The sequence below is a fragment of the Oryctolagus cuniculus genome, chromosome 8, assembly GCF_964237555.1.
Source record: "Oryctolagus cuniculus chromosome 8, mOryCun1.1, whole genome shotgun sequence".
NCBI classification, from domain to species: domain Eukaryota; kingdom Metazoa; phylum Chordata; class Mammalia; order Lagomorpha; family Leporidae; genus Oryctolagus; species Oryctolagus cuniculus.
Genome location: NC_091439.1, coordinates 52,698,295 through 52,770,383, shown reverse-complemented (window position 1 = coordinate 52,770,383; position 72,089 = coordinate 52,698,295). Strand labels below are relative to the sequence as shown.

At 40.3% G+C, this 72,089-nt stretch overlaps 1 protein-coding gene across 3 annotated transcripts; it reads left to right on the top strand.

Moving 5' to 3' along the window:
- The first annotated feature begins 11,634 nt into the window (after window positions 1-11,634).
- AP1AR (adaptor related protein complex 1 associated regulatory protein) lies at window positions 11,635-64,369 on the top strand. 3 transcript variants are annotated; one of them, XM_002717088.5, is made up of 10 exons: window positions 11,635-11,775; window positions 45,255-45,303; window positions 46,754-46,780; window positions 51,949-51,974; window positions 54,654-54,750; window positions 55,884-55,982; window positions 57,799-57,857; window positions 58,534-58,607; window positions 59,735-59,863; window positions 62,507-64,369. In XM_002717088.5, the coding sequence occupies exons 1-10, from the start codon at window positions 11,693-11,695 to the stop codon at window positions 62,770-62,772; spliced, it is 909 nt and encodes a 302-aa protein (XP_002717134.1). In that variant the 5' UTR covers window positions 11,635-11,692; the 3' UTR covers window positions 62,773-64,369. The 3 variants fall into 3 exon arrangements, with proteins under 3 accessions (XP_002717134.1, XP_002717135.1, XP_069903845.1); XM_002717089.5 differs by lacking the exon at window positions 55,884-55,982; XM_070047744.1 differs by lacking the exon at window positions 58,534-58,607 and having other exon boundaries at window positions 57,803-57,857.
- The last annotated feature ends 7,720 nt before the right edge of the window (window positions 64,370-72,089 follow it).

The following is a 72,089-nucleotide window of genomic DNA, read 5'->3' as shown; positions in this document are numbered from 1 at the left end:
TTGAGTCTGGCTGGGAGGACTAACAGGGGGCTGAAAACTCACATAGAACAGTCAGTTGCCCCCAAGCCTCAAAATATCACAGACTCCGGGGCTTAAACCAGCCTGGTGGAGTACCCACAGGTTGATGGCTCTGGGAATGTCTCTGTAACAGTGCCTTTCATATAAATTTTTAAAATTTAAAAAAATAATAATAATAAAGTGTATCATTGTAAAAATTAAAAGAAAAATAAGGAAGTAGGAGAGAGTGGGAATGAGGAAAGGAAGGTGATGTAGGATGGAAAATATCATTATTCATCATTTTTGGTAACAAAAATCTGTTGCATTGAATTCTCTCCGTTTGTGTTCATCAGTAAATGTCCTTATTTTACCTTCATTTTTGAAAGACATGTTCCCCAGACATAAAACTCTATTGACAGTTTACTGGTTTGGTTTTTTCCCACCTTTTCATGCCCCCCTTTCCATTGTGCTGCAATCCTTCTGCGAAGTTAGACAGCATTCTCTGGGTGTTCCCCTGCAGTGGTCTCTTTTCTTTTCCCAGATGCTTTTTTTTTTTTTCGCTTTTTAGATTTTTACTTTGTCTTTGGCTTTCAACAATTTGACAATGACTTGCCTATATGTGGATTCTTTGAATTTCTCCTTTTTACAGTTTGTTGAATTGCGGTTGTTTTTGTTTTTGATCTGTGGTTTGATAGTTTTATTAAATGTAAATATTTTCTTACAATTTTCAGATGCTTTTTTCCTGCCTTATTCTCTCTTGTCTCTTTCTGGACTCAAACACAAGTCTATTATCCATTTAATGTTATCTCATAGGCTAGTGCCATTTTTTTTCTTTCTGGATTCACTTTTGTTTTTAAGATTTATTTATTTATTTGATTCAAAAGGCAGAGTTACAGAGAGAGATCTTCCATCTGCTGGTTCATTCCCCAAATGGCTATAATAGCAGGAGATAGGCTGGTCCAAAGCCAGGAACCAGAGGTTCTTACAAGTCTCCCACGTGGGTGCAGGGGTGCATGCACTTGGACCATCTTCTACTGCTTTCCCAGGATATTAGCAGGGAGTTAGACTAGAGAAGTGAAACAGCCAGGACTCGAACTGGCACCCATATGGAATGCCAGCGCCACAGGCGGAGGCTTAACCTACTATACAACAGTGATAGCCCCTTTCTCCGTTAATTTCTATTATAGTGTTTTCAGGTTCACTAATCCTTTCTTTTGCAATATGCTTTGTAATCCCCACCAATAATTTTTTATTTCTGATATTATATTTTTCAATATAAGTTTTAGTTCTAAAATTTGCTTGCTTGTTTTTGATGTTTATATTACTCTCCTGCAGTATCACAGATTACATCCTTGTTTTCTTGTTTATACTTCCACAAGTTCATAATACTTCTGTTAAAGTTCCCATCTAAGGAATCAATAAATACAGCTATGTCTCTAGATATTTTTATTGACTTTTATTCTGAGTCCCATTTTTCTGATTTTCATGTCCACTAAAAATTACAAGTGTTATATATAAAACAACAATGAATCCTAACATGTAGTTTTTCCTTTGTCTTTAAACAACTTTTGGGGCCAATGCTGTGGCGCAGCACATTAAGTCGCTGTCTACAGTGCCAGAAACATATGAGCGCCAGTTTGAGTCCCAGCTGTTCCACTTCTGATCAAGCTCCCTGCTAATAGGCCTGGGAAAGCAGCAGAAGATGGCTCAAGTGCTTGGGTCTCTGCACCCACATGGGAGACCCAGAAGAAGCTCCTGACTCCTGGCTTTGTCCTGGCCTAACCCTGGCCATTGCAGCCTTTTGGGGAGTGAATCATCAGATAAAAGATCTCTCTTTCTCTCCCCACATCCCTTTTCCCTGCCTTTCAAATGAATAAATAAATAATTAAATATTAAAAAAAAACTTTTAAAATCGATTTATTTATTTAAAAAAGAGAGACAAAGATCACCCATCCTCTGACTCCCCAAATACCTGGAACAGCTGGGGTTGGCAGGCTAGTGAAAGCCTGCAGCCAAGAAATAGATCCAGGTCTCCCATGTGAATGGCAGGGACCAAACTACTGGAGCAATCACCAACTACCTTCCAGGGTCTGCACTGGCAGAAAGCTGGGTTCTGGAGCAGAGCCAGCATGCAAACCCAGGCACTCTGATAGGGGATGCAGGCATCCTAACCAGAGTCTTAACTTCTACATCAAATGCCCACCCCTTTTGTGTTGTTCTGATTATTCCCCAAAGAGTATAAGCCCTTTGCTCAGGGTTAGAGACCTTAATCAAGTTCTTCCTAGATTCACATTGAATAAATTCAAGTCACAGATCTTTAAGAGTTCACTCACCTTAATTAGTTTAACACTCAATACAAGAGGTCATAAGTATTATGAAATAATTATTAGAAAGGAGGTGCAGCATTGTGGCATAGTGGCATAGCGGGTAAAAACCTTTGTCTGTAACACCAGCATCCCATATAGGTGCCGGTTCGAGTCCTGGCTGTTCCACTTCTGATCCAGCTCCCTACTAATGAGCCTGGGAAAGCAGCAAAAGATGGTCCAAGTAGTTGGGCCCCTGCAACCCTGTGGGAGACCTGGACGAAGCTCCTGACTCCTGGCTCCTGGCTTTGGCAGGGCTCAGCCCTGGCCATTGAGATCATCTGGAGAGTGAACCAGTGGATGGAAGATCTCTCTCTGTCTCTCTGTCTGCCTTTCCCCTGTCTCTGAAACTCTTACTTACAAATAAATAAATATATATCTTTTAAAAATAATTATGCATGACTTTCAAAAAAATTTACATCAAAATAAACTTATTTCTTAATCCATTTTCTGTGGACTTTTTGGAGTCACCTTGAACGTTATCTCTCTGTCTAAACTATTTTTCTGACATCTGAATGAGGAGGAAGTTTTGTTACAAGTTCAGATATTTTTGATGCATCTTTAGAGTCATTTTTGTAAGGGGCCCAGAGCCCAAGCAGGTGAGCATGCAGAGAAATACGTACTTTGTCTGTTTGCCAACCTGTCCTCCATGATGGTTTTCTCAGCAATAACTGGGTGTGAGTGTTGTGGGAAGAGGGAAGAATTCTCAGGGTAATTTATTTTCAAATCTTGGGCTTATTCTATTTATTATTTATTTCATTCAACCCTAGCAGTTGTGGGCATTTGGGAAGTTAGCCAGCGAATTGGAGAGCTTTCTATGTCTTGTCAGTCTCTTTGTTTCTCTTTCTACCTCTGCCTTTCAAATATATACATTAAAAATCACATTAAGAAGTAATATTTGGGCCGGCGCCGCGGCTCACTAGGCTAATCCTCCACCTTGCGGCGCCGGCACACCGGGTTCTAGTCCCGGTCGGGGCGCTGGATTCTGTCTCGGTTGCCCCTCTTCCAGGCCAGCTCTCTGCTGTGGCCAGGGAGTGCAGTGGAGGATGGCCCAAGTGCTTGGGCCCTGCACCCCATGGGAGACCAGGAGAAGCACCTGGCTCCTGCCATTGGATCAGCGCGGTGCGCCAGCCGTGGCGGCCATTGGAGGGTGAACCAATGGCAAAGGAAGACCTTTCTCTCTGTCTCTCTCTCTCACTGTCCACTCTGCCTGTCAAAAAAAAAAAAAAAAAAAAAAAAAAGAAGTAATATTTGAAATAAAAATAACTGTTTTGTTATTCTCAGAGATTATGTGGATTAGGTTGAAAGTGACCCAATGGCCAGGAGCAGGAATCATCTGGAGGCAGCTCTGCTGACAGACCCACCGCTTGATGCTGTCAGCTGGGTCCTCAGCTAGAGAAAACCCAGAACATCTCCATGTGACCTCTCCTTACAATGACCATGACCTTACAGTGACCATGACACCTATGGACTCCTACAGTGTAATCAGGATTGCAAAGCCATGCGTCCCCAGAGGACCAGGCTGAAGCTGACTCTGATTTTTTTGTGTTTATTTCCTTGCTTTTAATATTCTCTTTTACATATTCTATTAGCTGTACAGGAATTACTTTTGGCGGGGGGTATGTGTGTGTGTGTATTTCCTTTATTATGTGCCTTGTAGTGACTGCTCTGGGGCAGTAGTTCTCAACACTGGGTACTATTGGCCCCCAAGAGACTTAACTTGGCCTCAGAATTAACGCATAATTATTTATGCCATTGTCTCAGATTCAAGAGAAGGATCATGGACCCTAGGGCATGTCAATGTCACATTGTAGGAAAGGCAATTAGGATGGGTGTCTTAGTCCACTTGCTGCTGCTGGTAACACCACAGACTGGGTAAGTTATAAAGAAAAGAAGTTCATTTTGACTCACAGTTCTGAGACGAGGCCAAGGGGCTGCATCTGATGCTATTCTTCTTGTTTGAAGAATCTTGCATGGCAAACAAGGGGCATTGCATGCCAGGAGACAAGGAGCACATGAGAGGCCTAACCAGACTGGCTTTTATAGCTGCCCCATTCTTGAGCTCATTCATCCATGAATCACATGAACGGATTAATCCATTTATAAAGTCAGTCTTGATCTCCTCTTAATAGTCCTACCTGTTCTCATTTCTTAATATATCATAATGGGGATTAAATTTCCACATGAATATTGGAGGGGACAAATCATATTCACATACAGACATGGAAGATATGATTAAGGCCATTTTTGGAAAAAAAAAAAAAGTCTGCTTACAGGCTTCTTCCAGATTCCAGTGCATCCCAGCACTCATATGTTGTCTAAATTTTGGTTATCTTCTCCTCACCTCCATCTTTAGCAGGCCAACTCTCTCCCTTGTCCATATTAGAATAGGCAAATACTCCTCAGTGGGAAGTTGCTAGGGTTTCCTTCTCACTTATGTATTCCTTGTTTCTCAGTACATTCAGCCTTCCTTTTGTTCATTACTCTTTGCTGACTTCATAGAAAAATATGATTTTAATTTTGGGGTTTTTGTTGTTGTTACTATGTGCCTCTTTCATGCCTCTCTCCTGGAAGCAGAAATCTTGACATTAATTAATTTCAGTGTCTTTCATTTCTTGTTCTACTTTATTTCAATGGTTCTTTTGTATTTCCTTGCCTACTTTTGTATGACATTAACAAGAGTAAACAGGCCTATTTAAAATTTTTATTTATTTGAGAGGCAAAGAGAGAAAGACAGAGAGACAAAGAGACCTCACTCCTGTTGATTTTCATTCTCCAACTGCCCACAGCAGCCAGGGCAGTGCCAGGTGGAAGCCAGCATCCAAAAACTGCATTGGCAGCAATCTGGAGTCAGGAGCCAGAGCCAGGAATCAAACCCAGATATTCTGATGTGAGACTCAGGCATTTTAATCAGTTGTCTTAACCACTAGCCAAATGCCTGCCCCAACATGCATATTGCACAGTGCCCATCTGATTGCTTTTCTACATTCTGTGAACTTCATGGAGTTCTTTCCTTTGCTATTCCTTAATGTCTGCTGATAATCAGCCATGGCAATGTGATGTAATAGGTAATTGCAGCCTCATTTTCAGTGTGCTTTTATACCTCAGTGAATCTTGTGTAACCTAGTTGGAAGGTATGCCCTTCCTGCTGCCAATCCAGGGCAACTTTGGTTTTGCTTTCCAAGAAATTTCAAGGACAGAACTATTCCAAATCACTGTTTATGTTAATTTCTTAGCCGGGGTTAAAAAGTTCTAAGGTTAACATAAATTTCAACTCCGTAACTAGAAAGAAGATAGGGCTTCTTTTCTAACCCAGATCACCTCACTATTGACAAACTTCCTTTTTATTTCCCAGTGCCGTGGGCAACTTCCTTCCCCCCCCCACATCCACCCTCCATCATTTCCTTAATGGGGAGCGAAATCCTCCAAGTGTTCTGGCTTTATTCAGGGTTCTCAGTCTCAACTCGTTTCCTTTTGTGTGTCCAACGCTTTGCCTCTTGTTCCTAGGAAAATAATAGAACCTGTGCCAGGTATTGCCCATCTTTCTTTGCCCTGATTTTTGATACTAGAACTGGGCTCTTTCTTGCTGGGTCTACTATATTAAGATATTCCACTAGAGGGTGCTGCAGAAACATTGCAAGAATGGAAGACTTTTCCAAGGCTTTCATCATATAGTTGCAAGTAGGTCAGCAAGAAGGAGTCCTGGCAGTGTTGCCCACAGTGGAGAGTGCCACCTAGCTCACACGGGTGGCTTCACTGGGTGAGCATCTTCTAGCTGCTTCTCCACTACCACACCAGTAGGCAGCATGTTTCTATGGCATCCACACATCTCAGAAGTTTGAGTATCTGCCTTGTAGGTACAGCCTTCCTCTAAATTTCTAAATTCCTTCTTTGTTACTTTGCCTCAGGTCCAGGAGTGATAGAGACATTTCTTTTGACCTTAGCCTTTTCTCCTAGCATTAACCAGCACTAAGCTTCTTACTTGTTCCTTATGTTAAAGTTCTCTGTTCAAATTTGTAATGAGATTTCCTGCTAGTCAAGAGAGATCTAGAACAATTCTTCCCAGGGGAGGCATTCCATATTAATCATACAACTGTTCCTATTAATCTGCTTCTTTGTGAAAGATAAATATTAGATGAGCAAAGAAGGAAGCAAATCACTTGGTGTGCATTGTAGTCAGTTATGCGGACCAACCAATGAAGCTCACCACACACCCAAGAGCCAGAAGATGTGGATAGCTGGTGATAGAGCCAAGAGTTAAATAATTTCCCCTTGTGTTTTTATTTTAATTTAATTTAATTTTGTTTGAAAGATGTATTTATTTGAAAGTCAGAGTGACAGAGAGAGGAGGAGAGAAGGGGAGAGGGAGGAGAGAGAGAGAGAGAGCGAATCTTCCATCTGCTGGTTCACTCCCCAGATGGAAGCAATGGCCAGGGCTGGGCCAGGCTAAAGCCAGGATCTAGGAGCTTCTTCCAGATTGAAGGGACCCAAGCACTTGGACCATTTTCTACTACTTTACCTGCTATTTTTAAATATACCTGTATCTTTAAATACCTCCTGTATTTTTAAATATAGCTTTTTGTGCCTTTATTCTTGGAAAAGTATTTATATGGTCCACTTAACTATTTAGTTATGCAAATATAAAGTAAAAGATTATCATGAGAAATAAAGGCATCATATTTAAAGGCATCAGTGATTTGATAAGGAGCCAAAGCACTCCATGATAATGTCAGAAGTTGTTTGCATTATAGGTAGAGTTTGTTTCTTTAGGCCTTTTCTTCTTCAGCAAGTAAAATAAATATTGTTTCTTTTTAAAAAATCAATAATTATATTATTTGAAAGATAGAGACAGAAAAAGAGCAATTTCTTACTTGGTGGTTCACTCGCCAGATGCCTGCAACAAATGGGGCTGAACAAGGCCAGGAACTCAATCTAGGTTTCCCACAGGGGTGGCAGGGAAGAGCAACTTCAGCCATCACCTGAGGCCTCCCAGAGTGCACATTAGCATGAAGCTGGAATCAAAGTCAGGACTCCAACCGAGGAATTCCATTATGGGATGTGGGCATCCCAAGCAACATATTTTAATTAATTTATTTATTTGAGAAGGCAGAATTACAGACATAGAACGGTACAGAGAGAGGTCTTCAATCTGCTGGCTGGTTCACTCCCCAAATGTCCACAACAGCTGGTTCTGGGCCATTCCGAAGCCAGGAGCCATGAGCTTCTTCTGGGTCTCCCACATGGGCGCAGGAGCCGAAGCACTTGGGCCACCTTCCACTGCTTTCCCAGGCCATTAGCAGACAGCTGGACTGGAGGTGGAGCAGCCAGGACTCGAACCGTCACCCATATGGGATGCCAGTGCTGCAGGCTGAGGCTTAACTTACTACGCCACAGAGCCTATCTCCCCAAGCAACATCTTAACCACTATGCAAAATACCTACCTCAGCAATGCTTATTTTCTAGGAATTAATTTAAGCTACAATATTCCTCCAAAGTGTTATATATATCTTGATCACACCATTGTTGAATGGTGAGGGGCTGAACTAGACTAAGTGCACTTAAATTCTTACTTTGTAATGGAAAGAATTATGCAAAGAAAAATTAGGCAGTATTGGATCATTTTAAACATGGAACAGACTGTTGATCTTCCACATAGTATTAAAACTCAGAAATTTGAATGTCACGGCAGGCATTGTGGGGCAATTTGTTATGCCGCCACTTGGGATGCCTGTGTTCCCTATCAAGAGTGTCTGGAATCGAGTCCTTCCTCTACTTCCTATTCTGCCTCTTTATAATGCACCTGGGAGGCAGCAGATGGTGGTCCAAGTACTTGAGTCCCTGCTATTCACATGGGAGACCCAGATGGAGTTTCAGCCTGACCCCACCTTGGCTGCTGTGGACGAGAGTGAACCAGCAGATCAAAGATCTTTTCAATTGGTTATCTACCACATTCAAGTCCCCATCACTTTATAAATGTCTGCATTTGTTGTCAAGCTTTAATTGAACTATCAACTAATACTTTCTGTTGATGGGCCAGATTTTAAAAATGTCATTTTTTGACTGATTATGGAATTATTATTGTTGAAAATTGAGAAAAGATAAACTTAAGAAAAATTCTCCCAAAACTTACAATCTTGAAATAACTACCGTTCACATTTTGATACTTATCATCAGCCTTTATTTTCCTCTATGAACATATATAAAAAAGAATGTATGAAAGAATGCATATGCTTGTTTTTAAACACAACTTAGAACATTAGATGTATAAATCATGAAGTCCATGGAAAATGGAATTAAAAGGTTTTTTTAGTGTGAAATTTTTTTTTTGACAGGCAGAGTTAGACAGTGAGAGAGAGACAGAGACAGAGAGAAAGGTCTTCCTTCCATTGGTTCACCCCCCAAATGGCCACTATGGCCGGTGCACTGTGCCAATCCGAAGCCAGGAGCCAGGTGCTTCCTCCTGGTCTCCCATACAGATGCAGGGCCCAAGCACTTGGGCCATCCTCCACTGCACTCCCGTGCCACAGCAGAGAGCTGGACTAGAAGAGGAGTAACCAGAACAGAACCCAGTGCCCCAACCAGGACTAGAACCCAGGGTGCCAGCGCTGCAGGCGGAGGATTAGCCTAGTGAGCCGCAGTACCAGCCAGTGTAAAATATTTTGAAATCCATGTACATGGGGATTCTTCTTAAAGTTTATAGAAAATATTACGAAAACAGATTTCAAAAAATGTTTTCCACCAAAATAAACTCATCTTTCATTTCATTTGTCATGAAATTTTATTTTATTTACCTGAGAGGCAGTGTGAGAGAGAGCAAGGGAGGGAGGGAGCATGGGAGAGAGATACTTTCCATCCACTGATTCACTCCTCAGATGGCTGCAAAAGCCACATCTGGGCCAGGCAAAGCCAGGAACATGAGTGGAAGGGGCCCAAGTAGCTGGACCATCCTCCGTTGCCTTCCCACATGCATTAGCAGGAGTTGGATTGGAGGCAAAGAAGAGACTCCAGCCAGCACTGAGACAGGATGCTGGTGTTAACAATGGGGGCTTATCGTGCTGAGCCACAGCTCTGCCTCTTCTCATGAACTTTCAGTATTCTCATATAATGCACACAATTTTCTATCATTGTTTTCACATATCACTAATCAAGTTATTTTACCTATGTTTTGTTTCTCATAAAAACATTTCTGATGGCTACATAGTGTTATAGGAATGTACCGGTAAATTTTAAGCATTCTTCAGTTATTGAGTATTCAGTTTGTTTGACTCTTAGCACATCTATTTTTGCACAGTTTAGGGGCTTAACACTTCACTGTATTCTTGCAAATACTGAACATTTTATTTGTAAATCTTCATTAAACTGACAGGTGAACAATGACTTCTCATTGAACTTTAATTTGCATTGTTTTGCTTAATGGAGATTCTAAAGAATGCTGTGATCATTTGCATTGATTTTGAAGATCATTCACATACTTGAGAGCCCATGTTTACTTCTTAAAATAAACTTATTGCTTAATTTAATTTACTTTTAATAATGGTTAAGGATGTCTATAGGAAGAAGTGTTACAAGTCTATAGTTGTACTTTTTAATTGAATTTTGACATAACTGTGGTGTGACACATAGTTTTAAGAAGTAACATAGGAGCCAGCACTGTGGCATTAGCATCCCATACAGGCACTGGTTCCGGTTCCAGCCACGATGCTTTCACTCCAGCTCCCTGCTAATGTTCCTGGGAAAGCAGTGGAAGATGGCCAAAATGCTTGGGCCCCTGCACCTGTGTGGGAGACCTCGAGGAAGCTCCTGGCTCTTGGCTTTGGACCAACCCAGCTCCTTAGTTGCAATATGAAGACTAAAACCCCAGTCTCTTTAAATTTCAAGCAAGAAAGTGAATTGAAAGAGCATTTAATAAAAAAAATACAAGTTTTGCTAGCTTTAATTAAAACACGCTATATATATTGGGGACAGCACTGTGGCCTAGGTTAAGCCTCAGATGGCACTGCCAGCATCCCAATATGGGTGCTCCACTTCCAATCTAGCTCTCTGCTAATGTGCCTGGGAAAGTGCGAGGAGATGGCTCAAATGCTTGGGCCCCTGCACAGCATGTGGGAGACCCCAAAGAAGCTCCTGGTACTTAGATTCGGTTTGGCCCAGCTCCAGCAGTTGAGGCCATTTTGGGAACGCACCAGGAAGACCTCTCTCTATAACTCTTGCTCTCATATAAGTGAAAATTAAAAAAGAAAAAAAAGGCTATAAATTGACGTGTCTGGTTAGTCAATAAGAGCATCCCATCTGTCCACTGGGCTTGGTGTTTACTAAGCCTCTCATTTTAAGGAAAACGGCTGACAAAAGTCCTAAAGTAAGACAAAACAGTATGCTTCAGAGTAGCTTTCTCTTTCCACCTACAACAGATATGAACAACATACTTGGCATTGTCAAGATCTCTGAAGAACCAAATCCTCTTGCTGACCTCCTATGGATGCCAACTTCCCCACCCGAAATTATCTGACTTTAAAGGTAATAAAATTTGGCCAGCGGGGCCCCGTTAACAATCTTCCCCAGAATGTTCACACGAAAAGAAAAAAATTCTTGTAACTTCAGTCCCCCGACTCTATTTCCCACTCGTACACACAGCACGGACAAATGCCCTTTCACACTCGGCGGCTCTCCGTGTGATGGGTCAAAGTTCGACGGCTAAGCCTCGACCAAACGACACGCTGCGCACTCGGGACCAGGAGGACAGGGACTTCACAGAGATAAGGAAATCTCCCAGTCAGGTCAAGGTCCACGCACACTCAAGAACCGAACACGTTCGAGAACTAACCCCTGCACCGGGAGCTGGCGGAAGTGACGTAAGAACTGGACGCCGGAGGAGGCGGTGCCGCCGAGGAGGCGCGCCCAATTGGGGCACCCGAGAAGCCGGGGGTGTGGCGCCGTCGGCGGCGAGCCGCGAGCCTGGGCGCCCGGGAAGGCGGGGCCTGGGCGCACCACTTGCCGAGACTGGCCTTCTCTGGCGGCTGGAGGCGGTCACTGCTGCTGTGCTGGGCGCTGAGGCTACAGGGGCCATGCGGACCGCGAAGGAGCCCGGAGCCCTCAGCCCGGCGCTCCTCCCTCGCGCGGCGTCGACTTGGCGGCCCCTGGAGTAACCGCTGCCTTTGTTCCGAGCGCCTCGTCCCTCCTGTCGCCCCAGCCCTCCGGCCGCCGCGCTCCGGCCGGCCCGCGCTCGGTCCCCCGAACCCCCTTTCGGCTCGCGCCGCGCGGATGCGGCTGCCGGACCTGGGTTTGGGTTTTGAGCGGGAGGTGGTGGAGGAGCGGCGGCCCCTGGGCGGCATGCGATGGGGAACTGCTGCTGGACGCAGTGCTTCGGGCTGCTCCGCAAAGAAGCGGGGCGGCTGCAGCGTGTAGGAGGCGGCGGAGGGTAAGCCCGCGGTGGGAGGGCCCCAGTCCCCAGTGGCTCCTCCTCTTCGGCCTCTGGCTGGGAACCTTTCCACTGTCCCAGCGGCCAGGAGGGGACCAGTGCCTGGCAACCCACACAGCTCCGGCGGCGAGCGGGTGGCAGTCGTGGAGGCCCTGGTCTGGCCCGGGCGGGGCGGTCTCGGGCCTCGTCTGGAGAGAGCTAGGGGCGAGGGGGAGGCGGGTTAGACTCTTGTCGGGCGCCGAGTCACGCGCCCAGTCACGGGAGGCGTCATTGCAGGAAGCACCCCGCGCCCATGGTCAGTAGGACCTGCTCCACGACAACCTGGACACACCCAGCGCTGGGCTTGGGTTTAATGCCAAAGCTGGTATCTCTGTGATCCTCTGTTTAGCCTTAACAGTAGATGACTGGCTCCGAAAGTTGATGGTTTTAAAATAGAAGTCATTTAGATGTTGGAGTAAAAGATTCCGGACATGGATAAACTCTGAAAGGTGCAAAGGCTTGGCGAATTGCTAGATTTCCAATGACATTTAGAGTGTTGGTGCTGCTAACCAGGAGGACAGTGTATGCTTTCTTCATATTAATTTTTGGGGAATTCAAGAGGAATGCCATATCCTGACTGCTCTGCATATGCTCTGTGCCACTATGTAAATCGCAGCCCTTCTGGATCTCAACAAAACTGGCATATGCTTAGATTTTTCTATCCCCACCATACGCAAAATGATAAAATTTAATGATTACTTCAATTTTTTATTTCAAAGGGTATTGGAAAAAAAATAGGACAAACTCTTTTAGAGTTGGTTTTGTCGTTTGTTATAAGGAATGACTGTTCTGCACTCTGAAACAGATTTTTAAGTCTGCAGGATCTGTCCCATTTAGCTAAGAGTGTTAGGTAATAAAGTGTTGAGCATAAACAAACTGAAACCAAATGATTTATAATATGAATCTTTAGGTAACTCATTAATTCATCAGCTTTGTGTTACTTCTCTGATACAAAGTAGCTAATATTTTACACAAGTGTCAGAATGGTAGAGTAAGGATTTACATATTTTGTGGAAAATTTAATATTATGCTTTTTCCTTGACAGCTGTTTTTGTCCTATCAGCCAGAATCATCTAATTTATTTGTAAATTTTGTATGTGGATGCATCCATATACTTGCCTAAAGGACTAGATACTGGGCTTTATTATTATTTGTAGTTGTATAACAGGATGTTAAATTTTTAAAAAGTACTTATTGATTTGAAAGGCAGAGTCACAGAAAGAGAAGGAGAGACAGAGCGAGAAAGATATTTTCCATTCCCTGGCTCACTCCTCAAATGGCTGAAACTGCTGGGGCTGGGCCAGATGGAAACCAGGAGCCTGGAACTCCATCCAGGTCCACCCTTAAGCCCAGGTGCTTAAGCCATTTTCTGCTGCTTTCCCAGATACATTAACAGGCAGCAGGATTTGAAGTTGAGCAGCGGGGACATGAATCGGCACCCTTAATGATCTGCTGGTGTCACAGATGATGGCTTAACCTGTGCCACAAAGTTGTCCCCAGGATGCTATTAAACTCTCTTTAAAAGGACTCTTACATTCTAAATAGATCAGCAGAAAGTTACTTATATTTGACATTGGACGACGGAATGTGTTTTTTGTGGGATTTTTGTTTTTTCCACAGTGATTTTATAAACTAATTATGTTTTGAATTGTAGATTCTACTTCCTTGGACACATGGGTTTGGCAGCATACAGAAGTAGCAAGAAGTCAGTGAATCAGTTTGAATGTTACTTATCTGTAGATGCTCTCTCAAAACACAACAGCTGCATCTGCACTCTGTTGCAAACCTTCTTGAACAGGCCTTTTGAGGCAATGACAGCCTGTGGGTTGTGGAGACTGTCATCTGAAACCAAATAATAGTGATACCAATCCTTTTTCTTTTAATTGATAAATACAGATTTTGTTAGTTCTATTACTTGAATCTTCTGATTAACAACAAGAATTACCAACTTTTAAGTGTATAAAATACTGGAGAATTCAAGAATTTTATATTCTAGAATATCTGTTGACTAATCAAGATGTCCATAACAGAGTTGAGATTTGTTGGAAAGCTCAGTACTGGTAAAGTTATTTGGTGATTAAAGCAGGGAAATTAGATATCTTTAAGTAGTAAACTTTATTAACATGCTAATGAGTCATCCTTCACAATGGAGATTTACTTGCCTGCACATTGTAGAGGGCTCCATCTACTGGTCAGTGTCTTACTGTTTCTCTGGACTGTACTGAAAGTCTTCTGTATCATATAGACTTATGACCCAATTCTTTTTTCTCAGAATGAAGACCCAATTACAATTGTATTTTAAAGATTTTATTAACTAAATAGAACTAGAGACAACTCCCATCCACTGATTGACTCCCAAAATGTCCATAATGGCTGGCGTCAGGCCAGGCAAAGCCAGGAGCTAGGAATACTATCCAGGTCTCCCACAGGGGTGACAGGAACCCCCTTGTTTGAACCATCCTTGCTGCCTTCCAGCGTCTGCATTGTCAGGAAGCTGGAGTCCTCCAATGTAGGATGCAGGTATTTCTCTCTCTCTCCTTCTCTCCCTCTCTCTAAGATTTATTTATTTATTTGAAAGGCAGAATTACAGAGAGAGAGATCATCCATTCACTGGTTCAACCCCAAGTGGCTGGGAAGACCAAAGCTTGGCCAGTCTGAAGCTGTTAGCTCCTTTCAGGTAGAAGCAGGGGCCAAAGTACTTGGACCATCTTCTGCTGCTTTCCCTGACACATTAGCAGGGAACTGGATCGGAAATGGAGCAGCTCGGACTCTAACCGGTGCCCAAATGGGATGGATGTCAGTGTTGCAGGCAGCGGCTCTACCTGCTATGTCAACGTGCAAGCCCCAAATGCAGGTGTCTTAGTTACTAAAAACTCACTCTCATTTTTTAATTTATTTAATGTATGTTTCCATATAAGTGGTTCCAGCTAAGAATCTTGTAGTTTAAAATACATGTTGGCATTTTTGACTACAGCTGCTGAGTTGTCTTCATCCTATAGTTTCGAATGATTTGCTTTTCCTTTCTGAGTAAAAATGATTTTAGTAATAGATCCCGACAGTGACTTCCTATGTGTCAAGCACTGTTCTCCCACATGAGGATAGAGGTGCAAGCACTCAGGCCACCTTCCACTGCCTTTCCAGGCACATTAGCAGGGAGCTGGATTGGAAGTGTAGCAGCTGGTACTAACCAGAGCCAGTATGGGATGTTGGTTGCACGGGAGGCGCCCCCCCCCCTCAAAATTTTTAACTTAGAGACACTCAGGACTCTGGAACATCACTCTATTCTTCCTAATATAATTTTCTTTCTTCATATACTTTTCCAGTTGATGGTGTGGAAATGTGTGGCTTGAGCCACACCTCTACACTAATGAACTCTGTGGTCTTTGCTTGAGCTCTTAAGTATCTAATTGCCCACTGAGTGTTTCCATTTCGGTATCAAACATACCCTTAAATTCATTTTGTAAAGCTGAACTCATTATTCTTACAGTCCTTTTTTTTACTTTGGTTATATCACAATCATTGCTAGCACTGTATTTCCTCCTTGCGAGTGGTAAAATAATATATAGTTTCTCCTAAGTTGTGAATTTGAGAGCCCTATTAAAATCCTCCTTGAAACCCAGATTGTCCTTTAGATTATACCTTCTGAACTCCTGCTACGTTTTTCTGATCTTCCTCTCTACCTTAGTACATCATTCTGTCTTTTAGTTACTCCTCTCTAATCCAAGAAGGAAGAAACACAAAGCCTTACCTCGATGCTTACATCTTCCTCCAGCTTTTAACCTATTCCTTATCTTTTCCTTTGTAACAATTTTTAATTGTCTAATCTTTTTTTTAAAAGATTTATTTATTTACTTGAAAGTCAGAGTTACAGAGAGAGAGAAGGAGAGGCGGGGGTTGGGGGACCTCCATCCGCTGGTTTACTCCCCCAGAAGGCTGCATCTGCTGGAGCTTCTGGGTTTCCCACGTGGGTTCAGGGGCCCAAAGACTTGGGCCATCTTCTACTGCTTTCCCGGGCCATAGCAGAGAGCTGGATCAGAAGTGGAGCAGCTGGGTCTCAAACTGGTGCCCACATGGGATGCCGGCACTGCAGGCGGCAGCTTTACCTGCTACACCACAGCTCCGGCCCCAGTTGTCTAATCTTATCTGTTTTCTCACTGTCACTTCACTCTGGCTTGCAGATAATAGGTAATTTAACATTCACCTCTCCTCCTGCTCCTCCCCTTACTCTCTGTCCCCTGTACGTGTTTCTTTTTCTTCTCAGTCATTACTTGTTCGAGTCCTTCAATACATACTAGATTCTTCTCACATTATACTCTTTTTAAGGTGTGGCATATGTAGCCACTAACCTAGAAGGTGTGTTTGCCGCTACTCCCCATCATCCTACATTTTCATTCTGTCTCCCAGACCAGATTAAAGACTGGAATCCTTCATGTGGCATTCAAGGCCCTGCACGACCTCTTCCTTGCTTACTCCTTTCCTCCCCACCCCTAGACTGCATTGTGTTCTTCCTTGAATCCATTTCTTCTCTTTTTGTTAGATGACTTGAACTCACTTATCTTAGATACCAACTCATGAATTATTTCCCACAAAAGCTTCCCCACACCATTGTCGACCCTCCATGGGATAAGTCCTGACACCCTCATCAAACCATCTTCCTTTCTTCTGAGCACTGGTATTTCCTTCTAGGTGAGTGGCTACATATGCTACACCTTAAAAAGAGTATAATGTGAGAAGAATCTAGTACATATTGAAGGACTTGAACAAGTAATGACTGAGAAGAAAAAGAAACACGTACAGGGGACAGAGAGTAAGGGGAGGAGCAGGAGGGGAAGTGAATGTTAAATTACCTATTATCTGTAAGCCAGAGTGACAGTTTTCTGTATTTAATGTGTCAGGGAGACTTGTCTCTTCCCTTCCAAAACATGAAATTAAAATTCTTAACAGGCAGTCTTCTGAATTTTTCTTCATTAGGAAGGGTGTATATTAAAAAGTAAATGTTATTAATTTACAATTGCCACCTTTATCAGAGTTTTTCAGAGGAGCAGAGTCAACAGGAAATGTCTGTGTATCTGTATCTACCTATATACCCACCTATATAAATGTAAAATAAACTTTATTCTAAGAAATTAGGACTTAGTCAATTATGGAGGCTGAGAAACCTCATGATCTGCTGTCTGCAAACTGGGCCCCTAGGAAAGCCAGTAGAGTAAATCCTTGTCCATTGTTTCATCTCAGCTGTCAGGCAAAGAGAGAATTAACCCTTCCTCCATTTTTTTGGTCCTGTTTATGTCCTCAGCAGGTTTTGTGGTTGCTAACCATGTTGGAGAGAGCTGTCCACTTTACTCAGTCCAGCAAATCAAATGCTGATCTGTTCCCAAACGCCCTTGGAGATGCCCCTTAAAGTGTTTAACCAGATAGCCTGGTCATCTGGGGACCCAGTCAAATTGATGTCAAATTAACTATTATACCACTTATGTCAGTGCCATCACTGCCTGGCAAATCTGTTGATTTTATCCTTTTAGATTTGAATGGCTAAACCTGTATTGAAATATTCAATATTAATTGGAAATCTATGTGTCCATCATCTCATCTTTGTAACAGTTTTTGCCAGGTGCCTGATTTTAACCTTTCTCATCTTTTGTTGAGGAATAAGAAAAATCTTGGGAAGCTTTTAATTTTTAATAGACTTTGGAAGGGTTTGCCATGATTCATCATTTATTTAAAGTGTCTAACTGAAGATAGAGTTCCCTTTCTTATTTTTAAAAAGCTCATACAGAAGAATATAAAGAAAGGAGCAATACCAGCGCAACACTTGTGAGAATTTTTCAGTTACCTTTACTTAATAAAACTATTTACCTGCTATTTATAGTAACATGAGAAGCATAACAACTGCATTTTTATTATATTTTTCAGTGTATTTTTAATGAGACTGATTTTTATCCTTAATAAATTGCTTTGAGGTCTACCTTGGTAATCATGATAAATAAATATCTGCAAGAATCTCCACTTTTGTGCCATATTACTTTGAAACTCTTCCAGATTCTTTTACATGCCACTTTCATTGAGTGTTGTGTTCCAGAAACCAACCACAGCCTCTTTTCTACCAAATATCCCTCACATGTTTCACACCTTCCTCAGTAGTGGAATAGATATATAGAAACCTGCCTTATGTCATTCAGAAACAGCTGTCAGGGATGTGAGGATTATGTGTAAATGAATGTCCGTGGGTGGCTTTGTTGAGCTCTCGGCTGTTGAGAGGGAAAATACACTTCTATTTTCTTTAAGGCATTATTTTTGGAGCCTCTTTCTATGGTTCAGCTTTCACCTTAATCAATAATCTTGAATATGCATGTTCTTAAAATGTTACTCATGTTATTTCTCAACTCCAACTTCCTTCCATGTTTTATGATTGAATTTATGAAAGTTGAATGCTTACTATGATATCACCTTAACCATTTTCTTCACAGCCTAGCTTTATATAATGCTGTTGTATTCCTGGAGAGCTCTTCCAGCTTCTCACATCACTTTGTTCCTTATCCTGTCATTGCTGGCATATAAGTCTACTGTCTTCAACTACCACATTTATTTTTCTCTTAATATCTCCATTCTTGACTCCTGCTTCTTTCCTCTTATATCCTTGTTGAATGCTGACAGTACTCATCATTTCCCAGCCTGTCCCCAAAACAACATGATTTTTGCCTTTAAATATTTCTTTAATCCATCCACTTCCCTCATTGATATCACTCTAGTCCAAGCTTTCATCATTTCTCACCTAGCCTCAAATTTGATTGTATATATTATTCATGAATTAACTCTATGCATGAAAGGCAACCACAAAACACACCAAACACCGGAGTAAGGGAAAAGTTTTATTGTTGGGGGAGGGGAGAGCCCAAACAGGCTGGAGAGAGACCATGAAAAGAGAGGAACTGTGTGGGAAAGCGTGCCTTGTTTACACCCCTGCAGGGATGAGGGAGTGGGAGCAGTGAATCCCATTAGAGTAGGGGTAGAGTTGATGCTTTTGGTTGGGCCATTTGGTTACCTGACTCCTAGTAAGCCACACTGGATTGTGGAGAGGCTGAACTTATTGTACAAGATGGCACCTGAACCAGAGCCTAAGATGGTGTCTGGGGCTTGAGATGGTGCCTCAGATAAGGTGGCATCTATTCACTACCATTCCCCCTTTTGTTTTTTGCAAGGCAAGTGTTGTATGGGATTACATCTGCCCCCAAATTCCAGGAGGGGTAGAAGGATGATGATCTGTCTTCTAGAGCTACTTCCTGCTGGCATTGGGTGACGAGTTACTCTCTGCTGGCATGGGGTGATGTCTCAAATTGTGATCTCCTGGGAGGGGACTGAGTATATCCCTGTGGTAGCATTTGGTTGACCACCTGGTTGGTGAAGGCTTTGGTGAAGGCCAATGGTCCTGGGTGTGGCATTAACCAAGTAATTTAACATTTTGTTTTACCCAGCCCGATTGATTAACATAATAAGAACCTTTTTCTCCCAGAAAGATTCAAGTTCCCCATTTTTTAATTGTTATAAGGTCCAAAGCCCGTCTGTTCTGTAGTACCATGCTTGTTATTGAGGTGATTTGGCTTTGGAGACCTCAGATGGCATCAGCTGAGGTCTCAGTGGACCTAGTGACCTCCTCTTGTAACTGTTGGAGTTGTTTTATAGTCAGTTGGTCGAGATAACATGGCCCAAAGCTGCTCTGAGATCACTACTAAGGAGAGACAGGCTATGAAGCTGATACCAGCCAAAACTGGGAGAAAGGCCACTTGTCTCCTGTGGATAGAGGAGTTTTTCTGTAGAAGAAATTCTGAATAATCATATCAATGTTAAGTGGGAGGAGAGGACCACTAATACACATGGGCCAGAAGTAGAGCCATTGATGTAGACGTACAATGTGTACACACATATGACATAAAAGAACAGTAAAGCAGTTTTAGTAATAGTTTTTTATGATCTGTTTTGTTTTTTAATTACCAGCAATCAATTAGAATTTTTTTTCTGCTCTTAATAAGCTGAATTAACCATTTTTTTTCCAAGTTGGTACCTGTGTACATTATTGGTTTTATCTGCTTACAAAAACTGTCCCATGGTGTTGGATACAATGGAGGTCAGGGAAAAAGAAGTCCTTTGGAACCTAAGAGGACACATTTAAACACAGAACCAATAATATTTTAACTTCCATGAGCGGTAAATCTGATATACAAAACTGGATGACAAAAGACTTCAAATAGCCACATTTACAATTATAAACTCATTAACCAACAAGAGGCACTTGTTACTCCACCCAGTATTTTTGAAAGCACCTGTAGGATTTTACAAAAGTTTTAGTTCTTTTAGGCCTCTGGGCTTTTTATTTTATTAAGATAACTATCACATCTGGTAATACAAGACCATTAGACTTTTTAGCTTTTGGATGTTAGTATTAGCATTTTATATCATCATAACTTAAAATTTAGCACCACTTCACATCTTGATAGTTCTTGTAATATTATCCATATAACCTTAATAGTTGGTGTCTCCACAAGATGAGAGGTATAGCCTTTGACATTTTCAGGGGCCCAGCTGGAAATATCAAAGTTCAAAGAATTTGGAACTTTGATTTTTTTGAATGCCTGTCAAGGATGCTAAGAAGGCTTAAACTATCTGGTAGAAGCAGGAAACCTTAACATCTTGACATAATGTAGACCAGATTTGATCATTGATACAAAGTGATTACTCAGATGCAATGAATATATATTCAAACAAACCATAACTCTTTTAAAATTCAGTTGTTCCTTAACAATCAGAACTTAACAGACAATAGAGAACAAAATAGATTACTTCATCAGAACACAAAATCTGTGTCTCTTAGGTCATCCCAAAAATCAGAAATAAAATTTAAATTTAGAGTTAGTACATGGAATCATATCCCATAATTTGGAACAATTTTAACAGAGTTGGAACTAGGGAAGAGAAAATAGCTTACTGGAGCTGTCTAGAAAACTGACAGAGTCACCAGTTAAAAATCAACAAAAAGAGATGCAATAGGTTTTAAACAGATTTTTAAGATGATTTCAAAATATTTACTAACATATATGTATTGCAAAAACCTCATTGTTTTAACAGGATCAGATTCCAATTATGTCAAGGAGAAATAGATTAATACATTTGTATCCAAAAATTTCTCTCTTTCATAACCTTCTGTGACTTCCACACACCTTCTGCAACTTACTTAAAGCTTTCTGTCTTTTTCATTCCAGTGTAAACTAGTCATCTTACAAACCATGTCCTTTCTTTCTTGAGAAAGAAAACTCTTTCTTTTTTTATTTTTTTTTTTATTTTTTTTTTTTTTTTGGACAGGCAGAGTGGATAGTGAGAGAGAGAGACAGAGAGAAAGGTCTTCCTTTGCCGTTGGTTCACCCTCCAATGGCCGCCGCGGCCGGCGCGCTGCGGCCGGCGCACCGCGCTGATCCGATGGCAGGAGCCAGGAGCCAGGTGCTTTTCCTGGTCTCCCATGGGGTGCAGGGCCCAAGCACCTGGGCCATCCTCCACTGCACTCCCTGGCCACAGCAGAGGGCTGGCCTGGAAGAGGGGCAACCGGGACAGAATCCGGCGCCCCGACCGGGACTAGAACCCGGTGTGCCGGCGCCGCTAGGCGGAGGATTAGCCTAGTGAGCCGCGGCGCCGGCCAAGAAAACTCTTTCTTAACCATCCTTACTGTGAACACATTTCTATACTTGTGACCTTTTCCATCTGCTGATTTTCTTGGTTCACATTCTGAAATAACCATTTAAAAATCTCCAAATTAAGACAACATTTTCTGGCTGGCGCCGTGGCTCAATAGGCTAATCCTCCACCTAGCGGCGCCGGCACACTGGGTTCTAGTCCCGGTCGGGGCGCCGGATTCTTTCCCAGTTGCCCCTCTTTCAGGCCAGCTCTCTGCTGTGGCCCGGGAAGGCAGTGGAGGATGACCCAAGTACTTGGGCCCTGCACCCCATGGGAAGACCAGGAAAAGCACCTGGCTCCTGCCTTCAGATCAGCGCGGTGCGCCGGCCACAGCGCACCAGCCGTGGTGGCCATTGGAGGGTGAACCAACAGCAAAAGGAAGACCTTTCTCTCTGTCTCTCTCTCTGTCCACTCTGCCTGTCCAAAAAAAAAAAAAAAAAAAAAAAAAAAAAGACAACATTTTCTGAATAAGATAACACATCAAATTTCAGTCTTAGTTACTCTCAAGCAATGTTGAACTATGTTTCATAGTTTATGAAAACATTTAACAAACCCCAAATAGTTTTTCTATAGAATATAAGGTGCTAAGGGTACCAGTGTTTACATTTAGACACATTTATCAGTTGTCTTTGTCGAATTTACATATAATAATTACACCTAGATGACTAAAGATGCTATTATATTGTACCTCTATCTGAATTAACATCAAAATCATATTTATAGGGAACTCTTTTAGCTATAAATCAGTGACATTAAACCAGAGATACCCATTCATGTCAGAAACCTGTTAAACCAAGTTACAAAACTGGTTTAGCAAGTTATCGCTCACCATTATGTTAGGTTTAATGGGGGAGGGCATCTCTCATAGGATATGACAACCCTTCAAGAGATTCTTAAGGAGAATTGGATAAGTAATACAATAAGGGGCACTCATGGAAAAGGAGATATGGCTGGAAATACTAATTAACCCAGTGAGCCTGCTTATTTGAAGGGCTGGTAGTCTTGATCATTATTTCACATAGGTTGGGAGAGATAACTCTCAGGGTAATTTGAACATTGCTGGGTAGAAGGCTTTATGGAGTGACTCCGGGACTGGGCACAGAAGTGAGGGCTCGAGGGCTTGAAATGGTAATGGCAAGGTGGGGACAGAATGTTGGCTTAGCGGAATGGGGGAGGGCGAAGGTCAGAACAAAGACTGGGTTTGGGAAAAGTCAAAGGGAGCAAGAGCAAGAGTAGAAATCGGGAAAGAGTGGTTTTGAGATAGGGACAAACAGGAGACTTGGGATAAGGTAAGCGAAGGTACAGTGAGAGGCCAAGTAGAAACAGATGCCCCTCTTGGAATGTCTGGGCTCCCAGGAGGGGGGGGATGTTGATGAGATAGTGAGAGCCAGGGCAGATGATGCAGGCACAGATGATGGGTTTTGAGGTGGGGGCTCATCTGTAGGGTCGAAAGTAGAAGAAAGGGGTTTTTGCCTTTTAGTGGGAGCTTTGGAAGTTAAGACAACCTGAGCTGGAGAACACAAGGTGTAGAGAGAAGGTTTAGAGTGGAGATAGGAAAAAGCCTGAATGTAGGGAATTTCCTTCCACTTTCCCAAACAGAAGTGGTAAAGATCCTGAATAATGTCAGAGTCAAACATGCCGTTAAGCAGCTGTGGGGAGCAACTCGGACTAGACTAAGTTACTGGAATTAAGACTTATTCTATGCATCTGCTCTCCCACAATATGGCGCTGGGAGAGAAGAAAACAGCTTCTACACAGCTGCCTCCAGTCCAGCCAATAAACTGTAGGACTTGCTCCTGATTGGAGGAGAGCAGCGTACTCGGCGTGTGGGCAGCCGAGTTAGGATTGGCGGAGGAGGACTATAAAGGAGGAGAGAGACGGCATCCCCTGCGGAAGTGGGGAAAGTGGCCAGGGGGAACCGCCCTTCCACAGAGGTGGAAGGGATGGCAGCCAACCTGGGAAGAACCAGCAGCAAACCCGGGGAGGGCCGAGCAGACAAAAGAACAGCGCAGGGTCCTGTGTCGTTCCTCCACGAAGAGGGGGAGCGACATAATGGTGCCATGACTCGGATAGGAAACTTAGGAGGGAAGAAACGGGAAGAAATGGGAAAATACTGGAGAGAGAGACTAGCAAACAGCCTAGGGAAAAGCTGGACGAAAAAGGTGCCGGAAGAAGCTATTGAAAGCCTAGGCATGGACTCAGATACGGACTACGGGGGGAAGCTGGGAGAAATCTCTAAGGTCGAAAGCGAAAGTGAAAGCTAGAACAAACAGACTTGGATACGGACTGTGGGGAGAAGCCAGGAGAAATGAGGGAGGAATATTGTTGGAAGAAAACTTAGGGAAACATACCGGGTAGAGAAAAATGTTAGGGAAATTGAAGCCACGGGGGGCAGGCCGAGGTGGAGACAAAAGCCACTTTGGGATTCTCAAGTTAGCCCGGGAATAAGGGGAGAAAAGTTAAAACCAGAAGCGGAAACGTAAGCCAGGTTGGGATCCGTCTGATTAGCCCGGGGAGCAAAGGACGGGAAGCCAAATCGTGGGGCGGAAACGTGAGCTGGGTTGAATTCGCCAGGTTAGCCCGGGGAACTTAGATTGAATGCTAGTGGCGGAGATGTAAGCTACGCTGTGTGACTCGCGGAGGCTGCCGCGTGCAGAGAGAGCGTGCGGGGCACAAGTAGATAGGGAACGCTGGGCTGGTGCGAGGCCGTGGTGCAGGCGCGAAGCCGGGAAGCCGCGCAGATGAGAGAGACGCGGGCTGAAGCGGCTCAGAGCCGGGAAGCCGCTGCGGGGCGGGTGCCGAGAAGCAGCCTCGGGGCGGGCGCCGGGAAGCCGCAGGGATAAGAGAAACAGAAGTTTAGAAGTAAAATGAGAGAAATAGGAATGCTGGTAGATAGAAGTAAAATAGGAGAAATAGGGATGCCCGGAGATAGAGGAACAGAAAAATAAGGCCTCCCATCAACATGGCAATGAGAGAGCTTGGATTCGGTCTGCCTGATTAGTGAGGCGATGAGCACCTGCGGGCGGCTAGCAGCTTATGCACCGCAGGTCACCGAAGACGGGCACGTTATTAACATCAATAGTCTCCCCACAATACCGCAATGAGAAGGCTTGGATTCGGTCTGCCTGATTAGTAAGGCGGTAAGCACCAGCAGGCGGCTCGACCAGAGTATGAGCCGCAGGTCACCGAAGATAGGCACGAATCAACACCAATAAGCCTCCCCACAATATGGCAATGAGAAGGCTTGAGTTCGGTTTACCTGATAGGGCTTGTAAGCACCTGCAGGCAGAGCAGAGCATGCGCTGCAGGGCACCGAACACAGGCACGCATCAGCGCCTAAAAACCTCCTCACAACATGGCGAAGAGAGGACCCGGATTCGGTTTGCCTGATTGATAGGACTTGTAAGCACCTGTGGGCAACTCTAGCAAGCAGAGCAGAGTGTGTGCCGCGGGGCACTGAAGACAGGCGTGTATCAACGCCAAAAAATAAAAAGAAAGGGGGATCTGTGGGGAGCAACTTGGACTAGACTAAGTTACTGGAATTAAGACTTATTCTATGCATCTGCTCTCCCACAATATGGTGCTGGGAGAGAAGAAAACAGCTTCTACACAGCTGCCTCCAGTCCAGCCAATAAACTGTAGGACTTGCTCCTGATTGGAGGAGAGCAGCGTACTCGGCGTGTGGGCAGCCGAGTTAGGATTGGCGGAGGAGGACTATAAAGGAGGAGAGAGACGGCATCCCCTGCGGAAGTGGGGAAAGTGGCCAGGGGGAACCGCCCTTCCACAGAGGTGGAAGGGATGGCAGCCAACCTGGGAAGAACCAGCAGCAAACCCGGGGAGGGCCGAGCAGACAAAAGAACAGCGCAGGGTCCTGTGTCGTTCCTCCACGAAGAGGGGGAGCGACAGCAGCCATATGAACAGGTTCTTGAGATCATACATGGGCCACACCTGATTACAACGAAAGATGAGGTGATGGTGTTTGAGATCTGGAACCAAATTGAAAGGAACAAGATTGTTTAGGAGACAACTGAGGGGAGAGTTGAATGGAACATGGGATGAGGAAGCTTCCATAACAACCTGAGGGGTCGGACTGTCTGATAGCAGGGCATCCCGGGTATCTTGACAGTCCAATGAGGAGAGTAAGAAGCAGAGCAGAGGGTGGGGTTGTCACCCACACCCACTGTTACCCAAGGCTTAAAGCCCATGGAGGTTGTGGTGCCTGGTACCAGGACTTTGAGATGAAGCAAAGCGGGATCACAAACCATGGTAGGATTCCCTGTTCCCCATTTTACCTCAGGGTTTTGGAAGGCTGGTGTGTGGATGGAAATCACTGAGCATTCAGTGGTGAAGAATGAGGTCCAGGGGCGAGTGTTGTGGTTGGCATGAATCTAGGACCCCAAAGCAGTTCAGATCCCCGAGGAGGGCAAGGTCGATGGAAGAGCCTGGATCCAATTCATGGAAACAATGAAAGGCCACTGTAAAATACAGCAAACACTGGAGTAAGGGAAAAGCTTTATTGTCCGGGGTGGGGAACACTATAGGCTGGAGGTAGAGAGTGAAAAAGAGGGAAAAGAGAGGGCCTGTGCAGGAAAGCAGGCCTTGTTATAGACTTGCAGGGGTGAGGGAGTGGGAGCAGTGAATCCCGTTAGAGTGGGAGTGGAGTTGATGCTTGTGGTTGTGCAGGTTGGTCACCTGATTCCTAGTAAGCCACACTGGATTGTGGAGAGGCTGAACTTACTATACAAGATGGCAACTGAGCCAGAACCTAAGATGGTTTCCAGGGCCTGAGGTGGCGCCTCTGATAAGGTGGCATCACTTCTCTAACAATGCATTTATCTCTGCTCATTTCTGTAGGACTCAAATGGTTCCTGGCTTTTATGTGAACAGCTTTTTATGTGGGTCTAGGTTACTCCTTTAGATTAAAAAATTGTATTCTGAATACCGTGTAATTACTTTAAATACAATAAACATGGATTACATTTATTCAGTAACTTTGTCTATTTTTTTTAAAGATTTATTTATTTGAAAGTCAAAGTTACGCAGAGAGCGAAGGAGAGGCAGAAAGAGAGAGAGAAAGGTCTTCCATCCACTGGTTCACTCCCCAGTTGGCCGGAATGGCTGGAGCTGCGCCAATCTGAAGCCAGGAGCTTCTTCCGGGTCTCCCATGCAGGTGCAGGAACCCAAAGAGTTGGGCCATCTTCTACTGCTTTCCCAGGCCATAGCAGAGAACTGGATTGGAAGTGGACCAGTCAGGACTCGAACTGGTGCCCATATGGGATGCCAGCTGTTGCAGCCAATTGGGGAGTGAACTAGCAGATGAAAGATCTCTCTCTCTCTCTCTCTCTCTGTCTCTTTCTGCCTCTCCTTTCTCTGTGTAACTCTGACTTTCAAATAAATAAATCTTAAAAAAAAAAAAAGGAAATGTATATGAAACAAATATAAAGCCTAAGCTCAATCCCTGGCCCATTATAGATAATAAGTCTAACTCTCTCCTCTTCATTATAATAATACCTTATGATTTTAGCTTTTATAACATCCTATGTAGTTGCAAACATAAGTCAATTAAATGCTGTTTTTCTGCCATTTAAAAATGACAAGTTGCTCTTATTATTTCTCTAAACTAGCAGTAACCAAGAGTAGGCTTTTACAGTAGATGTTATTGCTTTTACTCATTTTGCTTTCTGTCTTTCAAGAGTAAACTTTCATTGAAGATTTCTACTTTTAGATCATGATCCAACCTCTGTCTCTCTCTGTTTCAGCTTTTTTTTTAATGGTGCTATCATATACATAACTAAAATTTCATTTAGTGCTCTCAATCAGCACCTGTATACTATAATAAATACTAATACACAGGACTTAGGAAACCTGATTACGTGAATTCCTGTGATTTTTTTTTTCCTGTAACTACTTTTGCTTTCCCATTAATATAATAATTTTGTTTGGGCAATCATATTAGTGATCAGGCTGTCTCCTTCAGCCTCACTGGGTCAAATATAGGAAGCTAGAAGGCCAGTTTATTAATTTATTAGTTTATTAATGTAAAATGAGAAACACAAGTGTCAAGAAACTATATTTGAATACTAGCGGCTGCGAAGAATGGGAAAGAAGTTATTATATCTTTGGGTAGGGGCAATCATTTGCTATGAGTAAAGAATAATGGGATGGGAGCTGCTTGGTGAATATACATTCAGAACAAGGGAAGCAGTGATATAATTCTGATAACCTGTCACCCTGGAATACTACCTGCCACTGTGACAAGATAGCTCAGTTTCTTGAAATGGAACTCTTCTACAGACAAGGTTTGGATGAACCCAGAATGTTTCCTTCCCTGTTTTCTGCTCTTTCATTTCCTCTACTTAACACAATCTTTATGTATAAAGTCAACTTCCTTCCATTTCTTTTCAGCCTTAATGTCTAAGAGCTATTCTGTTTCCTTAAGATAACTTAGCATGTTAAGGCAACTGACCATTGTATGTTGTTTAGGTTTTACTATTTTGTTTCCTGCATTTCCAGTCTTTCTCCATCAATAGGCTGTACTTTGATTTTGGTAATCATATGTATGTATTGGTAGTAACATGAAAAATGTGTGGGAGGGAAAAAAATGCTGACATAGTATCCTTGTCCACTGCTGTTGTTCCCTGGGTTAGGAAAATAAAATAAAGTGAATTACCTGGGTTTGAAGAAAGGAGGACTAGAAAGTGCTTTTACTGATCTGAGTTGAGAAGTAGCCCCAGACTTAGTTAAAGTACTCTAAAGGGGTTTTTGGACTGTTACTTATGTTAATGTTATAGATCAGGAATTTGAATACTGAGTTCTCACCCAGATGCTATATGAATGTCAATCTCAAGGCATCTAAAAACAAAGCTGCTCTTTTCCCAAACTTCCTCATCTTGATAAATGGCAACTCTATTATTCTAATTCTCTAGGCCACAAACTTGGGAGGCCTCCCTTGGTTCTCCCTTTGTACTCACATCCCTACATCTAATATATTAACAAATTCTGCAATACTGCTTTTCATTATGTCCACTGTTATTATATTACTGTGATCCAAGGCATCATCATTTGTCTTCTATACAGTATACAATAGATTCCTTTTTTTTTTTTTAAGATTTATTTATTTATTTGAAAGAATTACACAGAGAGAAAAGGAGAGACAGAGAGAGAGAGAGAGAGGTCATCCATCCACCGGTGCATTCCCCAGTTGGCCGCAGTGGGTGGAGCTGCTCTGATCCGAAGCCAGGATCCAAGAGCTTTCTCCAGGTTTCCCCACACCAGTACAGGGGCCCAAGGACTTGGGCCATCTTCCACTGCTTTTCCAGGCCATAGCAGAGAGCTGGATCTGAAGTGGAGCAGCTGGGACACAAACCTGCACCCATAAGGGATGCTGGCCCTGAAGGTGGCGGCTTTACCCGCTACACCATAGTGTCGGCCCCTACAATAGATTTCTAATTGACCTTTTATTTATTTTTTTATTTAATTTTGTTTAAGTTATACTAATTTCATATATACAGATTTAGGAATACAGTGGGATTCTCCTCCCAATCCTCCCTCCCCCAACACTCCAGCCCTTCCTCCCCTCCCCTTCAGATGTCTATTCTTAATTTTTACCATGATCTATTTTCTAATTAATGGTCATATTTTAACCCTACTTTTTTTTTTTTTTTTTTTTTTTTTTTATTTTTGACAGGCAGAGTGGACAGTGAGAGAGAGAGAGACAGAGAGAAAGGTCTTCCTTTGCCGTTGGTTCACCCTCCAATGGCCGCCGCTGCAGCCGGCGCACCGCGCTGATCCGATGGCAGGAGCCAGGATCCAGGTGCTTTTCCTGGTCTCCCATGGGGTGCAGGGCCCAAGCACCTGGGCCATCCTCCACTGCACTCCCTGGCCATAGCAGAGAGCTGGCCTGGAAGAGGGGCAACCGGGACAGAATCCGGCGCCCCGACCGGGACTAGAACCCGGTGTGCCGGCGCCGCAAGGTGGAGGATTAGCCTATTGAGTCACGGCGCCGGCCTTAACCCTACTTTAAGTAATGGAATTTAACTAATAGTATGAAGAAAAAGAAAACAAAACAGAACAAAACTGAACAAAACACTGTTCCGCAATGGAAGAGACAAGGACTATAAACAATCACCGAATCTCAAGATGTCTGTTTCATGCCAATATATTACATTTCAGGTATTAGTTAGATCAAGGGAAATGTATGATGGGTATCTTTTGGGGATTGGTTTCTTTCACTAAGTATTCTAGATTCCAGTTGTGACCATCTTTTTGAGAAAGAAAGAATTTCTTCTTCTTTTTTTTTTTTATAGTTGAGTATTACTCCATAGTGTATATATACCATAATTTCTTTATCCAGTCAACAGTTGGTGGACATCTGGATTGATTCCATAGCTTTGCTATTGTGAATTGTGCTTCAGTGAACATAGGGGTACAGATAACTCTTTCATATACTGATTTCTTTTGGTTTGGATAGATTTCCAGGAGTGGGATGGCTGGATCATATGGTAGGTCTGTATTCAGATTCCTGAGGTATCTCAATACTGTCTTCCACAGTGGTTGCACCAGTTTACATTCCCACAAACAGTGGAGCAGGGTACCTTTTTCCCCACGTGCTCACCAGCATTTGTCATTTGATGATATCTGTACACAAGCCATTCTAACTGGAGTCAGGCGAAACCTTGTTGTGGTTTTGATTTGTATTTCCCTTATAGCTAGTGATCCTGAGCATTTTCACAAGTGTCTGTGGGTCATTTAATTTCCTCTCTTGAAAAATGCCTATTTAAATCTTTTGCCCATTTCTTTACTGGGTCGTTTGTTTTGTTGTTGAATTTCTTGAACTCTATATATTTTGGATGTTAACCCTTGATCAGCTGTGTAGTTTGCAAATATTTTCTCCCATTCTGTCAGTTGTCTCTTCACTTTGCCGAGTGTTTCTTTTGCAATGCAGAAGCTTCAAGATTAATGTAATCCCATTTGTCAATTGTGGCTTTGATTCCCTGCACTTTTAGGGACTTTTCCAAGAAGTCTTTGCCTATGCTAATGTCTTGTAGTGTTTCCCCCATGCTAATTCTTTGGTGATATCAGGTAGTAGATTTAGGTCTTTGAGGCCGGCACCACGGCTCACTTGGTTAATCCTCTAGTCCTGGTTGGGGCACCAGATTCTGTCTCGGTTGCTCCTCTTGTAGTCCAGCTCTCTGCTGTGGCCCGGGAGGGCAGTGGAGGATGGCCCAAGTCCTTGGGCCCTGCATCTGCATGGGAGACCAGGAGGAAACACCTGGGTCCTAGCTTCGGATCGGCACAGCGCGCTGGCTGTAGTGGCCATTTGGGGGGTGAACCAGTGGAAGGAAGACCTTTCTCTCTGCCTCTCTCTCTCTCATTGTTTAACTCTGCCTGTCCAAAAGAAAAAAGAAAAAAAAAAGATTTAGGTCTTTGATCCGTTTTGAGTGGCTTTTTGTGTAAGTGTAGGGTAGGCGTCTAGTTTCATACTTATGCATGTGAAGATCCAGTTTTCACAGTTCCAGTTGTTAAAGAGACTGTCCCTGCTCCATGTGTTAATTTTATCTCCTTTATCAAAGAAAAGTTTTGCTGTGAATGCATAGGGTTGATTTCTGTAGTTTCTATTCTGTTCCGTTGGGCTACATGCCTATATTTGTGCCATTATCAGGCTGTTTTGATTATAATTGCCCTGCAGTATGTCTTGAAATTTGGAATTTGATGCCTCCAGCTTTGTTTTTGTTGTGTAAGATTGCTTTAGCTACTCAGGGTCTCTTTTGTTTCCATATGAATTTTAGCATCATTTTTTTCTAGATCTGCAAAGAATGTTGTTAGTATTTTGATTGGGATTCCATTGAATCTGTAAAATTGCTCTTGGTAATATGGACATTTTGATGATGTTGATTCTTCCAGTCCATGAATATGGTAGATTTTTCCAGTTTTAAATATATTCTAATTCTCTCTTTAGGGTTTTGTAATTTTCATGATAGAGATCTTTGACATCCTTGGTTAAATTTATTCCAAGATATTTGATTCTTTTTGGAGCTATCTTAAAAGCTCTTTCTCAGCTGTAACATTCTTTGTGTATACAAAGGCTATTGATTTTTTTGTATTGATTTTCTATCCTGCCACTTTACCAAACTCTTTTTTTTTTTTATTTTTTTTGACAGGCAGAGTGGACAGTGAGAGAGAGAGACAGAAAGAAAGGTCTTCCTTTTGCCATTGGTTCACCCTCCAATGGCCACCGTGGCCGGCGCGCTGCTGCCAGCGCACCGCGCTGATCCAACGGCAGGAGCCAGGTGCTTCTCCTGGTCTCCAATGCGGGTGCAGGGCCCAAGCACTTGGGCCATCCTCCACTGCACTCCCGGGCCATAGTAGAGAGCTGGCCTGAAAGAGGGGCAACCGGGACAGAATCTGGTGCCCCGACCGGGACTAGAACCCAGTGTGCCGGCGCCGCAAGGCGGAGGATTAGTCTATTGAGCCACGGCGCTGGCCCAAACTCTTCTGTGTGTTCCAATAGTCTCTAAGGGGAGTCTTTTGGAGCCCCTATATATATATAATCATGTCATCTGCAAATAGGGATAGTTTGACTTCCTCCTTCCCAATTTGTATCTCTTTGATTTCTTTTTCTTGCCTAATTCTCCAGTTAAACCTATCAGGACTATGTTGAATAGCAATGGTAAGAGTTGGCATCCTTGTCTAGTTCTGGATCTTAGGAGGAATTCTTTCAGTTTTTCCCTATTCAGTAGGATTCTGGTTATGGGTTTGTTATATATTGCCTTGATTATCTTGAGGAATGTTCCTTCCATCCCCATTTTGCTTAAGGTTTTCATCATGAAAGGATGCTGTATTTTATCAAATGCTTTCTCTGCATCTATTAAGTTGATCATATGATTTTTTTTTCTTCAATTTGTTAATGTGATGTATCACATTGATTGGCGAAGGTTGAACCATCCCTGCATACCAGGGATAAATCCCATTTGGTCTGAGTGTCTGATTTTTCTTATGTGTTGTTGGATTCAAGCTAGTATTTGTTGAGGATTTTTGCATCTGTGTTCAATGGTCTATAGTTCTCTTTCTCTGTTGTGTCTTTTTCAGGTTTAGGTATTAAGGTGATACAGGCTTCATAAAAGGAGTTTGGGAGGGTTCCTTCCCTTTCAGTTGTTTCAAATAGCTTGAGAAGAATTGGAATTAGTTCTTCTTTAAAAGTGTGGTAGAATTCAGCAGTGAAGCCATCTGGTCCTGGGCTTTTCTTTGTTGGGAGGGTCTTTATTACTGATACAATTTCTGTCTTGGTTATTTTTCTGTTTAAGTTCTCTATATCTTCATGACTCAATTTTGGTAGGTTTATGTTTCTAAGAATCTATCCATTTCTTATAGGTTTCTTAATTTGTTGGAATATAGCTCTTTTTAGTAGTTTCTGGTGATTTTTTTTATTTCTGTGATGTCTATTGTTATATTTCCTTTTTTGTCCCTGGTTTTATTGATTTGGGTCTTCTCCTTCTTTGGTTAGTTGTGCCAATTATTTGTCAATTTTCTTTATTTTTTTTTTTTCAAAAACCCAGCTCTTCATTTCACTGATTTTTGTTTTAATTTTGTTTATTTCTTCTCTAATTTTAATTATTTCTTTTCTCCTACTAATTTTAAGTTTGGCTTGTTATTGTTTTTCTAGTCCTTTGAGATACATTGATAGCTCATTTATTTGGTACCTTTACAATTTCTTCATGTAGGCACTGATTGCTACAAACTTCCCTCTTAGCACTGTTTTTGCAGTACCCTGTACATTTTGATATGTTGTGTTGTCATCTTCATTTGTTTCTATAAATTTTTTTATTTCTCTTTTGATTTATTCTATTACCCACTGTTCACTCAAGGGCATGTTGTTCAATCTCCATATGTTTGTATATGAGCCAGAGGTTCTTGAGTTGTTGATTTCCAGCTTCATTCCATTGTGGTCAGAGAAGATGCATGGAATGATTTTGATTTTTTTGAATTTGCTGAGACTTGCTTTGTGGCTTAGCATGTGGTCTTTCCCAGAGAAATGTACTGATGAGAAGAATGTGTATTTGCCACTATGGGGTGAAAGGTTCTGTAGATATCCATTAGGCCCATTTGGTCTATAGTATTGATTATCTCTTTTGTTTACTTGGTGATTTTCTGTCTGGTTGATCTACCCATTGCTGAGAGTAGGGTATTGAAGTCCCCCATTACTACTGTATTGGAATCTATGTCTCCCTTTAGGTCCATTAACATTTCTTTTAAATAGCCAGGTGCCCTATAAATGGGTACATATATATTTATTATGATTGCATCTTCTTGTTGAATTCATCCCTTAATCATTACGTAGTGCCCTTCTTTGTCTCTTTTAACAGATTTTATGTTAAAGTCTATTTTATCTGATATTAGGATGGCAACACCAGCTCTTTTTTGGTTTCTGTTAGCATGGATTATATTTTTCTATCCTTTCACTTTCAGTCTGCATGTATCTTTGTTGGTGAGCTATGTTTCTTCTAAGCAGCAAATAGATGGGTCTTGTTTTTCAATCCATTCTGTCAGTCTGAATCTTTTAACTGGAGAGTTGGGGCCATTTACATTCAAGGTGATTATTGATAAGTAATGATTTTGCCCTGCCGTTTTTCCCTAGATATTTCTATTATTTATTTTGGATTTCTTTTGGGCTTCTATTAGGGGGTTTTCTGCCATCTAATTCTTTCATAATGATGGCTATCTTTCTGTGTTTCTATGTGTAGCACACCCCTAAGCATCTTTTGTAAGACTGGACTAGTGGCTACAAATTCTTTTAATTTCTGTTTGTTATGTAAGGTCTTTATTTCACCTCATGCATGAATGTGAGCTTTGTGGGGTATAGTATTCTGTTTGACAATTTTTTTCTTTTAAGACTTGGGCTATATCTTGCTATTAGCCTGTAGGGTTTCTGATGAGAAGTCAGCTGTGAGTCTGATTGGAGATCCTCTGAAAGAAATCTGGCCTCTCTTTCATGCACATTTTAGTATCTTTATGTTTGAGATACTAAAAGTTTGACTACAGTGTGGCATGGTGAAGATCTTTTCTGGTCATGTATTTTAGAGGTTCTATGTGCTTCCTCTACTTTGGTGACCCTTTCCTTCTCCATATTGGGGAAGTTTTCTGTAATTATTTCATTAAATAGATTTTCTAGTCCATTCTCTCTGCACCTTTAGGAACTCCCAAGACTTGTGTGTTGGGTCATTTGATAGTATCCCATAGATCTCCAATACTATTTTTAAGTTTTCTATTTTCTTTTTTTTTTTTTCTGATTGTAAGATTTCCAAAGATTTGTCTTCTAGTTCAGATATTCTTTCTTCTGCCTCACCTAGGCTGCTGTTGAGAATTTCTATCACATTTTTTATTTGGTCTATTGAATTCTTTATTTCTAATATTTTTTTCTTTTACGTTAATAATTCACATCATTTATTTCATACTATACTTTTTTTTTTAGAAAGCTTTTATTTAATGAATACAACTATCATAGGTACAGCTTTAGGAATATAGGGAGTGGTTTTCCCCCGATACCCTTTAAATCCTTTAACATTTCTTTCTTTCTTTCTTTTTTTTTTTTTTTTTTTTGACAGGTAGAGTTAGACAGTGAGAGAGACACACAGAGAGAAAGGTCTTCCTTTTTCCATTGGTTCACCTCCCAAGTGGCTGCTATGCCCGGCACAGTGCGGCTGGTGCGCTGTGTCGACCCAAAGCCATGAACCAGGTGCTTCCTCCTGGTTTCCCATGTGGGTACAGGGCCCGAGGACCTGGGCCATCCTCCACTACACTCCCAGGCCACAGCAGAGAGCTGGATTGGAAGAGGAGCAACCGGGACAGAATCCGGTGCCCCAACTGGGACTAGAACCCGGAGTGCTGGCGCTGTAGGCGGAGGACTAGCCTAGTGAGCTGCAGAACTGGCCTAACATTTCTTTTTAATAGCCAAGTACCCTGTAAAAAGGTGCATATACACTTATAATAGCCACATCTTCTTGTTGAATTGATCCTTTAATCATTATATAGTTTTCTTCTTTGTCTCTTTTAATGGTTTTTGGGTTAGTCTATTTTGTCTGATATCAGGATGGCTACACCAGCTCTTTTTTGGTTTCTGTTAGCATAGATTATCTTTTTCCATCCTTTCACTTTTAGTCTGCATGCATCTTTGTTGGTAAGATGTGTTTCTTGTAGGCAGCAAATAGATGAGTTTTCTTTTTTAATCCATTCAGCTATTCTGTGTCTTTTAACTGGAGAGTTGAGGCCATTTACATTCAGTGTGACTATTGTTAAGTACCAACTTTGCCCTGCCCTGTTTTCATAAATAGTTCTGTTTATGTATTTTGGATTTCATTTGTACCTGATCTGTGTTCCTTTGTGTGGGTCATGGTATTTTCCTTCTTCTTATTTCTTGTATTTCTGGTTTTATTTTAGGCATCTGTGGAGTTGTTTTTGTTTTTCTTCTGATGGCTTTTATCTTAGGGCTCTGCTTCTGTGGTGTAGTGGAATGTCTGCTTTTTCAGTGACTACCAAAAGGTGTGTGGTAGGTGTGGCCTGGGAGTTCTAGTCAATGCCCTACGGTGGGTCAAGTTTCTAGGGCAACACCCAACGTAGGTGTGGCAGAATTCACTACACAGCTGCACTTTCCCCTTTCTCATGTAACTGCTGAGTCTCCCAGGCCTCAGTACACTAGGCTCTCATAGGCACTGTGGCCAGAGGTTTCTCTCTGCCCTGTCAGTCTGTCCATCAATAGAGAAGCAGATCTACCTTAGCATTTTGACCCTGAGAGGCTGTGGGTGTGAGCGCCTTGCTGTTCCACGTAGCCTCCAAGCCACTTCCCAGCCAGGCTTAAAGACTATGGGATGCTTAAACCTGTTCCCTCCGCAAGAATCTCTAGTTCACATGCCCACACTGGAGCCACTGGCTGAACACTGCTGCCTTTTCTCCACTGCCACCAGCACTGTTAAACAGGAGTTACATCTCAGCCAACTGCCATACGTGGACCCAAATGCTTCCAAAGCTGCTGCTGCCCTATTCCAAAATGGTGCCTGCCCTATCCCAGCCAGGCAAAAGGCATTGTTCTGGGGCAATGCAGGGACGGGGGAATGGGAATCAATCATCCCCCTCCACTTCCACTGGGTCTGCAGGTAACCACAGCCCCTAGGGCTCCAGTCTGGACCCACACCACATTCACCCTCTGGCTCTAATGCCATGGGTCGCTGCAGCTAGCCTCACCTCTGTCTCCAATGTGTAGCCAGCTTTGGCTTTATGCCACTGCTGCTCCACTCTCAAGTGTGCTGCTCGTCAGCACCATTCACACACAGGTTCACACAGTTCACCTTTTTCCGTGGGGCTTCCCGTGCAGTGTTCTCTCCAATTTTACCCTGGGGTTGTGCCTTCTACACATTTTTCCTTTTTTCACTGTTGATCCTTAGCCCAGTGAAGCATGTTGCTCCCTAATCCACCATCTTTCTTCTCGCACTATCCTAATTGACCTTGTAAGGTATATGTCAGATCATGTGTTCAGGATCCTCCAGGGAAGTTCTTATAGAGCTAATAAATTCTTAAAGGAATTATAGAAAATCACAATTTTTACCCTCTAACAAAATGATGGATATGAGTACTGATTATCAATGGCTGCTAAAACCATTTGGTGAAAGGTTGTGGAGGGCCAGTGCTGTAGTGAAAGGGGTTATGCTGCTGCCAACAATGCCGCATCCCATGTGGTTGCCTGTTCAAGTCTCAGCTGCTCCACCTCTGATCCAGCTCCCTGCTAATGCACCTGGGAAAGCAGCAGAAGATGGCCCAAGTCCTTAGGCCCCTGTTCCCACATGGGCACCCCAGAAGAAGCTCCTTGCTCCTGGGCTTCAGCCTAGCCCAGCTCCAGCCATTATAGACATTTGGGGAGTAAACCAGCAGATGAAAGATCTTCCCTGCTCTACCTTCTCCTCTTTCTAACTCTGCCTTTCAAATAAAATAAATAAAATCTTTTTTTTTTAATAAAAGGCTGTGAAACTTTAAGATTGATGGATTAAATTGACACTATCTGCACCTTCAGAGAACAATATATTTCTTTGTGATTTGATTCAAAAATAAATACTACATAGGAAGAATTCTTGTCTTCAGAAATTGAACTCAGTATAATCAAGCCTCTAAATCAAAGTGCCATTTTCAGAAAACACAGAGGGTAGAGGGAAAGTGAAACTTCAAGAGAAAAATATTGGCCAAATACAGAAATTGAGAAATTCTGCAGCACAGGTGACACATTTTCTCCCAACAAATCAACACATGAAAAAAGACAATGTTTCAGGGGAAGTAAGTTACAAATTGGAAGTGGTTTAAGAAGTCTAATAAGAAAACATAAGAGTGTCACTCTTGTTTGAATTGAGCAAATTTTGTATAAGAATAATCAGGGAAATTAAAATGCTTGCTGGACTAGATTTTAGATACCAAGGAATTATTTTAATGATGTATATTAATAGCATGTAGTTAAATTTTTTAAAGTTCTTAGTGATTAGAGATGCAAGTTGAGATAAGGATAAGGACATATTTGGGTTTTATTGTTAAATATTCTTACCAAAATATAAAACAGGAGTTGGTATTTGGCATAGCAGTTAACATGTCACTTGGGACACAGACAACCCATATAAGAGTGCCTAGGTTTGAGACTCTGTTCCATTTCTGATTCTAAATTTCTGCTAATGTACACTCTTGGGAGGCAGCAGGTTGTAGCTCAAGTAGTTGGGTCCTGCCACTCATGTAGGAGAACTAGATTGAGTAGTTGGCTCCTGGCTTCAGCTTGGCCCAGCCTTGACTGTTAAGGATATTGGTAGAGTGAATCAGCAGATGGATGCTTACCTTCTGCCTGTTTCTTTCTGCCTTTCAAACAAATTTTTAAGAGTTATAATCTAAATTTACATATGTAGTACTATGGAAAGAAATTAGTTTTAATTTCTTTTCATTTACTTTTTAAGTAATAGAACTCTGAAATGGTATGTTCAAACAGGTGACTTCCTAAACAACTTTAAAAATATGTATCAGAAATAGAAAAATGAGAAAAATAAGTGAAAAAACTACTTTCTATGTGGCTAAAAGTTGCAAAGTATCAACAATTGAATTTAATGCTTACTGTACATGTCTAGGGGTTCTAATTAGGCATTAGCAGTGTTAAATATAAGCACCAAAAAGACATCCTGCATTCATAAAGATATGTTTGTGTGTGTGTCACAGTGTTTCTTCTTTTCAGATAAATCCCAGATAAAACTCCTCTAATAAAAATGTTGCCCCTGAGATTATGAAATTGAATATTTATTGTAATCTGTCAGTATAATGTGAGTGTTTATGGTAGTAGGAATCAGTAATATATATCCTTTGTGAACATGGTCTCAACCTGATCCATCTTAAGGAGAGATTCTATTAAAAAAAAAAAAAAGATTTATTTGGTTAGTAAGAAAGATAGTGAGAGATCTTTCATCTGCTACTTCACTCCCCAGATGGCCACAGTGGTGAGCACTGGTCCAAGCAAAAGCCAGGAGCTTTATCTGGGTCTCCCACATGGGTGTCAAGGGCCCAAACGCTTGGGCCATCTTCCATTGCTTTTTCCAGGCCATTAGCAGGGAGCTGGATCATAAGTGAAGCAACCAGGACAAGAACTGACACTCATATGGAATACCAGTGTTACCAGCAACAGTTTTATACACCACAGTGCTGGCCACAAAGGGAAATTGTTTTGTAATGAAATTCCTGAAATCTTCCCAGTTTATTTTGCTTTCTGCTTATCTTCTATTCTAATTATTCATTGTTTGTCGCTCCCCCTCTTCATGGAGGAACGACACTAAACCCTGCCTAGGCTTCATATCCGAGTCACGGCACCATTATGTCGCTCCCCCTCTTCGTGGAGCAACGACACAAGACCCTGCACTGTTCTTTTGTCTGCTCGGCCCTTCCCAGGTTTGCTGCTGGTTCTTCCCGGGTTGGCTACCGACCCTTCCACCTCCGTGGAAGGGCAGTTCCCCCTGCCACTTTCCCCACTTCCACGGGGGAGCGGCACACCCCGGCCGGCTCTCTCGGGGGCTGCACAGGTGTTCCTTCAGATAGATGTTCCTGGTGCATGTTGTCTCTCTCCTCCTTTATAGTCCTCTTCCACCAATCCCAACTCTGCTACCCACACGCCGAGTTCGCTGCTCTCCTCCAATCAGAAGCAGGTCCTGCAGCTTGTTGGTTGAACTGGAGGCAGCTGTGTAGAAGCTGGTTCCTCCTCTCCCAGCGCCATATTGTGGGAGAGCAGATGCATAGAATAAGTCTTAATTCCAGTAACAGTCTAGTCCGAGTTGCTCCCCACAATTGTTATTACTTAATTTGCTCATTTGCCATTTTATCACTTAAACTTATTTATTAGTCACAACTTTGGTTGTAGGGACAGAAGCCCAGATCAAACTTAGACAAAAGGTGGAATTTATTATGTTAGTTTTCTCAGTAGACCATGAGCAAGGCAGAGATGAAACTTGTCCTATTGACTGACTTTAAGACTGCTTGAGCACTACTCTCTTTCAGATGATCTCATGCCTCTCATTACAGATCGTTGGAGTTAGTCCAGCAGTTCCCTAGCGCCATGAGGAATGGGGTGGATTTTGTCTCCCTGCTCAGTTTCTGTATAACGCTGAGCCCCACAAAAGGGATCTTAGGGATGACTGTGGTGTAGCTTGGTCAGATAATCAGGGAGTCAGTCGTGTAAGATTATGATTGTCCTCAAGTCACTGAATGGGGATGGATGGGACAGGAAAGACATTTACAGCAGAGAGCATCTTTAGTGTCTACTAAAGTTAGCTACAGAACACAGTGTTCTGCCATCTGATATAAATGTATTTGCAGCAGGTATGTTCCTTGGTTTGGACAATCATTGTACTTAGCTTTAGGCTTTGCTTCAGGAGTGAAGTCATGCTGGTGGCTTATATTTAGGTCCTTGATGTTACTAAACTTCAAGTCACTAGTCAGCTGTACCACTCACTAGGCCTGAAAGAGGAAACAGCTTAATCAAACACAGATTCCTCATTTAGGGAAGAGAGTGATGACTACAGGGAGAGAAGCCTATAGCTGTAAGCAGGAAACCTGATACCAGAATACATTATTACTGAAAGGTTTGGCTTATTTCTGTTTATATTGAGAAAGGAGAGTGAATGGTTACAGGATTGATAATATTACATTTATATTGGATTTGTTCCATGAGGTCTTTGGAGTAATAATACCAAATTCTTTTCTTTCCCCAGTGATCTCTTAATGGGCAATAAAATTGCTTTATTTTTATCTGTAGATAAAGATTGTAGCAGGGAAAATAACACCTATGATTTTATTGCTATTTTTATCTTCAGTTATAATTATATGGCATTTTCTTTGACTAAACCTGACATTCCTCTCGGTATACACATATATACATAATACAAAGGATTCTTGACCTTTCTAATCCCAGGAGTCTCGCCATTTACTAAAGGAGTGCTTTGGGCACCCTCAATGTGAGTTTAGGATCCCTGTTGGGGAGGGGAGGAGTCCTCTCCATCAGTTTCGGCAGCTATTACAGGAAACACATTATGGGTGGAAATCCTTATCTCCAACTCTTCCCAAGGAAGGGGTTTGAGTGACTCTGTTCTAGACTGACGCGGATACTGTGGTAGTGGGATTGTATACTTAACTTTACAGTACAGAATATGCTTATTTGCCTATATATAAGAGCAGAAGAAAATAATTAAAATAAAAGTCAATATTTGCCCTTATATGGAAAAGTTATTGGCTGACATGTATAAGCATATGCCTTGTTTTTCTTTATTTGTGAGGGCATAAAGAGAAAATAAAAAGCATCATATAAAGATATAAGATCTCACCATCCAAAGATAACTGCTGTTAGCATATTGCAGTATATATCCTTTTAGATTCTTGATATTTTGTGTATGTTTAACAAAATTGGGAACATACTCTTATATGTTACAATACTTAAGTATTTTTAACATTTATCTCTTTTTTTTTGCTGCTGAAATTGGTTTATTCTATTCAAATGCATAGTTTTGTTGTAACATATTATTTTTTTTCCCAAAGAAACCTTTTATTTAATAAGCACAAATTTCATAAGTACAACTTTAGGAATATAATGATTCTTCCCACCATGCCTGCCCTCCCACCTCTACTCCCACCCCATGTCCTTTTCTCTCTCCTATTCCCAGCTCCATTCTCCATTAAGAAAAAAAAAAAAAAAAAGAAAAAGAAAACTGTTCCTCGACAGTCAAGACAAAAGGGCTGTTCAAGTCATTGCTTCTCAAAATGTCAATTTCACTTCAACAGATTTCCTTTTAGGTGCTCTATTAGTTATCACAGATTAGGAAGAACAAATGGTATTTGTCTCTTTGGGACTGGCATATTTCACTAAGCATGATGATTTCCAGTTGCATCTATATTGTTGCAGATGACTGGATTTCATTTTTTTTAACCTCTGTGTAGTATTCCATAGAGTACATATCCCATGATTTCTATTTTTTAAAGCTTTTTTATTGTATTACTTTTTTAAGATTTATTTATTTATTTATTTTTTAGAAGTCTTTATTTAATAAATATAAATTTCAAAAGTACAACTTTTGGATTATAGCGGCTTTTCCGCCCATAACCACCATCCCACTTGCAAACCATCTCATTTCCCACTCCTTCTCCCATCCCATTCTTCATTAAGATTCCTTTTTAATAATCTGTATATACAGAAGATCAACTTAGTATATACTAAGTAAAGATTTCAACAGTTTGCATCCACACAGACACACAATGTTTAAAGTACTGTTTGAAGACTAGTTTTACCATTAATTCTCATAATACAACACATTAAGGACAGAGATCCTACATGGGGAGTAAGTGTACAGCGACTCCTGTTGTTTATTTATGACTTCAGTAATCACCCGAGGCCATACCCCATAATTTCTTTATCCAGTCTTCCATTGACAGGCATTTAGGTTGATTCCATGTCTTAGCTATTGTGAATTGAGCTACAATAAACATTGAGATACAGACAGCTCTTTTATTTGCTGTTTTCATTTCCCTTGGGTAAATTCCCAGGAATGTGATGGCTGGGTCATATGGCAGGTCTATATTCAGATTTTTGAGTTATCTCCAAACTGTCTTTCATAGTGGTTTTATCAGTTTACATTCCCACCAACAGTGGATTACGGTATCTTTTTCCCCACATCCTCACCAGGATTTGTTATTTGTTGATTTCTGTATGAAAGCCATTCTAACTGGGGTGAGGTGGAACCTCATTGTGGTTTTGATTTGCATTTCCTTTCCCTGATGGCTAGTGATCCTGAGCATTTTTTCATGTGCCTGTTGGCCATTTGGATTTCCTCTTTTTTTTTTTTAGTTTTTTTTTTTTTTTTTAAATTTTTTGACAGGCAGAGTGGACAGTGAGAGAGAGAGACAGAGAGAGAAAGGTCTTCCTTTTGCCATTGGTTCACCCTCCAATGGCCGCCGCTGCAGCCGGCGCACCGCACTGATCCGATGGCAGGAGCCAGGATCCAGGTGCTTTTTCCTGGTGTCCCATGGGGTGTAGGGCCCAAGCACCTGGGCCATCCTCCACTGCACTCCCTGGCCATAGCAGAGAGCTGGCCTGGAAGAGGGGCAACCGGGACAGAATCCGGCGCCCCAACCGGGACTAGAACCCGGTGTGCCGGCGCCGCAAGGTGGAGGATTAGCCTATTGAGCCACGGCGCCGGCTTTTTAGTTTTTTTTTTTTTTTTAATTTATTTTATTTTTTGACAGGCAGAGTGGACAGTGAGAGAGGCCGCCACGGCCAGCGTACCGCGCTGATCCGATGGCAGGAGCCAGGTACTTATCCTGGTCTCCCATGGGGTGCAGGGCCCAAGCACTTGGGCCATCCTCCACTGCACTCCCGGGCCATAGCAGAGAGCTGGCCTGGAAGAGGGGCAACCGGGACAGAATCCGGCGCCCCAACCGGGACTAGAACCCGGTGTGCCGGCGCCGCAAGGTGGAGGATTAGCCTATTGAGCCACGGCGCCGGCTTTTTAGTTTTTTTTTTTTTTTTAATTTATTTTATTTTTTGACAGGCAGAGTGGACAGTGAGAGAGGCCGCCACGGCCAGCGTACCGCGCTGATCCGATGGCAGGAGCCAGGTACTTATCCTGGTCTCCCATGGGGTGCGGGGCCCAAGCACTTGGGCCATCCTCCACTGCACTCCTGGGCCACAGCAGAGAGCTGGCCTGGAAGAGGGGCAACCGGGACAGAATCCGGCACCCCGACCAGGACTAGAACCCCGGGGTGCCGGCGCCACAAGGCGGAGGATTAGCCTAGTGAGCCGCGGCGCTGGCCTAAGGATTTCCTCTTTTGAAAAATGTCTGTTTAAGTCCTTTGCCCATTTCTTCACTGGGTTGTTTATTTTGTTGTTGTAGGTTATTAATCCTTTATCAGTTGCATAATTTGCAAATATTTTCTCCCATTCTGTCAGTTGCCTCTTCACTTTCCTGTTTGTTTTGCAGTACAGAAACTTCTCAATTTGGTGTAATCCCATTAGTTAATTTTGGCTTTGACTACCCATGCCTCTGGGGTCTTTTCCAAGAACCCTTTGTATGTGCCAATATTTTGCAGGGTTTCCCCAATGTTCTCTAATTATTGGATGGTATCAGGTCATAGATTTAGGTCTTTAATCCATTTTGAATGGATTTTTGTGTAAGGTAGGGGTCTTGCTTCATGCCTCTGCACGTAGAAATCCAGTTTTCCCAGCACCATTTATTGAAGAGACTGTCCTTGCTCCAGGGATTGGTTTTAGCTCATTAGTCAAATATAAGTTGGTTGTAGATGCTTGGATTGATTTCTGGCATTTCTATTCTGTTTCATTGGTCTAACCATCTGTTTTTGTACCACTGCCAGGCTGTTTTGATTATAACTGCCTTGTAGTGTGTCTTGAAATCTGGTATTGTGATGCCTCTGGTTTTGTTTTTGTTGTACAAGATTGCTTTAGCTATTTGAGGTCTCCTATGCCTCCATATGAATTTCAGCATCATTTTTTCTAGGTCTGAGAAGAATGTCTTTGGTATTTTGATTGATATGCATTGAATCTATAAATTGCTTTAGGAAGAATGGACATTTTGATTATATTGATTCTTCCAAACCATGAACATGGAAGACTTTTCCATTTATTTTGTATCTTCTATTTCTTTCTTTAATGCTTTGTAATTCTCATTGTAGAGATCTTTGACAGCCTTGGTTAAATTTATTCCAAGGCATTTGATTTTTTTTTTTTTTTTGGTAGCTATCGTGAATGGGATTGATCTTAGAAGTTCTTTCTCAGCTGTGGCATTGTCTGTGTATACAAAGGTTGTTGATTTTTGTGTATCGACTTTATATCAACATTTATCTTGATAGAGTAAAATTACTGAGATAAATTTTAAGATCTAATTGTATTTTGTTCTGTTTGGTAATAATAGCCAATTAATTTATTACAGGTTTAGTAGATACTAATACCAATAAAAGGAAATTTTGGTTGACTAGACAAACTCATAAGGAAGTTTAAAAATTTAGAATATATACATTCTTAAGTGAGATTGGTTATTCTTTTTTGTAAATGTATTTTAGAGAATTTAAAGTTTCTTTTCAGGAAGTGCTTTTAATACCACTATGTTAATTTGGTTGGGGAGTTAATTGTGATTTTTAAAGTTGTTTTTCATTTTTCTTCCCAGATCCAAGTATTTTAGAACATGCTCAAGAGGTGAGCACTTAACTATAGAGGTAAGTAGAGTCATGAATTTGATTGGATAAAAGGCATCTTGAGAAGGGCATAAGAGAGCTTAGGAGGAAGGAACTGGACTCAAATTTAATCTGGACTACTTATATTTCAATATTGTTGGTGTTCTAATGAAGAGAGGCAACTGAGGGAGTGGGGGAACATGGAGAACTTTGGCAAGGATTAAGGTCCTGTTTCTAGGATAGATTTGAGTTTGTTTTTCACCCGACAACACTTAGGGAGAGGGGACCCTTCTGTCGGTAAATGGGACTCACCAAGGCAGTGATTCCAGAGACAGATTGTTGGCCTGCTTCAGTAGGGAGCCAAGTTGATTTTAAGCATCTCCACAGCAGAAATCACTGAGTCGCTTTTCCTTTGTCTGTAAAACACAATCATAAAAGCTACCATTAACTCAGCCCTGCTCTGGAGAATTGGTACTTTGTACAAGCCACTCTACTATACAACTACGGAATATTCTTTGCATATAATCCTTGTAATAAATCTAGTGAAATAAATAAGTGCTAGCAACCCTGTTTTATGGATGAGAAATCAAAGGCTTAGACAGGTGGAGAAATTGAGCTCTATTCATTTTACACAGTTTGTAAGTGGTAGGAAATAAATTACAGTCCAAAACTACTAGGTTCTAAAGCTTGAACACTGAACTTCATGGCCTTATATATTGAATTAAGGCAGCATATAAACCAGGAAGGAGTTTTTAAAAACAACAACAACAAAAACACAAGCCAATACAAAAAATAAGTCTAAAGATAATTTGAACAGTTTTGTTATGTTAGATTCTGTTATTTTCTAGACTTTTTGAATTCATTGTTTCCCCTCTCTCTTTAAATAAAGCAGTATTAACAATAAAACACTTTTCTTTCTTTAAAGTGATTAAATTATTTAAATATTTTGATATGTGATTTAATAGTGATGACTTTTAGTAGGTCATTTTACAAATTAGCATTCATTGTATTATAACCAAATTGTTTACATTCATATCTCTAGACAGACATTGTGTTTGGAGTTGAATACCATTTAGTAGATTTTCAGCAAATAATTATATGAGTGAATAAATGGACATTTATGAACACTTAGAGAAATTCTTATTTGGGTGTCTTTAGTTCCTACTTTTTATTACATTAAATAACTTGTTTTGAACTCAGATGAAGTGGAAAATTCTTGCATAAAAAATTCAGATCAGAGTTTTAGTTTATAAGCTTCCAGTTTATGTAGAAAATTACTGTAATTTTCCTTTCCAATTTTCATAAAAAGTCATAAATAAAAAATAGCATATGTTTGCCTTGGTCATTTTATTAGACTGTTGAATATTATTATATGAGCTGATGTGTAAAAGAGCATATTATTTCTAAGGTGAGAAAAAGTGACATAATTGCTTGTGAGATAATATATTTTGGATAAATATCCCTCCTAACACTTGCTTTCTTGTTCTTTCAGTTTGAGAATCTAGTAGAAAGTGATGAAGTAAGTATTTCCTTAATTGTGCAAAGCCCATATTTTTCATTCTCTTAGTCATCTCATTAGTTATAACAATTATTTTAAAATTTTTTTATTTTGTTTTAGAATTTTTCTTTTCCCTTATTACTTTCTGTATCATTTCATTCTTTTATTAATTTATGTTAGCAAATCAGAATTTTCTACCATATAACATATAATGCTACACATGCACAGGTTTTAAAGCATCTTATGGAAATCAAAGAACTTTTTGTTTTTTCAACTTATTTTTTAAGAAATATAAATTTCATTAGTGCAACTTTAGGAATATAGTTATTCTTCCCACTGTACCCGCCCTCCCACCCCTCCTCCTCCCTCTCCCCTTGCCAGTACCATTCTCCATTAAGATTCATTTTCAATTAACTTTGTACATGGAAGACCAACTCTATACTAAAGATTTCAGCAGTTTGCACGTACACATACACACAAAAAAAGAAACTTTGAGAACTGGTTTGTTTTTCTTTTTTTTTTTTTTTTTTTTTTTTTTGACAGAGTGGACAGTGAGAGAGAGAGACAGAGAGAAAGGTCTTCCTTTTCCATTGGTTCATCCCCTAATGGCCACTGTGGCTGGCGCGCTGCAGCCGGCACACCACGCTGATCTGAAACCAAGAGCCAGGTGCTTCTCCTGGTCTCCCATGCGGGTACAGGGCCCAAGGACTTGGGCCATCCTCCACTGTATTCCCGGGCCACAGCATAGAGCTGGACAGGAAGAGGAACGACCGGGACAGAATCCGGCGCCCCGACCGGGACTAGAACCCGGTGTGCCGGTGCTGCAGGCGGAGGATTAGCCTATTGAGCTGTGGCGCCAGCCTAAGAACTGGTTTTACAATTAACTCTCAATACAACTCATTAAGGACAGAGGTCCTCCATGGGGAGTTAGTGCACAGTGACTCCTGTTGTTAACAATTAACACTTTAATGTATGATGTCAGTGACCTCTCAAGGTTCCTGAAATGAGCCACCTAGGCTATAGAAACCTGTTGAGTCCACAAACGCTGTCTGTGTGGACAAGACCATAAGCAAGGTGGATGTTTTCTCCCTTCAGAGAAAAGTGCATCCTTCTTTGATGGTCCCTTCTTTCTACTGGGGTCTCACAGATATCCCTCATGCAGAACATTTTTTGCCATAATGTCTTGGCTTTCCATGCCTGAAATGCTCCCATGGGCCTTTCAGCCAGACCAGGAAGCCTTAAGGGCTGATTCTGTTGTCAGAGCAATTGTCATCTATGAGTCTACTGTGTGGACTGCTTCCCATGTTGTACAATCTCTCTCAAGGATCTTTAAAAAGAGTATTTCTAATATCTTACAATTAAGAGATAGGTAAAATACATCAACAATCCATTCCTGAACTCATTCCAACACTCATTCCTGAACCATAGTGTTCATGGATTTCTGAAAGTAGAATTTGAACATGTTCATTTTACAGTTTCTGACTTTAGCCATTATCTCTTTGATCAGTTATTCTTTGTGTGAATTTTCTGCATTTTATCGCAGCAAAACTCCATCAATTTTAAGATGCACCCCTAATCCAGCAATGTTAAAATATAGAGAAAAATATGCTTTTATATGCTTTTTAGATTTAGTGAAACATGTATATTTCTTATACACTAGTGTAGTTAGAACAGCTTTTGTGTGTGTGATAATTTCCAGCCTTACTAAATTAATTATATGTGTATATACAAATTACTTCACCTCCCTGGGGCCTACTTTCTACATCTCTAAAAGTTTAAAGCTTTGTTTTAAAAACATTTTTTTTTCTTAAGATTTATTTATTTATTTGAAAGGCAGAGTTACAGAGAGGCAGAAGCAGAGCGAGAGGTTTTCCATCTGCTGGTTCACTCTCCAGATGGCCACAATGGCCAGAGCTGGGCCAATCCAAAGCCAGGACCCTGGAGCTTCTTCTGGATCTCCTATGTGGATCCAGGGGCCCAAGCAACTGGGCAACTGGACCATCTTCTAGTGCTTTCCCAGGCCATAGCAGAGAGCTGAATCGGAAGTGGAGCAGCCGGGACTCAAACCAGTACCCATATAGGATGCCAGCATTGCAGGCGGCAGCTTTACCTGCTACGCCACAGCACTGACCCCTTAAATATTTTTAATAATGAAATTTGTTTACTGTAACAAAACAAGGCAAATAAATAAATTTTTTTTATTAAGTGAAAATTGTTTTGGCTTGCCTCAAGTAGATTTCAGGTAGTAAAATTTCTTTAGGTAATCTTAATCTTTGAACTCAGGAGCAACCAGGAAGCATTCATAGACTAGAAGAGCACTGTAAACTCTGACCTTTTGTCATTTGTATTTTCTAAGAAAAGGGGCAAATGTGTCGATATTTCTCTTTTCTAAAAGATTTACCTTTTTTATTTGACAGAGTGATGGAGAAAGGGAGAGACAAAGAAAGAAATCTTCCATTCAGTGGCTTATTCCCCAAATGGCCGTAATAGCCAGAGCTGGGCCAGGCTGAAGCCAGGGCCTGGAACTCCATATGGGTCTCCCAGGAGGATGCAGGGGTCCAAGGACTTGAACCATCATCCACTGCTTTCCCAGATGCATTTCCAGGGAACAGAAAGAAAGTGGAGCAGCAGTGACCGGCATGGGGGATTCTGGCATTGCCCTCTGTGCCACAATGCTGGTTCCCAAATCAATATTTCCTTTAAAAATTTAAACTATTCTTTAGCCCAGCATTGACTAGACTTTTTAAATACTAATCTCAGGGGCCAGCATTATGGCTTGGGTTAAGCTGCTACCTGTAGTTCTGGTATCCCATTTGGGTTATGGTTCGAGTCCTGGCTGTTCTACTTCCAATCAGCTCCCTGCTGTTGCACCTGGGAAAGCAATGAAGGATGGTCCAAGACCTTGCACCCCTGCACCTACATGGGAGACTTGGAAGAAGGCTCCTGCCTCCTGGCTTTGGCCTGGCCCAGTCCCAGACATGGTGGATTTGGGGAGTGAACCAGCAGATGGAAGATGACTCTGTCTCTGTCTCTCTCTCTCTGTGTGACTCTGACTTTCAAATAAATAAAATAAATCTTTAAAAAAGAAATACTAATCTCAGAATATAAATTAGCATGTTAAAGTTTCTAAGAGCTGTTGTTAAAAAAATTAAATTTGTTCAACTCAGTATTTCCCAAATTAGCTTTCACATAATTTTTTAAGATAATAATGTATATTTGTCATCTTGTAGAACATATTTGAGGAATCATTTTATCTTTGCCTTTTGCTTTCCTAACTATCATACAAAGTTTCACAGAGTGTAGATTCTTTACCTTCTCAAAGATCACTTTAATCTCCATGTGTTTTCTTTTGAAAAGTTTGAGCAAACACTGTCCATGATATATTTTAAGCTTCTGGCAAGTGCTAAATGTAAGGATTCTTTTAGCCCTCAGTAGAGTTCATTCTACCATGATACTGCTTTTCAAAAAGGACCGGTGTTTTCATGTATGTTCCTAAGATAGAATTTGTTTGTGTGGTTGGTAGTTTTGTCTGTTTTTGTTTCTTTTTATCATGTCACATTTGAGTTTGATTTAATTGAGACTGTCCTTTTTTTTATAGTGCTGTTTCCTACATTAATTTGGACCATTTAGAATTTTATTCCTGCTGTTATTCATACTTATGTTTTAAGTGTCAGATATGAACAGTTTAAATATGGAAAATATGCATAAATCTGATTTCATCTTGAAAAGAGTTAACATTTGGGAGGAAAAAATTAGCTAATTTCATAACAGTAAAAGAAAACAAAACCAGCTTGTTCCTGTTATTTGTAGCTGTGTTCTGTAAAGTTGCTGTGAGTGTTGAATTAGTGAATCTGGAAGCATTACTCCTAAGATTCAGTTCCTCCAAGCCTTAGGTCACAACATCTTCATCAATTGCTCATTGTATAACCCTGTTTTATATATATTCTGTTTAAGGCATCTTGTTTAACATGTATTATTGATTTATGAACTTTGAACTCAGTGCCAATAGCATTAACTCATACCTTAAGGAAGCTTATCTAACATATATATTTGTTCCATAAGGCATATCACATCCATCTTGTGCTTAGGTACTTAAACAGTGCACCAAAGTGTGAAATCACCAAGAAAAAAAAAGGCATAAAAGTACAAGCAGTGTAACAGCAAATAATCTGTAGGCAAGATACTTGCTCATAGCAGCAGGGTAATTAATGTCTTGTACTGCCACAACTGGAATGTACCTTGTTGTGATGTAGGATTAATCAGTCAGGGAGATAGGATTAGATTCATGAGCTGGAGACCACCTCTTCCCCCCCAACCCCTCACCCTGGCTTGATCTCACCTATATCCACCGTCCTGTCAATTACACTATGTAACCACTCTCCTTTTGGAAATGGCTAAGAGGCTGGAGCACACTGGACCCACCCCTGCTCTCCCTTGCACCTCTTGTGCATGTGGCCACTTTGCCACTTCTCATGCCTGCTGCTCCAAGGCACCTGCTGCAGCCACTCTCCTGCCTGCATGCCCTCTCCCGCTTGCAGCCTCTGGCCCCCTCCCTGGAAAAGACTGGTATGGAACCCCCCATTTGCCCTTCTTGGGCCCCTCTCCCTTAATAAAGCTCTCATGTTCCTGTTTATTTCTCTCACTTCCCCAAATAAATCCTGAACTTTACTATGTTGCCTGCTCATTTGTGCCTGAGTTTAGAATTCTTTAAGCTAAAGGCAAGGATGTGAAATATTAAAATTTGGTTTATGTTCCCTGATAACAGTTGGGCAACTCAACGTTTTCACTGCTCCACACATGCCCTCAAATGACCAAGAAAGCTTAAGGAAGTGTTAATTTGGAGGTTACAAATAGCAAGTAGGAGAATTTGTGAATATGGAATCTGAATAATTAGGGTCAACCAGGACGTAGAGGCTGGAAGCTTTGTTATCTACCACATCCCGACTGCAGATGTGTATTTGATAGATAACTAATATTTATTAGAAAGTCACTGAAATATCCTGCAGAAGTTTGTTATGCCTTTGAAAATTATAAAATTTTAAAACTTTTTATTTTAAATACTTTTAATAATAAAATGTGTTTACCGTGACAGGACTAGGTAAGTAGAAAATATTTTTCATTAAGTGAAAATTTTATTGGTTTGCCTTAAGTAGAATTCATTTAGTAATATTTGTTTATTCTTCGTATAGGGGGAAAGTCCAGGAAGCAGTCATAGGTAAGACTTTAAAAAACAAAACAAATTGTATGTGAACTATGGGGTAATCTAAGAATTCAGATTCTGTCATCTGCTTACTTTAAAACACTGAGGAGCTCATGTTTGAGAACCTTAGTTTTCTCTTTCTAATAAGATTGAAACATACATACCTTAAAAGATTGTTTTGAATATTAAAAATTTTAATGTATGTAACTACCTGGATACTATTCTATTGAACCTAAGTTATACGTTATTTTTAGTTTTCTTAATATCATTTACTTTTGATAAATACATTCAAGTTAGTTAACCTTATCCTCCTTTTCCTTCCCTATGAAATTCTGTTCTGTTAATCATGTTTTTTACAGCTTTTAATTATAACTAGAATCTTGGTGCTATAATTTATTTAAGCAGCCTTTTTATATTTATTAAAATTACATGTACTACTTGAAAAAAGAAGCATCTATTTTGAACTCAGAAGAAAGTTCTTGATATAAAGAGAATATTTTAATATGCTATTTCATATTTTGAGTGTGTGTTCCTTACCTTTTTCAGTTTAGCAAACATTTATTAAGCAGTTGTCATGTGCCGGAGACTTCCTAGACACTGGGATTAAAATACCAGACATATCTATACATTAGAAGAAAAAACATTCCGGTCTGTGAGATATATTCTGGAGATGACTAATTTCAACAGGAGGTAGAAAAGCAATTAAGTAACAGTTACAGCACTTGCTAGGAAACCCATTGCCCAAGAGTATGGGAAGGTGTGTCCAGTAATTTTTTTTAAAAGAGGATGACACCTGGGTTGATACCCAGAGTTGGTTAGTAGTTACCGTGTACGCAGAGAACATTACAGACAGAAGAAATTACATAAGCAAAATGAGGGTTGATTGGAAAGTGGCTCTAGCAAACTATTTGGGGTGTAGAAGTGTTCTGTGTCTTGCTTTGGAGGGAGGTTACGTGAGTGTTTACAACTGTCAAAACATTATGAGCTGAATATTAAATGTGTATTTTTATTTTATTAGTTACCCATCTAAAATAGAAAGCTCTAAACTAGAGGAACAGAAGTAGCATGCTGGTTAAACATGGTAGTTCTAAGAGCACTAGAAGAGGGGTGTAAAGATGAGCAAGAAGTATTCAGCCAAAAGAAGACAGGAGAACATAGGAAACAAATTGGGGAGTAGAGACAGATGGATGGGTTAGAGGGACTGGTCACACAGTACCTGAAAGGTAAGGCCTTACAGTTGTCTATTGTGTTTGGCAACGGAGAAGCCACTGATTACCTTTGCTGGAGTCGACAGAGTGATTAGAACAGAGGCAGATTGCAGTGAATGGAAGGTTAGTCTACCTGAGTTTAAATTCTAGCCTTGTCATGTGCTATGTGGCTTACTTGAACACATTCTTAATCTGTCTTTGTCACATTTCCTTCATATGTGTAATTTGTATCTACCATATAAGGTTGTTAGGAGGATTAAAATTAGTTAATATGTGTAAAACATCTAGAAGACAGCCTGGCATGTATTAAGTGCTGGATATGCTAGCTGTTGATAATATATATTTAATTTCAAGAATTTTGGCTGAAAGAGGAGAAAAGGAGCAATAGCTAGAACTAGATACAGATCAAATCAAGGTTTTTTCCTTCTTCCTTCTCTCCTTCTTCACATGGAAGAGAAACAAAAACAAAAGGATTAGGTTAGAGGTAAAAGAGAGATGCTAATTGATGGAGCAGTGTCCCAAAGAATTATCTGGAGTGGGAGGAGAGATGGCATCAGTAGTGAGGGAATCAAGAGTTAAGTGTAGGAGTTAAGGACACTGCCTCTGGGAAGTGAAGGAAAGAATAGGAAGAACATACTTAAGTTAGGGAGAGGCAAGAATTTAAAGAAATTCATGGTTGATACTCCCCATTTCTTAAAGTGGGATGGAACTCCTTAAGAGAAGAAAGTTTGAATAAGAATCTTAAGGAGTATGTGAAAATTTTGAAATAGTTAGCATAGAAGGTGAAAGGGAGTTGACCATGCTTAAGTAAAAGGACTATTGCTGGGGCCTGAGAGCCGAATTGATGTTAGATTTTTTCTAGTGGCCCACCACAGAACAGGCTAATTGTGGAAATAATCCAAGGTCAGAATACAAGTAAACTGAGTGAATATGATGAAATGATAGCAGTGCAGGAAGGTGAATATGTTGGTAGGAAAATAATTTAGAGGTGCAGTGATGTCCACATTGGTTGTAAGTGAAGTAAGGCTAAGAGGTTTACCGTATAGATGGATGGGTAGAAAAGAGAAGGATAAAGGGCCTTGAGAGGCCAGGGTAAAAGAGAAAGGTTAAGAGTTCCAGAGTCTGTGAGGGCTTACATCAGAGTGCAGGGTGCTCGCTTATATTTTGTCATAACATTTTGGGATACTGTCCAGGGTCTATACCCATAGGGTAAGATGACTAAGACAGAGCCGGAACAAAGGTAAGTGTCTTAAAGATAATTATACTGTATAAATAAATAAATAATGTGATACATGGCCTTGCTCAATTTATATACCAGAACAAGTATTAGAATATATGCTTTTTACCCTTTACAATTGAAGTTGTCATGTCTAATTGCTTTTATACACTTACAATAGCAAAATTTCAGAATTTCATTGACTTTGTGTTTTATCAAACTCGCCATTTTTTATTTTTTTCTTTCTTCCTATACCCCCCTTTTCTGTAGACCTCTTACTGAGGAAGAAATTGTTGACCTAAGAGAAAGACATTATGATTCTATTGCTGAAAAACAGAAAGACATTGATAAGAAAATTCAAAAAGAGGTAAATAGTCTTCTATGTTGCTTATATATATGTTATCATAAAGCCTCACTTATTGGGGAGAATTGTCATTAGATAATATATTACATACAGGCATTGGATCTATATTTAGTTATATACAGATAAAATTATTTAAATAATTATTCCAGCCAATTGCAATTTCTTTTTAGTTTGATTTAACTTGTCAGAAATTCTGTGATGCCAAAAACTGAATATACTATATTCTTTTAAAAGTAATTTCTTAATTCACAGATGGGAATGCTAGCAAGAATGTGTACCTTCATGTTTAAAACAAACTTAAAAATATTCTTTCACACTGTGTTTTTTTTTATCTTTTTATTTGTTTTCAGTGAACCAAGTACTTCTAGCAGTCATAATAGTATTTAATATACTTACGAAAATGGCCTACAATTATAGTATTTTCACTAACTAAATGGAATTGGTCATATTTCATTATATTTTAAAAATTTACTTGGTACCAATTAGTAATTTCAAAAGCATTAACTTAGCTACACAAAGGTATTAATATTAGTCAAAAGAAAAAAATTGCGTTGAAATTTGACTTTTACCTTAGCTTTGACATATCATTAAAGCAGTAGGTATGCTTTTATGAACAGTAAAAGCTCAAAGTTGAAAGAACTCATAATTTTTTAACAGTTTCATAATAATAACATTAAGGAGGCATGTATATCAATTTTAATTAGATGAGAGCCATGAATTAGAAAGTGTAGTACACTTGGTAGACAGTGGTATGATTGGTCTTAATTTTAAAGATCTTTGACTTAAAAGAGCCAAAACAGTTAAACTAGTTAAGTGTTAAAATGATTGTTGAAAATGAAGACTACTGCATATTCTAATCTAGAAAGAAACAGTTCTATATTTAATGAAATTCGATGTTTTTGCTTCAAAATTCAACTTCTAAAGAATTCTGTAATGTGTTTCATATCGTTTGAGTTATTTTATAAAGGGAGGAATTGAAATGAACAATCACAAAAATTTCAATTCTGTTAATGCCTCATAGAAATCATTTTTTCAGTGATTTATTTTTTATTTTACAAATTAGAGAAGCATTTGCTTTTTAGAGCAGTTAGACAGGTTCTGATTTTGTTAATCCTTATCGTTTTGTTCATATACAGTTAGCCTTACAAGAGGAGAAGTTAAGACTAGAAGAAGAAGCTTTATACGCTGCACAGCGTGAAGCAGCCAGGGCAGCAAAGCAGCGAAAGCTCTTGGAGGTGAGGGGAAAAGACCCCAACATATATTAGGGTTACTTTTCTCCTTATTTTCTCTGACAAATCTTAGTTGGACCTTTTTCCCCCTGTAGATTCAAGCTTCTTGTTTAACAATAAATGTATCTATGCATATATATTCTTGGGAATTTAAAAAGCAAATTGATCAATCCTTAATGACTAGAACTAACATCAAATTTATATGTTTGAATTGAACGCTGTTTAGCAGCAGCTAATTCCTGCTTATCTTACATGTGATATTAGTGCTCAAAAATTATTCAGTATTCTTAAAATAAACATGCTCTTAGAGGTAAAACATGGCAAAGCTAGCAAAGTAGTTAATTTCCAAAGCATTTTCTTTTTTCTAAACAGTTCCTAGAACTGCTAGGATTTCTTATGCTTTCTAGAATCAGACAAGCTGTGTGATTTTGTCTCACTGGGGTGTTGTTTACATCTCATCTTTATCCTTGCATCCTTGGGAGACTGAGAGTTTAGATCTTGAGAAATCTTTGGTATTTTACCAGAAAAGGCTGCAGATGTACCATTTCTCGCCATACTGTCTAACAGCATGAATAGCAGACCTTTGTGGAGCTCTAGCTAAGTGTCAGGAACTGTTCTAAGTCATTTAAATGTTGTGCCTATTTAATCCTCACAGCCACCTTCGGAGATAGGTGGTGTTTTAATCCCCATGTTACCAATGAGGAAACTGAGGGCCAGGTAGAGTAAGTCATTTGCTTGAGATCATTCAGCTAATAAATGGCACAGCAGAGTATTACTTGGTATCTTCCTCCATATTCTGCCCATTCCTTACCATAGTGTTAACTGACGTAGTACAAAGAACATGTCAGGTAATAAAACCAGAGAAACTGAAAACTGTTTATCATGTTAGTATGTGATTTTTATGTGAATTGTATTCTCTCTCATGTTTCAGCTGATAAATTATATGGGAGGGAGTGGCTTTTTTTTTTTTTTAGCAAATTCTTAAATAGAAAAATATAAATTGTCACTTTCTAAGAAATTAATGTACTGCTTTTAATACAGGTGCTTGGGTTTTCTACCACTTGCCTTATAAAAACTAAAAGGATTCCATTTGCAGCATTCATTGGGTTGATTTCCAGGGTTCTCTCCATTTTTCCTTATCTGAATGATATAGGGATACAAAATCTATACAGTCTACTCAGTGACACACAAACATTCACAGATATATACCAATTCACTTGATTTTCATCACTCTGAGTTTTCTAGGGCAATAATGTAGCCATCTATAATTTATAGATAAAAAACAAACAGCAAACGCCATGCCAGGGATACATAGCTCCCAACTGTCTGAATGTAATTCTGACAGGTCATCTAAACCCTATTTAAATCCTGAATAATAATTGCTTTTACTATTTTTGAGTCAGTTCATCCAAGTCTTATAAATCCTTTGTTTTAATGCTACTTATTTTTACCCAGATTAGAACCTAATGTACAGTGTTAATTATTCCTTTCCTGTCCCTCATATCTCCACTTATTATGAAGTACTTAGGAGTACTCAGGAGATATTGAGAACACCAGCAAACATATGTTTTAAAAGTTTTTTTTTAAAAAATTACAAATCTTCTAAGTGCTTAGCATATTATATACTGATTAAATGAGAACAAATTCTGCCCATAAATAAGATATGGAAGTGAATAATGGTGAATTTAAGAAAAATGACTTTACAGAATAATTTTAAAGGTGTGTTTTTAGAAACCAGGAAAAATATTTTAGTGCTACATGACTGATTTTTAAAAATACAATTACACAACAGAGTGATTTGGATTTCATTTTGTTTCCAAAGCAAGAAAGGCAGAGAGTTGCACAGCGATGTCATCCTTCCAACAATGGAGAATATCAAAGGTAAATATTGAAACTGTTTCTTCATCCCTTTATAGTAGAAAGTTTTATTTCCAAAGAGATTTGCAGTTCACTTCAGGATATTTATGTACATGTTCATGTTTATGTGTTTCCTAAAAGTTATTGCTTCTCAAAGATATTGTCTTAGAATTCTGACAGCATTTATTTTCCTTAAGTTGGAAGATGATCATTTATTTAAATTAACTTCACGGCATTTTTTAAGAGTGATCACATCTTCCATATACAAGGTGATGCAATAGCTGGATGCCTTCAGGTCAGCTGTGTATATCTGAGTTATATGTGTTTTCCTTAGACCCTCTCTTTTCTTCTAATAAAGTTGATTTTTGATTGTGTTTTGGAGGAAACATCTCATTGTCACATTTCCACTAGTATCCCACTAGTATCATTCAGTGAATCTTATTCATTATCATACAGTCAGGTTGAACTTATGGCTAAATTTTACAGATTGCACTTAATTTTTTTCGGTTTCATTCTAGCATTAAGAAAACTAAGACATATTTTTGTTAGGTTATTCTAATTATACAGCAGTTATGAATGTGTGAGATAGGCCTTTAAACTAGAATACTGTCACTAACTTAACTATTTGTTCTGTTGCCTCTACTTTGCATCTTCTATGGAAAAAAATATATATATACATATAAATTCACTTTTATTGCAGTTCAGGACCAGAAGATGACTTTGAATCTTGTTTGAGAAATATAAAGTCACAGTATGAAGTTTTTCGAAGTAGTAGTAAGTCTTTTAAAATATGTTCTGTGTATTTTAAGTTTACTTTAATGCCACAGTAAAAACACATAATTGAAGATCCTGATTCCTTTTCTATAGAACTTTGTGGCCTTTCACCTATATTGCCCAGATAGGTGAATTAACTAGTCATTCTTTATACAGTATCATCTTTCCTATTTAAAAAGGAGTTGGAGCAGAGAAAAATCTCAGGCTCTCTCTGTCGATCCATATAAGGAGTCAAGTACTCTTTTTTCCATTTCTATGCTGTTCTCACCCCTCCCATTCCCCCAGAGAGAAAAGAAGGGTGAGAAATAGTACAAAAGTGTACTTATTTTTCTTGTTACAACTTGATTTCTAAGATTTATATGTTTATTCAAGTTTCAAAAATTAAAACTGCAGTGCTGCCCAGTAGGGGAAACAACTGCAGCTCCTTTTGAAAATACGGATTTAGGTCAGCGCCGCAGCTCAATAGCTAATCCTCCACCTGCGGCGCCAACACCCCGGGTTCTAGTCCTGGTCAGGGTGCCGGATTCTGTCCTGGTTGCTCCTCTTCCCGTCCAGCTCTCTGCTGTGGCCCGGGAAGGGAGTGGAGGATGGCCCAAGTCCTTGGGCCCTGCACTCGCATGGGAGACCAGGAGAAGCACCTCGCTCCTGGCTTCGGATCAGCGCTGTGCGCCAGCCGCAGCGGCCATTGCGGGGTGAACCAACGGCAAAGGAAGACCTTTCTCTCTGTCTCTCTTTCTCACTGTCTAACTCTGCCTGTCAAAAAAAAAAAAAAGAAAGAAAATACGGATTTAAAGATTTTAATTAAAAATTATATTTAAAAAATATATAGCCTGCCTTTCATGGGTTTTGTCATTTTTAAGCCCCCTTTGTAATTGAGTGTTGAAACATTATCTAAAATTAATTATGTAAAAAGTTTATAATTCACTTATATTTGTATGTTATGTTTGGGTGACAGAAACCCTTTATACAACTGTTCCTAACAGAAACTTAGCAATGTAATTATTTCAATTATTGTTTCTTAAGTTAAAAGGAATACTTATATTTAGAGAGATAGTTGTTGTAAAATAAAATGACTATTGTGGTCAAATGTACAGATGACATTTAATTGTGTTTGGTGTGTTTTCTAGGACTCTCGTCTGATGCCACAGTTCTTACACCAAATACAGAAAGCAGTTGTGATTTAATGACCAAAACTAAATCAACTAGTGGAAATGATGACAGCACATCCTTAGACCTAGAGTGGGAAGATGAAGAAGGTATTATATAATTCACAATTTTATCTTAAAGATCCAATTCATGTTGATTTATATAAATCTCCTGCCCTGTTAGTTTATTTAAACAGAAATGAATGCAAGGCCTTGAAAAATCAGTATAAAAATTTTCTGTACTGTTTTGTATTAGTGATCATCTTGTGGTGACTAATTGTTTAGGAAATACTTAATTTTTAATGTTTCTTGAGATTTAGAAAATAAATGTTAATTTCTTAAAATTTTTGTAATCCAGCCCATAAAGGATTATTGTCCCCTTGTGAGTAATCTAAAGCCAAAAACTAGTTAACTTGGTTTATTACAAATTGACAATTTTATTTGTTAGGTGCTTTTTTTTTTTAATTTAAATTTTTATCTGAGAGGCACAGAGAGAGAAAGAAAGAGTAAGCTCCTATCCACTGGTTTATTCCCCCAAAACTCCTAAAAGCAGAGGCTGGATTGGGGCAAAAGCCGGAAGCCAGAAACATAATCTCAGTCTTCCATATGGGTGGCAAGAACCCATAACTTGAATGATCACCATTGCCTCTTGGGATCTGCATTGGCAGGAAGCTGGGGTCAGGAACCAGGTTTCCAACTGGGTACTCTGATGTGGGACACCAGTTTTTTCACCAGTATCTTAACTGATAAGCTAAACACTGCTTCTTAGTCATTTTTGTAAAACAAAAGCTATACCTCAGATATGGATTTGAAATTTTAGCTATACATATTCCTAGTGGCAGCATTTTAAAGTATTTACTTGTTTTAAACTATAATTTGTTCATCATTAAAAGGGAATAATGAACCTACTTTAATAGATAAGATTTCACTGTCATGTATTTGGAGTCTGAATATGCCTGGCACATGTAGGCAGTTAATAAATGAGCAAATGAATGGATAAATGTTGTGAGGATTAAATAAAAGATATATAAGATAGCAGGTGTTTATGTAGCAAGGGTGTGGTATGTGTCAAATATTCAAAATTGTAGCCAAAAATGTTGTCTTTTTAAAATATAGTTCACTGAATAAGACCCCAATTTTCATATTTTTAATAAGCAGTCCAGAAAGGAAGACTGGATTATAAAATATGGGACTTTAGGAAAAATAATAAGTATTAAACATTTCATAGAATTTTGAGATTAAGTGAACCTTAGATACTCTCTATTCAAACCATTGTTTTATCAGATAGATAAATAGACAGATACATTGGGAACCTGGATAACTTTATCAAAGTCTGCATTAACTTTAAGTATTCTCAGCTAAACACCATTTTCCCAATCCTGTATTAGTTATTGCATATTTGGATCCCAATCATCAAACTTTATTTATTTATTTATTTAGTGCTTACCATTTTATTTCTCATCTTTGGAATTTTTTATCTTGGCATACGTTATCTAATCATGATTTTCTTAAAAAAATTCATTCTGGTTTTAACATCTTGTTAAATTTGACCCTTCTCCTTTCAGGTCGTTTAATTACTGATTCTGTTCTCCACATTATATGTTAATCAAATGTGTAGATAAAGTGACTTTCTAGGTTTTTATTGAAGTTATTAATGGAATTATTAAATTGGACTAGGCAGAGGACAGAGCTCACTAAAAACATACTTCTGGGTTGATATATATAAATCCACAAATTACATTAGCATCTGGTGCATATTTTGTTTTGTCTATAGAAATAGCTTGCTATACTGGCTTATGTTTTTGTGATTTTTCAGGTGTCATAGATAACAGTGATATAGACATAATTGTTCTTTTACTACTATAGGATCTAATGTTTTAAGAACAAAAATAAAATCATTGTCTGTGTTGGTTATTCTCTCATCATATCTGCCAATCCTAGATTTTAATTGTTACCAGTGTTGATTCCAGAAACTCAGATTTCATTTCTGTCCTCTCTTCCTTCTGCTAATAAAATGACATTTTTTTCTTCTAAGATTTTTAACATTTTTCACTTTACCAACCAATTTCTTTCTATTCAGACTTAAAACTAATACAGTTTCCCCTTAAAACATCTCTACTCCCTTATTGTACAAAAAGTCTAAGAACACCGAATTTGGAACTAGCCTGAGTCCATCAGAATTCTTGATTTACCACTTGTAACTGTGTGACCTTATGCAAATTGCTTATCCTTCAGTCCCATTTCCTCAACTATAAAATGGGGATAATGATAGTACTTATTTCATAGAGTTGTTGAGGATTAAATCATTCAGTATCTATGAAGTGCATACAGCACTAACTGGAACTTAGCATTGGAAAAGTGTGTGTTGTTATTATCATTGGAATGATTGTCATTCTTGGGAAATGAAATTATCATAATTGGAAAGGACTTTGGCCAACACACTTTGGCCACATAAGTTGAAATCCTCCATTTATTCTGTTTTATTTGTGACTCTTCAGAAGTTTTGCCTTATTAAATAATCAGTGTGGCATCAAAAATGCTCTTTGGTAAATATTAATATTTTTATCAAAGGCATATTTTGGGATTACACCCCCAACAATGTCCCTTAATAAGGCCCACAGAGGACTAGCTTTTTAAGTTAATTTACAAAGCAAGTCTGATAGTTATATAAAATCAATATGGTTGAACTGGGAAGTCTTTTAATGTAGCTGTTTATCTACATCTAGAATTCTGAAATCTGTGTTCCAATCCTAGGGATGACTAGAATGCTTCCCATGAGAGAACGTTCCAAAACAGAGGAAGACATTCTCCGGGCAGCACTGAAGTGCAGCAGCAAGAAGACTGGAAGTAATCCGACATCAGCCTCTGATGATTCCAATGGGCTGGAGTGGGAGAATGATTTTGTTAGTGCGGAAATGGATGATAATGGCAATTCTGAGTATTCTGGGTTTGTAAATCCTGTATTAGAACTGTCTGATTCTGCCATGCAGCAGTATGATACAGATCAGCAGACTCGATAGGGTAAAATTGTGTGACCTTGTTTATCAGTTATGACCAAATGTTAAAAACCAACTAGAATGTATAAATGGTTGTGCTGAGCCTTTTTGTAAGGGAAGGGAAAAACCATGTTGTAAATGCTTATTTTGTTAGAAAGCAGTAGGAATGATAGGATAGATCTGACTTGCTTCAGAATTAAGTGCAATTTCATCATCTGCCTTCTGCTTTTCCAGACCAATTTATTGGTTCTGTCATGTTACCAATTACATTATTTTAGCTCTTTTCTTTATAGCATTGTTTCCTATTGGAGATTTTCACTTTTCAAAACATTTTATTTTGAATGCTTTAAGCCTACTGCATTATCTGTGAAAATATTAAGGCCTTTTTTTGTGAATTCTCAGCAGGTGTGAAGGGAGCATGAGGAGGGACAAATTGAAAATAGTGTTCCCTTTTCTAGTGTTATTTATTTCTGTGACTACTTTGAGTTTTATTGTCTAATAGTAAGCACAATTAATTTGAGTAGATGACTCTAGGAAATGCTGAGTAGCAGTTTCTTTCTATACTTATATATCCTAGTATGATAACATTGATTACATCTGAAGAAAGGATAATATGATAAAAATAAGCTTTCAGAGTTTGGACATTTCAAGTTGGATATAATCAACAATACTATTTAAGAAAAAGTATATATTTAGGTTTTTCACTTTATTTTATGTGCCATTATATTGACTTTGAATTGCTATATTAAGTTTTTAGGTGTTGCTATTTTTTTAAATTCTATATTTCCAATAAATGATCTTAGAAAGATTTTACACAGAACATATTCTCTGCATGATTTAAGAAAGAAACACCTAAAAGAGTAATACGGGTATTTTAGAATACATAAAATCTTTTTTGGTATGAAAGTCTTCATTGATTTCATTATAGTTTCCTTGCCTTGTAGTACAAGGTGCTTTGATGGGATGTAACTAAGTTTCTCAATATATATACCTGCATTTTGTGATAGACAATTACATCTTCTTTACCCCAAATTGTATGCATCAATATAAAAAGCCAGGAATATAAAACACACTCTAATTGCTTTCCTTGATTTTGCTGAGGATTGAGTATGGTTTTAGTAATAAACAAATTGTTGTTTGATTTTCCTTTAGTGTGTTTTTCTTTTCTTTTTCTTGCAACAGTGACTGCACGTTCCAAAAAATATAGGAAGGTCCAGATATAAATAGTAACTTCAAGTTCTTGGTGTACTTAAAAAAAAAAAATCATGTGGCCCTTTCAATATTTGAACTGCTAGGCAATGACATCTGTAGTTTTATGTCCTTTTCTATCTCATAGAAATGACATTTTAATATGTAAATATATATTAACTAATGCTGTTATTTATGTCTCTCATAATTTAAGTTGTAGCTATGTCATTGGAAATATTTTAAAGGTAATCTATATTTACATTGCCTGTGTTAATGCTTTTTAAAGTTTGTATACATCAGATGTATATTTTTGGTTTGGCATAAGCTACTATTGTAACTTTTCTTGGCTTTTTGTTCATAAAGAATTTTTTGAAGGAATGGTAACTTCTCAAGGATTGTGAATAAACACATTTTTACATTTAAAGATAATAAATTATTTGATTATTGGTTTTACTATGTAAACATGCAAATATGACTTCTGAATTATGATTTTTTTAAAAAAAAAGATTTATTTTATTTACTTGAAAGAGTTACAGAGAGAGGTAGAGACAGAGAGAGAGGTCTTCCATCCACTGGTTCACTCCCCAGATGGCCGCAACGGCCAGAGTGTGCCGATCCTAAGCCAGGAAGCCAGGAGCTTCTTCCGGGTCTCCCACGTGGGTGCAGGGGCCCAAGGTCTTGGGCCATCTTCTAGTGCTTTTCCAGGCCATATCAGAGAGCTGGATCGGAAGAGGAGCAGCCGGGACTAGAACTGGCATCCATATGGGATGCCGGCACTTCAGGCCAGGGCATCAACCCGCTGTGCCACAGCGCTGGCCCCATGAATTATGATTATTAAACTCAATATGATTAGACACAAAGGAGTAAATTATGAAAAGAAGATAGAACTAAACTTGAAAATGTTTTAACTGCTAAGAAAAAGAATAGTAATTTTTTTTATGTTTCTTAAAAAAAAATTAGAAGTCACATATTAGGCAACAGTTGGAGAATCTACTGGGTCTGTTAGGGTGTTAGAGACATGGCAGTAAAAAAGACACATAAGTTCCCTGATCCTTTACTTACCATTCTGGTGAAAGAGATAGTAATAACCATTATACAAAGAAATTACAGATCACAGTTAGGAAATATACAGTCATAGAACACGGGAAGATAAGTAACCCCTTTTTTTAAGATTTATTTTATTTATTTGTAAGGCCGAGTTGGAAAGAGAAGGAGAGACAGAGAGAGAGATCTCCCATCTGCTAGTTCATTGCCCAAATGGCCTCAACAACCAGGGCTGGCCCAGACTGAAGCCAAGAGCCAGGAGCTTCTTCACGTGGGTGAAGGGGTCCAAGCCCTTGGGCCATTCTACACTGCCTTCCCAGGCACATTAGCAAGGAGCTGGATGGAAAGTGGAGCAACGAGGACTCAAATCAGTACCCATGTGGGATGCCAGCATCACAGGTGGCAGCTTACCTGCTACGCCACAACACCAGTCCCCCCTAAAGTCTTGAAGGGGCTGTCAAAGGGTCTGCCTCCCTTTCTTGAATAAGGCTGCTGTGAGGCAGCTCCTTAGCTAACTCGCTGCTTCCAGTGAGTCACAGACTCTTCACCTTGCCCTCGCTCAGGTACAGTGCAGGCTCCAAAACTGCTTGACTGTAGGTCGCAGTTGGCCCCTCAGTAATAGCTACCCCATGCTTACATTGTCTGTCATCAGGCCCCTTGGTTCAGTGTCACCTTAGGGACATCCCTAAGGACCCAAACTAACTCCATGATGATGTTGCTTTTATATCTGTGAGTAATGGAGGGTCTAAATCTTGTTTGTACTGGTCTCCCTACTGGCCAGATCCATGGAAATGTTACAGCCAGTGTAGCAGCTGCTTGAAAGTAATTTCTTCGTTCTGATTTGACTTACTAAATGTAATGGGAGAAACAGGCTTGGGAAAGTGGGTGAAATGAAGAGTGCTGGTTGGAAAGGTAAATTTAAGGTGCTTGTGAGAGATTGAATGAAGAGCTGAAACAGGTGCTGGAGTGTATGTAGCTTGAGGAAGAGGTCTGGGTACAAGTTCGGGAATCATTGGGAGGTCAGTTGTGTTTGAAGTCATTATACTGAGTTCACCTTGGGGAACTCAGAGGCAGAGAATAAATACTGACATTTAGAAGCTGGAGATAGAAAAATAGCCTGAAGAGCAGTTACAAGAAGAGTGCAGAGAACCAGAGAATGTGGTATCAGAGAAGCCATAAAGAGGGGTCAGCAGTGTCAAATGCTTTGTGAGGGAGAGGCATGAGGCAGGTTTGGTAAAAGGAAGACAGCTGTATGATGTCTGTGGCACAAGTGAAGGGAAGGAAAGCAGAGAGCGCAGGAATGAAGAGTAAGAACAGCCAGTTTGGACAATTCATGGAAAAATTCTGCTGTCAGCAGAGGAATGGGCTGCCTAGGATTATGTGAGGGTACTTATTTAAGAAGCTAGAACTTCCAAAATGCTGAAATTTAGAATTATGCCTGCTTTTTTCCCCAGTAATTACAGGTATATTTTTCTAGCAGAGAGTAGTTTTAATTTTACTTCAACTACATAAAGATGTCTTAATCAAAATTTCTCAAGAACATGCTTAAAATTGTTTTCTGTCAAATGTATTCTAGTGCTTTCCTATCTTCGTTTACTTGGTACCTCTGGTTAATTACGACAGTAAGAGATCATAAGAGAATTCCATAAAGAAATACTGATTTTCTGCACCTGATTTTTGTCTCCTAAGGCAGTAACACGGTGACACCCAGATACAGTAATGTCCTCTGTAGTTGAGAAATCTTTTATATGTGACCACCAGATATAAGAACCTAACTGTGCTCAGTGCTAATTTTAATAACATGCTATGGTAAGGACACTACATACTTTATCTAAGTTGGTCTTCGCAGAGACCCTGTGGGATGGGCAATATTTTAATATGGTTTTTCATTAGAGGGATCTGAGTTAGTGTCAGATTACATGAGAAAGGGTGAACCCAAGTAGAATGATTCAGAGCCCATCCTTATGTAAAGAAATTAGGTGAATACTATTTTTGAGGAATGGAAGTTTGGGGTCTTTCTGCTTAGCTGTCAGAAAAAGTATGCTTACCTTAAATTTGGAGGATCGAAACTTGTTTTAAGATACCACACGTGATACCATAAAAAGGTAACATTGACCTAAAATAAAGTTCCATTGTGTCGTATTGTGACTGTACTCAATCTCCCAAGCTTTGTTTTTTTGTTTGTTTGGTTTTTGTTTTGTTTTGTTTTGTTTTTTTTTGACAGGCAGAGTGGACAGTGAGAGAGAGAGAGAGAAAGGTCTTCCTTTTGCTGTTGGTTCACCCTCCAATGGCCACCGCGCTGATCCGATAGCAGGAGCCAGGTACTTATCCTGGTCTCCCGTGGGGTGCAGGGCCCAAGGACTTGGGCCATCCTCCACTGCACTCCCGGGCCACAGCAGAGAGCTGGCCTGGAAGAGGGGCAACCGGGACAGAATCTGGCGCCCCGACCGGGACTAGAACCCGGTGTGCCGGCGCCACAAGGCAGAGGATTAGCCTAGTGAGCTGCGGCGCCAGCCCCCAAGCTTTGTTTTTAAATGTCACAGTCTTGATTTTTGGTGCACTGATGCCATCACACAGAGCCAAATGAATTCATCCCCAGTCACTTGATGGCTTTCCATCAGCAACAAAATAATGAAGCCAGCAACAGAGCTGAATCCATTGTTTTCTTTGTTCACCAGCCTTAATCATGGGTTAAGAGGTAGAAGGCCAGCTAAGTATTTTCATGTAGGATGAATAGCAGAGTGATTAGTCACCAGATTCAGGGAAAACTCATCCTCATTCCCAGGAAATTCCAACTACACTTCTTTTTTAAAAATAACTTATTTTGGGGGCTGGTGTTGTGGCATAGTGGGTAAAGCTGCTGCCTGCAGTGCCATCATCCCATATAGGTGCTGGTTCAAGTCCCGGCTGTTCCACTTCCAGTCCAGCTCTCTGTTATGGCCTGGGAAGGCAATGGAACATGGCCCAAGAGCTTGGGCCCCTGCACCCACATGGGAGACCTTGAAGAGGCTCCTGGCTTTGGATCAGTATAGCTCCAGCTGTTGCAGCCACCCGCGGAGTGAACCAGTGGATGGAAGACCTCTCTCTGCCTCTCCTTCTGTGTAACTCTGACTTTCAAATAAATAAATAAATCTTTAAAAAAATATTTAGAGATACAGATAGAGATCTTTCAACTGCGAGTCCACTGCTCAAATTCCTGCAACAGCCAGGGCTGGGCCAGGCTGAAGCCAGAAGGCCAGAACTCAAACCAGGTCTCCCACATGGGTGATAGGGACCTAAGCACTTGAGCCATCACCTGCTACCTCCCACGGTGCTCATTAGCAGGAAGGTGAATCAGAAGCAGTGTAGCCAGGACTTGAACCATACATTCCAGTAAGGGACATAAGGGTCTACAGCAGCAACTTAACCCATGCAGCAAATGCCCACCCTCTGACTACACTTTTTTTTTTTTTTTTTTTTTTTTAAGATTTGACAGGCAGAGTAACAAAGAGATTGAGCTTTTCCATCTGATGGCTCACTCCCCAAATATCTGCAACAGCCAGGGCTGGGCAAGGCTGAAGCCAGGAGCCAGGAACTCTACCCAGGTCTCCCATGTGGGTGGTAGGGGCCCAAGTGGATTCAAGCACAGAAGCAGAAGTGTGTCCCCAGCACACTTCCAACTACAATTTTCATAGCTCTCATTCTTAGTCACCACAATCCACTCAGTAAAAGAATGACCATATTTGTTTTTAAATAGATAACTAACATAAGGGATATCAGATAACTAAGAAAACAAAAGGGTCATGAGGTAACACAGAAGCTGCTACCGTATATACACAAACTGTTAACAACAGTTCCCTCCTGTTAGCAAGATGATGACTAACTTTTTACAAGGCATAGATATTTCATAGATTATTTTGAGAGCTATTTATTTATTTGAAAGGCAGAATTAGAGAGGCAGAGGTAGAAAGTTATCTTCCATCTGCTGGTTCGCTCTCCAAATGGTGGCTCTCCAAACGGAGCTGTGCCGGTCAGGAGCCAGGAGCTTCTTCCAGGTCTCCCACATGAGTGCAGGGGCCCAAGGACTCGGGCCATCTTCTACTGCTTTCCCAGGCCATAGCAGAAAGCTGGATCAGAAGTGGAGCAACCGGTTCTCGAACCATTGCCCATATGGGATGCCCGCAATGCAGGTGGCAGTGCTGCCTTGCTCATAGATTCAAGTAGACCTTAAGTGAACACATGTTGTTGAGTCTTTAAAAAATTCATCAAAATACATGCTATGAAAATACTCTGCAGAGATATAAAATTTTGCACCAAAATCTCTTAAGTCTGTTTTTTCACGAATATTTTGAGGTAATCTCCATCTTACCTTCATTGGAACAAACGCCATTCATGTTAGTCAGAAATCGGAAAGCTTTTGTAAATCAATCAGTGCATTACCGTATTTCCTCTAAAATGGCTCTGTAATCATTTGGCACATGAGCTTTCACCAGTGGAAAGCACAATCACATCATGAAGTTGCACATTTAGGAAAAAAAACTGCCAATGGTTGTAACACTGACATTGATTAATAGACTCCTCTACTTAAACAGCCCAAGAAAAATCAATTTCCTGGGACAAATACGTCCTTTTTTTTTTTTTTTTTTTTGTCTTCACCTTTGACTTTTTTTTTTTTTTTTATCTTTTATTTAATGAATATAAATTTCCAAAGTACGACTCATGGATTACAATGGCTTCCCCCCCCAAACCGTCCCTCCCACCCACAACCCTCCCCTTTCCCACTCCCTCTCCCCTTCCATTCACATCAAGATTCATTTTCGATTATCTTAATATACAGAAGATCAGCTTAGTATACCTTAAGTAAGGATTTCAACAGTTTGCTCCCACACAGAGACATAAAGTGAAAAATAATAGATGATTTTTTTTTTAAATGATGATGAAATCAGATCAGACCTATTGTCATGTTTAATCCCAGTGAGAGTCAAGTTGGGAATTGATAATTTCTTCTTTTTTTTTTTTTTACAGAAGATCAGTTTAGTGTACATTAAGTAAAGATTTCAACCGTTTGCACCCCCATAGAAACACAAAGTGAAATATACTGTTTGAGTACTCGTTATAGCATTAAGCCTCAATGTACAGCACATTAAGGACAAATACGTCCTTAAGGTATGTACTAAAGTTTTCCCAACTTACCTACGGTAGCTAGTATCAAACAGCAATTTTGTTTGCCCTCATTCCTACTCTAGTGTAGCCATTTTGACAAAATGTATTTTCTATCTATGATACCATTGACCAGAGCAACCATCACATTACGTGACTGAGGTGAGTGAATGAATGACCCAAGCCCACCTTTCCTTGGAACTAGAATTCCAAGGTCTCAGTTTCTTTTGGGTGCAGTGAGCTAGCACACAGAATTCAGAACAATGGAAAATGCAGCCAGAATGCATGGAGGGGCAGAGCTGGAGGTGTCTGAACCCTGTCTGCAGTCTGCTCTTTGCTTCCAGGAGTTCTGTGATGCTCCAGCACTCCTCTACCCCTTCTGTGCTTGGGTAGTTGTGGTAGAGTGTCCATACTTGGTCATCAAAGCAATCCTAGTACCCTCTTACTCCTGTTATTGCCTCTGGAATTGGGCTATGAAAAGTGTTTCTGTTCTTTGGAGAACAGAAGTTATATAATAGCCAACTCTCATTTACTGATCTTTTAAGGAAAAAAAATAGATAAAAAATAAAAATATATTTCTCAAGTTGAACAAAAACTTCCAGGATGTTCATTTAAAGAAATCACCAGCTATTTTATATGAACATGATGTTTTCCTAGGGCTATGTACTAATAATACATTTGTATGGGTTCAGTAATATCGATATATAAATTCATTTGGGGGGGATGAACCAACAGAAGGAAGACCTTTCTCTGTCTGTCTCACTGTCTAACTCTGTCTGTCAAAAAAAAAAAAACTTTATAATCTAGAAACTCTTCTATCAGGCTCAAACACAAGAAACAGAAGTGGAAAAAGTCCTACAAAATGGTTAAAATATGACAGTATGTACACATGAAAGTATGAGTATATCTACAAGCAGTCTGCAAGGTACTATCTGTGGGAAGCAATTCTTTTTTTTTTTTTTTTTTTTGACAGGTAGAGTTATAGACAGTGAGAGACAGAAAGGTCTTCCTTCCGTTGGTTCACTCCTCTAATGGCTGCTATGGCCAGCGCTGCGCCGATCCGAAGCCAGGAGCCGGGTGCTTCCTCCTCTCCCATGTGAGTGCAGGGGCCCAAGCACTTGGGCCATCCTCCACTGCCCTCCCGGGCCACAGCAGAGAGCTGGACTGGAAGAGGAGCAACCGGGACTAGAACCTAGGGTGCTGGTGCCGTAGGCAGAGGATTAGTCAAGTGAGCCAAGGCGCCGGCCTGTGGGAAGCAATTCTAACAAGCTGAATCACTGAGTTTGTAAATCCACGTGAGAGGAAGCTATAACCCTACAGAAAAACTGGACAATAAAGGCAACTGATTGACAGAACCATGAAGACAGCATATTTCCTATCTGCTACTGTAACAAGTTGGTAGCTTAAAACAGCACAAATGGTGTGGTCTAGTGGGTTAAGCCCCTGCCTGCAGTGCCTGCATCCCATATGGGCACCAGTTTGAACCCCTGCACTGTGTGGTAAACTGGGAGACCTGGAAGAGGCTCCTGGCTTCAGATCAGCCCAGCTCCAGCCACTGCGGCCATTTGGGGAGTGAACCAGTGGATGGAAACCCTTTCTGTCTCTCCCACCCTGTCTATAACTACCTCTCAAATAAATAAATCATTTAAAAAGCACAATTTTACCATTATAAAGTTCTGTAGGTAAGAAGTCACAGGTCTTACTAGAGTAAAATCCAAGTGTCCCCAGAATTTCATTCAAAGTTTCTTTTATTCTAAGTTTCTTTGTCTTTCCTAGCTTCTGCATGGCCAGTGCAGGTATCCCAGCTCTTCAAGAGGCTGCTGCCATTCTTGGGATCATGGCCTCTTTCCGCCATCTCAAAGCCAGCAAGAGCAGAACAAATTCCTCTCACACTGCATCATTCTGACCTCTTGTATTGCCTCTCTTCCACTCTGAAGGACCCTGTAATTAACTGGGCCCACCCAGATAAT

What these genes read in the sequence shown, in the direction of transcription:
- AP1AR (XM_002717088.5), top strand. Translation starts at nt 11,693, where the DNA reads ATGGGGAACTGCTGCTGGACGCAGTGCTTCGGGCTGCTCCGCAAAGAA. An exon ending in AGCAGCGAAAGCTCTTGGAG is followed by an intron (nt 55,983 to 57,798) that starts GTGAGGGGAAAA and finishes TTGTTTCCAAAG; the next exon opens with CAAGAAAGGCAGAGAGTTGC. An exon ending in AGAGTGGGAAGATGAAGAAG is followed by an intron (nt 59,864 to 62,506) that starts GTATTATATAAT and finishes TTCCAATCCTAG; the next exon opens with GGATGACTAGAATGCTTCCC.